The sequence below is a fragment of the Mustela nigripes genome, chromosome 7 (genome assembly GCF_022355385.1).
Source record: "Mustela nigripes isolate SB6536 chromosome 7, MUSNIG.SB6536, whole genome shotgun sequence".
Lineage (NCBI taxonomy): Eukaryota > Metazoa > Chordata > Mammalia > Carnivora > Mustelidae > Mustela > Mustela nigripes.
The window spans coordinates 34,608,985-34,680,916 of NC_081563.1; the positions used below are offsets into that span (position 1 = coordinate 34,608,985).

At 44.5% G+C, this 71,932-nt stretch overlaps 1 protein-coding gene, 1 long non-coding RNA gene and 1 pseudogene across 2 annotated transcripts; 1 reads left to right on the plus strand and 2 right to left on the minus strand.

Annotated features, from left to right (window-relative positions):
* Positions 1-7,311: 7,311 nt before the first annotated feature.
* LOC132022290 (cytochrome c oxidase subunit 7A-related protein, mitochondrial) lies at positions 7,312-29,409 on the minus strand. Its single transcript, XM_059407602.1, has 3 exons — positions 29,244-29,409; positions 9,125-9,256; positions 7,312-8,182 (listed from the first exon to the last, which is right to left on the minus strand). The coding sequence occupies exons 1-3, from the start codon at positions 29,313-29,315 to the stop codon at positions 8,042-8,044; spliced, it is 345 nt and encodes a 114-aa protein (XP_059263585.1). The 5' UTR covers positions 29,316-29,409; the 3' UTR covers positions 7,312-8,041.
* On the plus strand, positions 15,650-17,679 carry LOC132022141 (large ribosomal subunit protein uL11-like; annotated as a pseudogene).
* Positions 29,410-51,918: 22,509 nt separating the features above from the next.
* LOC132022291 (uncharacterized) lies at positions 51,919-55,823 on the minus strand. The gene is made up of 3 exons (XR_009405582.1): positions 55,598-55,823; positions 52,763-52,849; positions 51,919-52,072 (listed from the first exon to the last, which is right to left on the minus strand). It is a non-coding gene; the product is annotated as an uncharacterized LOC132022291 (long non-coding RNA).
* Between the last annotated feature and the right edge of the window lie 16,109 nt (positions 55,824-71,932).

Sequence of the window (71,932 nt, forward strand, 5' to 3'; positions counted from 1 at the left end):
CTGGCACAGAGCAATTAGAGAACAGTCTGCTGAGGGTCACTGTGGGTAAAGATGGGACAAGTCCCCAGTCTGACAGGGAAGCAGAGTGCCTATCCTCAACCCCAGATCTGCTCACTGAAAAGCCATGTGGGAAAGGACAAGACACGGGATGGGCCATAAGGTTAAGAACATAAAACTCAGGGACACCTGGGTAGCTCAGTCAGTTAAGCACCTGCCTTCGGCTCAGGTCATGATCCCAAGGTCCTGGGATCTAGTCCCAAGTCGGGCTCCCTACTCAGTGGGGAGTCTGCTTCTCCCTCTGCCTGCCCCTCCCCCTGCTTGTGCTCTCTCTCTCTCTCTCTCTCTCTAAAAATAAATCTTGAAAACAAAACAAACAAAAACCACATGCACATAAAATTCGTGAGGAGCCAGACACAGCCCAGGGAGCGAGGGACTCAAGAAAGAAAGGAAGCCACAAGACTCCCAGGGCCAGCTCAGCAGTGGTGCTGGGGTTGGCTGACAGCACCAAGAAACCCCTGGCTACGAAGCCTAAGACACGACTGTCCTCACAAGCAGAGTCGGGCTGTCGCTTCAGTCTTTAATGGCACACCCTCCCCTCCTAAGCCACAAGCCCTCCTGGGCCTGCCCACGCTGGCCCAGGCTGGACAGGCTACCTCACCATTCCTTAACCTTGGCTCCCACGGTCCAGGAACACGTTACAAGCTACAGCCCCCCGCAGGGAAGACTTAGCCCAGGCCTCGGCTGCTGCCACGGCCTGCCTCCCCCCACCCAGTCCTTCCTGATGCTCGCTCGGCAGGTCCTGACTGAAGGAGGGATGGGCAGACACAAAGTTACAAACCGATTTTCCAAATGACCGTTTCTTCAAGAGGACATAATTCCAGAGGAGAAAAGCGAGCAGACACCAAGTATAAACAAAGGCTCTTCTGTGTGACTCTACTTTAATTAGAATGACAACTAATTGAAAACAATTTAATGTTGGTTCATGAAAGGTTAATGGAATTCATGTTTTGGAGATGCCAATGCAACACAGACTTCGCCGGAAACACAAATCTAACCTTTATTCTCTTTAATTATTCGGTCAGAATAATTTCCTGGGAGCAGGTTTAGTCTCTGGATGGCTTTAATTAAGCACCAGTGAACTTTGAAGTTGACATCAACTCATCCAGCTGCAACTCAATTTTCAAATTAATCTGCGGTCTAACACAGAGGTTTTGTGGCCTAAGCAGGGGAGAGCTGGGGGCAAGTAGGAGACGGGCTTGGAGCCTGACAGGTATTAACCGATTCTGGAACTTCCTCCACCTTTCCCCCACCCTCTCCGGCAATTCCATAACCTGAGGAAAGCACCTTGGGCTGAGCTGAGCAACCAAGCCGAGACCCCCCCCCTTCCTTGGCTTTTCCCCCCAGTGCTGGGGACAGCAGACCCCTGTCCAAGGTGCGCCCTGCCCCCCACCTCTGCCTCCTGCCCTCTGCCCACATCTCCCCACTCCAGAGATATGCTGAGACCGTTAGGAGCCCTGGCATGGCCCACCTGCAGGGAGGTGCCCTCAGGATACGCTCCTATCGCCTATGTGGCTGCCCACACTTCAGCCTGGCCCCAGCCTCAACCTCCCCAGTCTGCCTTCCAAAACCCAGCTCCCGGATTCTTTCGGTTGTACCTGATAGCCAGGCCCTGGCCCTTTTCCGCTGCTGACTGGGAGGCGACCCCAGCACTTGCCACAGCCTGGGCATCAGCGGACTTCTACCAGACCGTGATATTTACACTTGGCTGATCTGGCTAGTGCTTGTAGGGCAGCATAAAGAAAGGGCCAGGGCCTTGAGGTACACTCAAGTGACTATGACAGAGCTCAAGGTCATGGACAAGGTCATGGGCAAGGAAAGGCATGATGTCCCAGGAGGGCTTTGTCAGAACTTGAGGGGGGAAAAAATTCTCTAAAGAATGCCATTCCCAGACACTCTGCTTGCCCTGTTTCCATTAGTATTTGCAGCAACTTCCTTGGAAATTGGTTCTAACCCATTCCAGACCCTGAGCAAAAGCAGCATCTGCCCAGCCAACACGTCCTGAGGCAGCAGGCACCCCCTGCATCCCGGAACCACACAAAGGTCGGTTCCCGATTCAAGCTCATGCAAGTGACAGCTGACAGTTGCCAATGCCAGAAAAAGCAAATGACCCATCCCACTCCTGTCCGCACCTTGGGAGGTGGCTGAGCCACCCCAGCTGCTCTCGTGTAAGAAGAGCAAGGCTCAGCTGATGCCTTCACAACAGCAGGGGCAACCTATAGCCAAGGTGCCTGAAGCTTCCCAGAACAGAAGCCACAGCCGGGGCAGTCTGTCCCACAGCACCAGACCCCCTCTGACCACAAGGAGCACGCAGATTGGAACAGGTGAGGGATAATGGCAGGATTCCTCCATAACAAAAGAGTTTCTTGGTCATATGGTTTATCAACTTTAAGCCACTGAAACAGAGACCCTGAAAAGGGCCTAAAAAATTTTAAGATGTTCCCTTAAATTTAATCACAGTGCTTGGTACAAAGACATCTGACTCATCTTTGGGTCCCTGGCACCTAAGAACATGTGCGTTTGCACCCTAATGAAACAGCTGGTAGAAGTAGAGGATGAGTAGTAGAAGTCCTCGATAACCCTGGGTCAGAGGAGCCTTGGACAACCAAAGACGGCCAATGACCTTGACAAGAAGAGCACTGAGGACACAATCCCACTTTCCAACCATACCCAACTTGGGCAATTTGGGGGGCTAGATTAAAGTCTGATGCAACCCAGGAGTGCCTGGGTGTCTCAGTCTTTAAGTGTCCACCTTTGGCTCAGGTCATGATCCCCAGGTCCCGGGACTGAGTCCCGCATCGCGCTCCCTGCTCAGTGGAAAGCCTGCTTCTCCCTTTCCTTCTGCCTGCTGCTCCCCTGCAAAATAAATAAATAATAAATCTTAAAAAAAAAAAAAAAAAAAAAAGGTGATGCAACCCAGAATATGGGCAAAATGTCAAATAAATGTATTAATTGCTGAGAGCAGGTAGTATCCCAATTTCTAAATAATGAATTGTTGCCCCTGGTGTAACCTCTACTAATGAAGGTCAACAGGTCAGAAAATAAGAGGTTTGCACAATCTGCAACTGTAAGAAAAGTCTGGAAGACTTGAGGAATGGAAACCTCAACACCAAACAAGCCCAGGGAGCCTCCCTAGAGCTCCACACACAAAGGGAAGGAAAAGTATACAAATCCAAGTCAGCCGGTGTTTAAAGCCACCACTTCCTTCACCAGGCCCCTGATGGCCTCACATCAGAGCCACACCAGACAAGAGGCTACGCAGCAGAAGGAAAGCTAGTCAGACCCTGAAAGGGAATCTGGGTGACAGAACAGAGGAGGGGGCACTTCTTTGAAAGGAGAAGTACAAAGGAGCTATCTGCAACCTTTCTTGCTCCTGTGCACCTGAAAAGAATTCTGACAATCTACGTGCACCCCTTTGTATATATAAGCTTACAAGGAAAAATTTTAGATGTTATGTTTAAATAGCTGCAAAGAGTATAGTTTTGGGTGTCTGACAGGTATTGGTGTAAACTACTACATCACTCTTATAAACGTATTCAGTGGCACATAAATAGCACTGCAATTAGACACCTCCCTCCATCTCATTAAAAACACAAATGTCTATGTAACAGAAATTTCTCCTTCAACTTTTACTGATTCTCACTTCACTTTTCCACCTAAACTTTTACCCACCCCCAAATTTTATCTTTTTCTCTAAGATTTTATTTGTCAGAGAGAGAGAGAGAGAGAGTGAGCGAGCGCGCACAAGCAGGAAGAGCTGCAGACAGAGCAGGCAGATGGAGAAGCGGCTCCCTGTTGAGCGAGGAACCTGATGTGGGACTCGATCCCAGAACCCTGGGAACATGACCTGAGCTGAAGGTAGATGGTTAACTGACTGAGCCACCCCGGTGCCCCTAGAAAAACAACTGAAGCAAGAGAAATGTTACCACTTACCAGAATGGCAAAGATAAAAAGTCTGATAGAGCATTCTGCTGGCAAAAGGGAGGGGGAACCGGCACCCTCACCACAGCTAAGTAGGAATGCACACCAGCACCGTCTCTATCAGTGAGGACCAGCTATCAACACTAGAAACACACATTCCCTTCGCGTTGTAAGTCTCACTTCTAGAAATTACCCTACAAACACATTCAAGAACATTTAAGATGACATGGGAAGATCATATATTAAAGCAGGGCTTATAAAAGCAAAAACTTTACGACTAAATACCCATCAAAAGGAGACTAGTTAAATAAATTCTGATGTATTCATAAGGTGGGATAATTCAGAAAAATGAGGCAGAGACTCATTTGACGGGGCGCGTCGACATGACACAGAAGCCAAATCTGGGGTGTACTGAAGCGCAGGAATGAATGTTGACAGAGACGGTGATCATTCCAATGTCAGGAAATCACACTAGACTCTGGAAGAGGAGAGGAGAGCTCATCTTCACAGGGAAATGTCAACAACGCAGAAAGAAAGACAGAACAGAGAATCACATTTTTACAACTACCTTAGTATTAAATGCTTCAGGCAAGAATCACCAATGACTACGACACTGCATGTAAACTAACGATGGGATGTTCCCAGTCTCAAATACCACCCCACAGATCACTTATTAATTCCAAAGGGGAAAGGGTATCTTATAAGGGAGAAATCCGGCAGACAACAGCTGAATAAAGCTACTCTACCTTCAAATTGTTAATAACAGGACAATCTGGTATCAAGCTGAGAATACCCCATCATATAAGAATTTCTGACAAATATGTTTAACCTCAATCCAATCATAAGGAGACAGTAAGACAAATCCAAGTTGAAGGATGTTCTGCAAAACACTGCCCTGAACTCTTCAAACTCTTCAATGAACAACAGTGGGGACTATTCTGGATTTAAAAAAGCTAACGGGACACGGGAATTAAATACAACATTTGATCCTCGAGTGGCTTCTGGACTGAAAACAAAAACAAAAGTCAGTTAGCATGGGGCACCTGGGTGGCTCAGTCGTTAAGCGTCTGCCTTCAGCTCAGGTCATGATCCCAGGGTCCCGAGATTAAGCCCTGCATTGGGCTCCCTGCTCAGAGGGAAGCCTGCTTCTCCCTCTCCCACTCCCCCTGCTTGTGTTCCCTCTCTTACTGTCTCCCTCTCTGTCAAATAAATAAATAAAATCACTGCTGGCAGGAATATAAAATGGTAAAGCTGATTTGGAAAGTCTGGCCAATTCCTCCAGAAATTAAACACAGTCACTACATGACCCAGCAATTCCACTCGCGGGTATATCCTACGTACATACGCGAGAGAAATGAAAACACAGGCCCATTCAAAAACCCGTACACCAATGTCCATTGAAACATTAATAGCATATTCATAGTAGTCAAAAAGTGGAAATAACCCACATGTCCATCAACCGATGAAAGGATAAACAAAATGTGGCCTATCGATACAATGAAGTCGCATTCAGCCATAAAAAGGAATGAAGCACTGACACATGACAAGTGCTACAACATGGCTGAACCTCAAACTCATTACAGGGAGAAGCCAGTCTCAGACGATCATGTGTCAAATGATTATATTCACAGGAAATGCCCAGAGAAGCCAAATACAGAGAAAGAGAAAATAGATCGGTGGTTGCTAAGGCTGGGAGTGGGGTGGGGGAGGGGAAATGACTTAACAGGACAGAACCTTCTCTTAGGGTAAGGAGATGTTTTAAAAGTGATTGTGGTGATGGTTGCACAACTCTGTATACAGTAAAAACCACTGAACTATACACTTTAAATAGGTGAATTGTAGGGGCACCTGGGGGGGGCTACGTCAGTTGAACGTCTGACTTTCAAGTTCAGCTTGGGTCAACTCTCAGGGTGGGGAGATCGAGCCCCGAATGGGGGCTCTGCACTCAGCAGGGAGTCTGCTTGAGCAGACTGTCCCTCTCCCTCCGCCCTTCCTCACCCATGCGTACACACTCTCTCCCTAAAATAAATAAATCGTTTAAAAAAAAAGATAAAATGAAATAGGTGAGTTCTATGGTGTGTGAATTATATTCCAATTAAGGCTGTCATTTTAAAAAACACAACTATAAAGGACACATTGTTGGGATGCCTAGGGAAATTTAAATACAGAATATATATTATAGTATTGTTATCAATGTTAAATGGAGTGTGACAACTGTATTACGGTTACAAAGGAAAATGTCCTTATTCTTAAAGGTACTGCCTACAGTTTTTATGGCTGAATTATCATAATTCCATAGCTTAATCTTAATTGATTCAGCAAAGAACAAATGTGCGTTTACAGACATTCATTACATGTCCCTGCACTTGTAAGGGAACAAGAAAACGCAAATCTATTGCTCAGTGAAGGTACACACAGTACACAGGTGTGTACTGTGCTCCTCTTATGATCCTTCTGTAGTCTGAAGTTTTTCAAAATAAAAACTTGGAGGAAATACCAGAGAAGAATAAAGTTTAGATCTGTACAGACAAGTAAGAGCCTGCCAGCCTGTGAGGATGCTGCTGGGTGTTTATTTTACCCTCAGCAAAAGGTCACAGACTACCACTTTATATATAATAAAATCCCACCTTTTCTCAGCATTCATAGAATATACGGATGTGAAGTCTACCAATGTGACAGCACAGGAAATTAATGTCTAAATGAACTGTGTGTTACAGGCACATTTCACTAAGGGGCGAATTGCTTTCTTAAAAGGAACCATATGGGGGGCGCCTGGGTGGCTCAGTGGGTTAAGCCGCTGCCTTCGGCTCAGGTCATGATCTCAGGGTCCTGGGATCGAGTCCCGAATCGGGCTCTCTGCTCGGCAGGGAGCCTGCTTCCCTTCCTCTCTCTCTGCCTGCCTCTCTGTCTACTTGTGATTTCTCTCTGTCAAATAAATAAATAAAATCTTAAAAAAAAAAAAAAAAACCATATGGTAATCATTAATATGCCATTAGCCTATTACATGACTTTGAGGAACCATTCTGTAAAGATTATCTGGTGTCTAACTAAAAAGAAAGAAATGAGACTCAGGTTTAAGATGCCTCTGGTAGGGGCACCTGGATGGCTCAGTGGGTTAAGCCTCTGCCTTTGGCTCAGGTCATGATCTCAGGTCCTGGGATCCTGCCCCATATCGGGCTCTCTGCTCAGCAGGAAGCCTGCTTTCCCTGCTTCTCTGCCTGCCTCTCTGCCTACTTGTGATCTCTCTCTGTCAAATAAAGAAAAATCTTAAAAAAAAAGATGCCTCTGGTATCCTGAAAGTAGTCTGAGAGGTCATTCAAAAGGACTTCAAAATTGAGATTTTTCATTCATGTATTTATTCCACAATCAAAATAAGTCATAATTTAAAGCCATAACATTTTGAAAAGGTAAAGGAGACTTTGTGTCACAGCTGCATTAATAAAACACACCGGTCTAAAGTACAACACTCAACAGGTGTCTTCTGTTCCCGAGGTGGAATAAATACAAACAATTACACATAAAATTTCACTAAAGATCTGAGGTGAGGCAAATAACCCTTGGAAACAAACTGTCCAATGAACAGAGTCAGGCTGCAAATAATTTTTAACATTTTACTGCAAGAAGGAAAAACCCCCAAGGTGTCTACTAGCATAAACCTCCGTTCCATACTCCTCGCCTTGGTTTCTCTCTTCCTTCCTCAATCACATCCAAATCCAGAAAGGCCTCTGTACCCCATGCTCAAAAACACCACTCTGAGTCCCTAAGGACCTCGGCACAGACTGCTGTCGATGAGCCTGTGTGCAGCCTCCCTCTAGAACCTCCAGGGAAATCAGGAGCCCAAGGAGCAGCAGTATTTCTTTAAGCAATAGTTTTAACTGTCCAATGAGCTCTGACGGACCATGTGCATTTCATAAACCAAAATACTGCCTTAATATCTTCCTATTTCTCTGGGAAAATGTTAAGTAAACCATTCAAGTAAAAAAGAAAATGTTTACAGAGCAGTGAAAAATGAAAATTCAAAGGGTTTATGCCAAAAAGCAAACCAGTCCTCTGCAGCCTAAAGTCATTTGTTTCTGGGCTGCGAAGCCATGTAGAGCGCAATCAGGCAGTAGATGGTCCCCCCCAGCGTCAGCGCCATGGTGGTCCGGTAAAGCATTTGGTCAGGCAGGCCTCGTTTCAGGTGGATGGGCACACCATCGGATTTCTGGGAAGCAAGAATTATCAAGGACATGGTTAATAATAAAAAGATTTTACAGTTTAGGCTAATAAAGAACCAATGTCTCTACTTTAGAACTAATCCATCAACACACTGCAGTGGAAAAAACCCTAACCCATTAGAATGCGGACAGAAAGAGCAGGATACGTTTTCTTATAAACGCAGCCACAGCCTGTAAGGCCAAAGCCATTCTCCAAAATGGAGCCTCAGGAACACACATGCAACAAATTCCATGTTTCAAAATAATTTACTGTATCTTGTGCTCGCTTCGGCAGCACATATAATAATTTACTGTATCTTGCTCAATTAGGAAAGCAGCATTGGTGGATTTCTTTTAAATGCAAAGGTAATCCACAGTCAAATAACCACAGGCACAAGAAATGTCCTACATTTAGTCTGACCTCTGTTCGTTAGCCAGTGATGTCTGAGCACACTGGGTCAATTAATACGCTCAAGTCCATTTTGTATGCAGCTTCTTTCCAGTAAGCTGTTAAACCCTTGTTTAAAAATGCTGAATCCATTATTCTGCAGTCTCCAAACTCCCTCCCCCATAGTAACTCAAGACCCCAGTTGCCCAATCAAGTCTTACTTATTGGATTAAAAAGGGATTCAACTGACCAAAAGTCCCCAAACCGGTCCTGAATCTGCGTACATTTCTGAGGCTGCAACAGGAGGAGCCCAGTGCAGCCCCCACAGCACCTGAGATGCAGGGTCACTGACCTCTCAGTTATCTGTATGTAGATTATCGTTAATAACATTCTAAAATGCAATTTTGGCTTCTCTCTGTTGATCAGCAAACCCAAGAAAGCCTCCCCTACTTCTAATAGTGCAATGAATTTTAATATCAAGCAAGCAAAAAATAACTAGAAGAAAACTCATGGCCGAAATAAGAACTTATTCTCTAGTGTCCATTCTAGTGTCTTCTCTCACCTGGAAAAACTTCTGCAGCTCGGGAACTTTGTTTTTCCCAGCATAATCATATACAGGAAAATCAGAACTCAGTTTGGTTGGTGTGGCAAATATGATAGGTGGTGCTTCTGTGGAAACCAAAGGCCTTAATCCCTGTAGGAAAAAGGAAAATGTCAAGTTGAAAGCATGCCTGGGGCTTATGAACAACCTTTCAACAAGCAGGCTGTCTGGAATCCTGGAGGCAGTAATTCAACCACACAAGAAGGAAGGAAAGGCTCTCTGAGTCCGCATTACCAAGGCCTTTAATTTTAAGATTTAAAGTCCTTAAACTTTCAACAAAATACCTTAGTTCACTTTCCCACAGCAAACCCCATCGAGAAGAATTCCCTGCCATAAAGATAGGGGTGGGGGAGAAGGGGAAGCAAACAACCACAAAAACCCAATCTGGGCTTCCAGAAATAACTATTATGTCTATCTTCCTATCAAATCAGTAAATCATTTTAAATCTTTATGAACTTTTGGTTAGATTTCCAAAGAGACCCAGCTGTCTCTTTTCTCCTCTGGGTGAGCTAATGTACTAACATGTTCTCTCTAACTCCAGAGCAGACAGCAGAATGTGTGCGGACACACAGTAAAAAAATCTCTCAATCTGGAGGAGCCTGTAATGGTAAGAGACCTGTCTTTCAGGACCAGAATACAAAACAATTAGAGTAACTGAACCTTTTGGCATTAATAAACCTGTAAGTTAAACAGACACAGTAAAAACAAAGGAAATTTAGTGTTCTCATCTGTGACATGTATCTAAAAGCACTGGGAGCTAGCCCTGAAAAGACGGCAGGAGACTGTGTGCCTAAAGCAGCACACCTGCCGCGGGCACACAGCACACAGTCAGCAATATCCACTCAATGACACTGGGTGTCAACACAAGTCTGCCAATAGCAGCTCCCTGGGCCACACAGACAGGAACACAGGCTTAAAAATAACCTAAAGGGGGAGATAAATCAAGTACTGTCACAGGCCACAACAAGGATAACCCTTAAAAACATGCCGAGTAAGAGAAGCTAGTCAGAAAGACCCCATGAGCCCATTCATATGCAAGTCCAGAATAGGAAAATCTACACAGACAGAAAGTAGATCAGCATAGGGCTGGGAGGTGACCAACAGGGGGGTAATAACTGCAGGGTATAGGTTTCTTCTGGAAGTGACAAAAATGCTCTAAAATCAATGTGGTAATGGTTGCACAATATCCATCAATACACTACAAACTACTGAGTTATACCCTTTAAATGACTGAATGTATGGGATGTGAATTGTATCTTGATAAAGTTATTAAAACAAAAAAGAAGTACCTCGGGGGAACTCTGGTTTTCTATCTGATAGAGTAAAGCCACCGTGGCAGGCTTATAGATGGTTCTCCAAAATAACCTGAAGACTAAGAGAGGAGCTAAGAGTTACAAACGAATTGTTGGGCTGGCAGGAAGGGCTACCAAAGATGGCGAAAGTTCTCGCCACAAGACCTGAGCTCGGACAGGAGAACAAAGGACCAAGCAGGAATCTGAGACCCCCGCCCCGGGCTCCTGTGGACCAATGGGATCCCGATGAGCAGGAGGGATATCCAAATAAGGGAAACTTGCCAAAAGACCCCTGAGCTTTCCCCAAGACCCCTTAAAAGCCCCCTCCTCCCTGCCTTGGGCTCGACTTCCCCCACTCTGCTTTCCAGAGTTGCGGAACCTCGCCCGAGGGTGCCCACCTCCTCCCGGTGCAACTTTCTCGGCTCCCCTTCACCTGGGCCCTGAAACTTCACCGGAGAGAACCTTTAATAAACCTTGCCTTACACCCACTTTGCCTGGTGTTGTGTTTATCTCGCCGGAAAAACCTTACACAAATAAAATTGCATCCTTTTATATTAAATTCTAAAAGATAGGACCTAAGAGTTACACACCAATAAAATTGCATCCTTTTATATTCTATCTAGAAAAAATAAAATTTAAAGTTAGGAAGCAGAGTTCAAGCTCAGCCTCTTTCATTTTACAGATGAGAGAGAAAATCCTTTGCTCAAATTAACAGAATTGTCAGACCCCTGGTCCTTAATCTCCTCAAAGACATAAAAACTTACTTATAACTGACAAGACCTAGTCTAAAAATCATATATTGAAAGCTTCAATGATACTCCCACCAGGCAAGCATTAAGATCAACGGGGAAACTAAAAGGCATTAAAGCAAACTTGTTCCGGTCCAAGAGAGCAGCACAGAAAGACCCTGAATTCACTTCCTCCAGGAATACACAAAATCTACACCTACACACAGAGAGTAATTCCGCCTGAAGAAGAACTAAAGGCTGACTGAACAGCTTCTGCATAGCAAAGGATAGAGGGACCACACAGAGAACGGTAGGAAACAGAGACACAGTAACAACAGGAACCGCACCTGATGCTAGAACTGCAGTGGGGAGGGACAGCACTGGGAGGCCCACACACAGATTCACACCCAGCGGGGGGGGGGGGGGGGGGGGGGGGCAGGGCAAAAAAAATCCCCAATCAGTTTAAAAGGCAAATAGAGGGCGCCTGGGTAGTTCAATTGGCTTAAGCGACTGCCTTTGGCTCAGGTCATAATCCTGGAGTTCCAGGCTGGAGTCCCTGGTAGGGCTCCCTGCTCAGCCAGGAGTCAGCTTCTCCCTCTGACCCTCCTCGCTGTCGTGCTCTCTCACTCTCTTTCTCTCAAGTAAATAAAATCTTAAAAAAGTAAAATAAAATAAAAGGCAAACAGACTATAAGTGAAGAAAACCTCATATACTAATGCTAGAACAACTGCAAAATGGTGGAAGAACTGCTGGAACTCTGTCTCTGGTTAGAAGGTGCTAGCAAGCACCATTGTTTACGTTCCCCCTCTGCCTTGATAGTGCAGATGGGAGCCGGCTCGCTAGCAGGCCTGCGGCCCCCAGCCCCGCCGGTGGGCCCCGCCCACACCAGCGGCAGCCGGCCCGAGGAATCCTCCACCACATGCACCTGCCTCAGCTCCAAACATCCCACCGAGGCTGCCCCAGCACAACACAAATTAGAAGAAACGTTAAGGGGACTTTTAGCCAAAAAGAAAAGGCCGTAGCTAGAAGAAAATTACAAAACAAAAAAATTTCACTGGTAAGAGCAAACATATAATAAAGATAATAAATCAATCACTTATAAAACTAGTATGAAAGTTAAAAGATGAGTAAAATCAATTACCTATAAAATTTCTTGAGAGTCACAAAATAAAGATGTAAATATGACATCATATACATATACATACATGAGAGGATTTAATAGTGATTTTAGAATGTGTTTGAACTTAAGCAACCATAAGCTTAATATAGACTGCTATATCCTTAAGATGCTACATATGAAACTTGAGCTAACCAGAAACCAAAAACTTATAATAAATCCACAAGAAAATAGAAAGGAATCCTAGAAAAACACAAGGCATCAATTACAAGGGAAGAGAGGAGAAAAAAATGACAAAAACCACCAGAAAGCAATTAACAAAATATCACCTGTACATTATTACTTTAAATGTAAATCGTCTTTAAAAAAAAATGGGGCACTTGAGTGGCTCAGTGAGTTATGCGTTCAACTCTTAATCTCAGCTCAGGTCTTATCTTAGGGTCATGAGTTTGAGGCCCACACTGGGCCCCTGGCTAGGTGTGGACCCTATTTAATAAATTAATTAAGTAAGTAAGTAAATGGTCAAAATGCTCCAGTCAAAAGACAAGGGTAATCTATATGTTGCCTATTAAGAGGCTCTCTTCAGGTACAGACTGAAAGTGAAGGGATATAAAGAAAAATATTCCACACAAATGGAAGTAATAAGAAAGTTGGGATAGTAAAAACTTTTATTAGACAAATTGGTCTTTAAAACAAAGACTGTAACAAGAAACAAAGAAGGGCACTATATAAAGGGAATAATCCAACAAGAGGTTACAACAACTATAAATATCTATGCACCCAACACAGGAGCACCTAAATATACAAAGCAAATATTAACAGACACAAAGGGAGAAACTGACAGTAATACAATAATAGTGGGAGGCTTTAACACCCCACTTATATCAATGGATAGAGAATCCAGACATAAAATCAATAAGGTAATAGTGGCTTTAAATAACATCAGACTACATAGACCTAGATATGTACAGAACAGTCCATCCATGAGCAGCAGAATATATATACTTTTCAAGTGCATCTGGAACATTCTCCAGGACAGATTACATGTTAGGCCACAAAACAAGTCTCAATAAATTTAAGATGCAGCATCTTCTCCATTCACAGCACTATGAACCTAGAACTCAATTACAGCAAAACAAACAAACAAACAAACAAACAAAAGAAAAACAAACCTGGAAAAGACCACAAACACATGGGAGGCTAAACAACATGCTCTTAAACAATCCACGGATCAAGGAAGAACTCGAAGAGGAAATTTTATTTTTTTTTTAAGATTTTATTTATTTATTTGACAGAGATCCCAAGTAGGCAGGAGAGGCAGGCAGAGAGAAAGAGAGAGAGAAGGAAGCAGGTTCCCCACTGAGCAGAGAGCCTCATGTGGGGCTCTATCCCAAGACCCTGGGATCATGACCTGAGCCAAAGGCAGAGGCTTTAACCACTGAGCCACCCAGGCGCCCCACAAAGAGGAAATTTTAAAGATACACGGAGAAATGAAAATGGAAACAATGGTTCAAAATCTTTGGGATACAGCAAAAGCAGTCCTAAAAGGAAGTTTAAAGTAACACAGGCCTACCTCAAGAAATAAGAACAATGTCAACAACCTTAACACAATCTCAACAACCCTAACTTTATACCCATAGGAACAAGAAAAAAAATGGAGAGCAAAGTTAGTAGAAAGAAGGAAATAACAAAGATTAACAAAATTGCTAAACCTTTAGCAGACTTATTAAGAAAAAAAGAGCTCAAACAAAATCGCAAATTAAAAACAAGTTGCAACTAACACCACAGAAATATAAAGGATTGTAAGAGACTACTATGAAAAGTATATGCCAACAGGTTGAACAACATAGAAGAAATGGATAAATTTCTAGAAACACGCAATCTTCAAAGACTGAATCAGGAAGAAATAGCGAATCTGAGCAGACCAATTACTAGTAGAAAAAGTGCATCTGTAACCAAAAAACTCCCAACAGGGGCGCCTGGGTGGCTCAACTGCGAAGCGTCTTCCTTCGGCATGGGCCATGATCCTGGAGTTCTGGGATAGAGAACCACACCAGGCTCCCTGATCAGCAAGAAGCCTGCTTCTCCCTCTCCCCGTTTGTGTTCCCTCTCTGTCTCTCTGTCAAATAAATAAATAAAATCTTTAAAAAAAAAAAAAACACCTCCCAACAAATAAACATCCAGGTCTACATGACTTCATAGGTAGTACCTCCTATCAAACATTTAAAGAAGAGTTAATACCTGTTATTCTCAAAGGATTCAAAAAACTAGAAGAGGAAGAAATTCTTCCAAATTCATTCTACAAGACCAGCATTACCCTGATACTAAAACCAAATAAAAAAAGAAAATGACAGCTCGGTATCTCTGATGAACACAAATGCAAAAAATACTCAACAATTAGCAATACTCAATTTAGCAAACTGAATTCAACAATACATTAAAAAGATCAAAACACGATCAAGCGGGACTTATTCCAGGATGCAAGAATGGTTCAATATCCACAAATCAATCAACAGGATATACATTAACAAAATGAGGATAAAAATCACACGATCGGGCGCCTGGGTGGCTCAGTGGGTTAAGCCGCTGCCTTCAGCTCAGGTCATGATCTCAGGGTCCTGGGATCGAGTCCCACGTCGGGGTCTCTGCTCAGCAGAGAGTCTGCTCCCTCCTCTCTCTCTCTCTGCCTGCCTCTCTGCCTACTTGTGAGCTCTCTCTGTCAAATAAATAAATAAAATCTTTAAAAAAAAAATAAAAAAAAAAAAATCACACGATCACCTCAACAAATGAAGAAAAAATATTTCACAAAATTCAACATCCATTTATAATAAAAAGTCTCAACAAAGTGGGTTTAGAAGGAACATACCTCAATATAATAAAGACCATATGTGATAAATCCACCAGCTAACATCATACTCAATGGTGAAAAGTGAAAGCTTTTTATCTAAGATCAAAAGTAACAAAACAAGAATGTCCCTTCTCCCCACTCTTACTCAACACAGTAATGGAAGTCCTAGCCACAGCAATCAGACTAAGAAAAAAAAGAAATAAAGGGCATCCTCGATAATAAGTAAACTTTCAGTATTTCCAGCCGACATGATACTACATATAAAAAAACCCTAAAGGGGCACCTGGGTGGCTCGGTGGGTTAAGTCTCTGCCTTTAGCTCCAGTCATGATCTCAGGGTCCTGGGATCGAGCCCCGCATCGGGCTCTCTGCTCGGCAGGGAGCCTGCTTCTCCCTCTCTCTCTGCCTCTCTGCCTACTCATGATCTCTGTCTGTCAAATATATAAATAAAATCTTTAAAAAAAAAAACCCTAAAGACTCCACCAAAAAATTATTAGAATACATGAATTCGGTAAAGTCGCAGGATACAAAATATACAAAAACCTGTTGCATTTCGATATACTAATAGTGAAGTAGGAAAAGGAGAAATTCAGAAAACAACTCCATTTACAACTACAAAAAAACGAAATACCTAAGGAATAAATTTAACCAAGGAGGTGAAAAACCTGTACTCTGAAAACTCTTAAGACAATAATGAAAGAAACCGAAGACACAAATAAATGGAAAGATACACCATGCTCATTAACTGGAAGAATTAATAGTTTGGTTTTTTTTAAGATTTTATTTATTTGGCAGACAGAGATCACAAGTAGGCAGAGAGACAGGTGGGGGGCGGAGCAGGCTCCCCACAGAGCAGAGAGCCCGATGCGGGGCTCCATCCCAGGACTCTGGGATAGTGACCTGAGCCGAAGGCAGAGGATTTAACCCGCTGAGCCACCCAGGCGCCCCAAGAATTAATATTGTTAAAACTTCACTACCCAAAGCAGCCTACAGATCCAATACAATCCCTATCAAATACCAACAGCATTTTTCACAAAATAAGAAAAAATAATCCTAAAATTTGTATGGAATCAAAGGTCCCAAAGAGCCAAAGCAATATTGAAAAAGAACAAGGCTGAGGGTATCATAATCCCAGATTTCAAGATATACCAAAAACTATAATAACTGAAACAGTACAGTACTAGCACAAAAACAGAGACCAATGGAACAGAGAGCCCAGAAATAAAACCATTATTTTTATGATCAATTAATCTACAACAAAGGAAACAAAAATAGACAATGGGGAAAAGACAATCTCCTCAATAAATGGTGCTGGTAGAACTGGACAACTACACCCAGAAGAATGAAACCGGAAGTGCTGGGTGGCTCAGTCGCTGAGCATCCAACTCTTGGTTTTGGCTCAGGTCAGGAACTTGCAGTCGTGGGATCCAGCCCCATATCAGGCTCTGCGTTCAGTGTGGAGTCTCCTCTAGATTCTCTCTCCTTCCCCTCCCACCCACCGCTTTCTCTCTAAATTACTTAATTAATTAAAATAAGACACAAAAATAAAATAAAAAAGAAATGAAACGAAACTCAGGGCACCTGGCTGGTTGAGTCAGCAGAGCGTGTAACTTTTGATCTCAGGGTTCTGAGTTCAAGCCCCATGTTGAGTACAGAGATTATTTTTTAAAAAAGTTTTTTTTAAAAAGGAGCTTTGGGGGCGCCTGAGTGGCTCAGTGGGTTAATCCTCTGCCTTCAGCTCAGGTTCTGATCCCAGGGTCCTGGGATGGAGACCCGCATCGGGCTCTCTGCTCAGCAGGGAGCTCTCTGCTCAGCAGGGAGCCTGCTTCCCTTCCTCTCTCTCTACCTGCCTACTTGCGATCTTTCTCTCTCTGTGTCAAATAAATAAATAAATCGATAAATAAATAAATAAATAAATGAATAAATAAATAAAACAAAAAGGAGCTTTGGGCTTTGGACTAGGAGGAGACAAAGGTGAACTGTCTCGTGTCATCCTGAATCAGGGTTCATCCAACACCAGCCACCTCCAACATACCACCTAAGTTTGACCCTAACAAGATCAAAGCTATACTGTATACTTAAGGAGCACCAGTGGGGACATTGGTGCCCATCAGCCCCTGGCCCCTGGCCTCAAAGACTGGCCCCGTGGGTCTGTCTCCAAAAAAGGCTGGTGACATTGCCAAGGCAACTGGTGACTGGAAGGGTCTGGGGATTACAGAGAAAGTAATCATTCAAATTAGGCCCAGAATGAAATAGTACCTTCTGCCTCTGCCCTGATTATCAAAGCCCTCAAGGAAAAGCTAAGAGACAGAAGCAGCAAAACATTAAGCACAGTGGAAATGAGACTTTTGATGAGATTGTCAACATTGCCTGACAGATGTGGCACCAATCTTTAGCCACAGAACCCTCTGGAACCATTAAAGAGATCGTGGGTACTGCCCAGTCTTTGGGCTGCAATGTTGATGGCCACCACCCTCATGACATCATAGATGACATTAATAGTGGTGCAGTGGAACACCCAGCTAGTTAAGAACTAAAAAGGAGGGCGCCTGGGTGGCTCAGTCAGTTGAGGGTTTGCCTTCAACTCGGGTCATGATCCCAGGGTCCTGGGATTGAGCCCCGCATCAGGCTATCTGCTTGGCAGGAACCCTTCTCTCTCCCCCACTACCCCTGCTTGTGTTCCTCTCTCTATGTGTCTCTGTCAAATGAATAAATAAAATCTTAAAAAAGAAAAAAAGAAATACAAAGGAAAATACTTCACTAAAGGATCATTTGAAAACAAAAAAAACCCCAAAACCCCACAAAAAATAAATTCCAAATGAATTAAAACCCAAATGTAAGACTTGAATTCATAAACTCCTAAAAACATACATAATCTCTTAGATATCAGCCTTAACAACATTTTTCTGAATCAGTCTCTTCAGCTAAGGAAAACGAAAGCAAAAATAAACAACTGGGACTATAGCAAACTAAAAAATCTTTTGCACAGTGGCGCCTGGGTGGCTCAGTGGGTTAAAGCCTCTGCCTTAGGCTCAGGTCATGATCCCAGGGTCCTGGGATAGAGCCCTGCATCAGGTTCTCTGCTTCGCAGGGAACCTGCTTCCCCCTCTCTCTCCCTGTCTCTCTGCCTACTTGTGATCTTTGTCTGTCAAATAACTAAATAAAATCTTAAAAAAAAAAACCAATTAAAAAAAATCTTTTGCACAGTGAAGGAAACCAACAAAACAAAAAGGCAACCAACTGACTAGGAGAAGATTATGTGCAAATGATATATCTAATAATAGGTTAATATACAAAATATATAAAGAACTTATACAACTCTACCAAAAAAAAAATGTACAAAGGATTTGAACACTTATTTTCCAAAGCAGACTTACAGATGGCCAACAGACACATGAAGAGATGTTCAACATCACTAAGTATCAGGGAAATGCAAATCAAAACCAAGGATAGTTAGTATCAAAAAGTGAAGAAATAGGGGCGCCTGGGTGGCTCAGTGGGTTAAGCTCAGGTCATGATCTCAGAGTCCTGGGATCGAGTCCCACATCGGCTCTCTGCTCAGCCGGGAGCCTGCTTCCTCCTCTCTCTCTGCCTGCCTCTCTGCCTGCTTGTGATCTCTGTCAAATAAATAAATAAGATCTTTAAAAAAAAAAAAAAAAAAAAGTGAAGAAATAACAAGGGTATAGAGGATAGAGAGAAAAGGCAACTCTCACCCATTGTTCATGGGAATATAAACTGGTGCAAGTTGTATGGAGGTTCCTCAAAAAATTTAAAAAATACAAATACCATACAAATCAGTAATTTGAAAAAACAAACACAAACAAACCAGTAATTCTGCTTCTGGGTATTTACCCAAAGAAAACAAAAATATCAATGCAAGAAGATGTGCACCCTTGTGTTTATTGCAGAATTATTTACAATGGCCAAGATATGGAAGCAATATTAAGTGTACATTGATAGATGAATGGATAAAGAAGATGTGGTGTGTGTGTACACATAGACATACACATAATGGAGTAAAACTCAGCCACAAAAATAAGATATTGCCACTGGCAACAACTTGCATGGACCAAGAGGATATTATGCTAAGTGAAATAAGACAGAAAAAACAAATACCATTAATATCTCACTTACGTGTGGAATCTATAAAATAAAACAAAAAATATAAATAGGGCGCCTGGGTGACTCAGTGGGTTAAAGCCTCTGCTTTCGGCTCAGGTCATGATCCCAAGGTCCTAGGATCAAGTCCTGCATGGGGCTCTCTGCTCAGCGGGGAGCCTGCTTCCCCTTCCTCTCTCTGCTTGCTTATGATCTCTGTCTGTCAAATAAATAAAATCTTTAAAAAAAAAACCTAAAAGAAAAAAAAAAAAATAGACCCATAAATACAGAGAACTAGTGGCCCAGAGGGGAGAGGGTGAGAGGATAAGGGAAGGAGGTGAAGGAAATTAAAATATACAACTTCCAGTTGTAAAATAAGTAAGTCGGGAGGATAAAAAGTACACCATACAGAATATAGTCAATAATGCTGTAAGGTGACAGATGATTAAGTATACTTACAGTGGTGAGCATTTTGTAATGTATATAATTATAGAATCACTATGTTATACACCTGAAATATAATATATTGTAAGTCAACTATATTTCAATTAACCTCCCCCCACAAAATAAACATCATTTCTATTTCTTTGACACAGTCCCATGAATGGGCATGAACCGTGGACTTTTCTGCACTGCATCCCCCCACTCAGCATATATGACTGAGGACTTACTCTATACTGAAAATGCACGATGACTAGGACAGACACAATCCCTGCCATTATGGTTATTAATGTTCTGAAATAAAAGCCACTAATTATGTACTCAGACTTTGTTATATGCCTGACATCCTGTCAAGTATTGGACAAACATCATCTCATTTAATCCTGCCAGCAACCCTACCAAGATGTTACTATACCCATTTTACAGAGGAGAAAACTAGATCAGAGAGGGCAACTTGACTAAGATCGCATTGCAAAAAGAATGGTATCTAGTGTCGACAGTCAGGGCCCTCTAAAGTCGAGAGCCTTGGGTTTTTAAGTATTCTACTACCTGCCCCTACTACCCTTTCTCAACTGTTGCTTAAAGACAACAAGTGATTTAAAAAGAAAGCTTCGTGAGTAAGCTGCTAGTCTAAATTTAGTATATAATACATTCAGATTCAGAAGGAGTTAGAGATGGGACCGGGAGGCCCTAACTACCAAGATAAGAACATCAGAAAGTACTGCTCTTTGAACTGAAGAATTTAAAACACTCCTTTATTCTGTGAGCTTTGTATTTTCTCCTATAAGGATCATTTCCCTTTGAATGCAAAAATTTTTCTACTAAGCAGCTCTGAAAATGGTTTGAAGTCAAATTCTTGTTTTGACAGAACTAATGTGAGAGCATTTTTAGAAAGGATTATACCTAATCGTTCAGTGTTTGTTCACCTATCAAGTAACTGAAAACTACAGCAGTTTTTGAACAGTATCATACGAAGAAAGGAGTATCAACCAACCTCATGGTTTGAAATAACTCCACATTTCCATTTATAATACTGTAAAAGTTTAGAATATGGAATTGTAAAGTTACCAATAATCTAAGTATCTCACCCATTAACTATTATAAATTGTATATTCTCCTCTAATCTTTTTTTCATATTTTAACATCTTTACAGTCAGGTATAAAATTCTACATTCTAGGGTCACCTGGGTAGCTCAGTCAGTTAAGCATCAGGCTCCCCGCTCAGTGGAGAGGCTGCTTCTCCCTATGCCTGTCACTCCCCTTGCTTATGCTGTCAAATAAATGGATAAAATCTTAAAAAAAAAAAAGTCTACATTCTGCTTTCATTTATAATAAGCATTTCTTTTCAGGAACCTCCATAATCTTCATAAATAAACTTACTCTTCTCATTAACCCTGTAAATGAGGTATTATCATCCCATATTACAGATGATTTTTTTTTTTAAAAACTATTTGAGAGACAGAGAGAGAGAGAGAAAGCATGAGGGGGTACAGTCAGTGGGAGAAGCAGACTCCTCGCTGAGGGGGGAGACTGATGCAGGGTCTCAATCCTGGGACTCTGGGATCATGGCCCAGGGCAAAGTCAGACACTTAACCAACTGGGCCACCCAGGTGCCCCCCACTCAATTACAGACGATTAAAACAAAGCTGAAGGGCGCCTGGGTGGCTCAGTGGGTTAAAACCTCTGCCTTCAGCTCAGGTCATGATCCCAGGGTCCTGGGATCCAGCCCCGCATCGGGCTCTCTGGTTGGCAGGGAGCCTGCTTCCTCCTCTCTCTCTCTCTGCCTGCCTCTCTGCCTACTTGTAATCTCTGCCTGTCAAATAAATAAATAAAATCTTAAAAAAAAAAAAAAAAAAAAAGCTGAGATTCCATACAAAAGATGGATTCAAACCCACCCACTTTTATTATACCATACAATCAATAACTCAGCTGTCCTGGCCCCACAAGTAAAAGGAATGGATATTCACCAATCTGTCATTAAATTTCTTGAGAATTTTTTTTTTAAGATTTCTTTGGCAGAGAGAGAGTGCGCATGCGCACAAATACAAGCAGGGAAAGTGGAATAGGGAGAAGCAGGCTTCCCGCCGAACAGGGAGACAGATGTGGGGCTCGATCCCAGGATCCTAGGATCATGACCTGAGCCAAAGTCAGATGGTTAATGACTGAGTGCCCCCCACAGGAACCCCAATTTCCTAAGAATTTTAGAGCAGTCAGTGCTTCCAATATTTCAAGGCAGCTAGACAGGACTGACACTGGGGCTCCCAAGAGTGGGCTTGACCAGGAAGCTGTATTTACAGGAAGGTATCTAGAGCAAATCCCTTCTCCATGCCCCTTCCAGGGTTGCAGATGTCCCAATATAGAATTACGGGCCTCCCCCATCTCAATAACTGACAGTAGCATCCTTCCAGGTTCTCAGGCCCAAATCCTTGGAATCTTTTTTTTTTTTTTTTTAAGATTTTATTTATTTGAGAGAGAGAGAGAGAGCGCACATGCATGTGCACATGAATGGGGAGAGACAGGAAGAAAGTCTCATTCACTGTATGGGAAACCCTATACGGCTCAATCTCACAACTCTGAGATTATGACCTAAGCCGAAATCAAGAGTCAGATGCTTAAAGACTGAGCCACCCATGTGCCCAGAATCATTTTTTTTGTAAAGATTTATTTATTTATTTGAGAGAGAGAGATCACAAGCAGGTAGAGAGAGAGAGAAGGAAGCAGGCTCCCGGCTGAGCAGAGAGCCCTATGCGGGGCTCGATCCCAGGACCCTGGGATCATGACCTGAGCCAAAGGCAGCGGCTTAACCCACGGAGCCACCCAGGCGCCCCTAGAATCATTTTTAATACAGCTTACACACCGCAAATCCTTTTGGCTCTACCTTCAAAGCACACTCAGCATCTGAGCACTTCTCACCCATCTCCACCAATCCACACTCTGGTCCAAACCCCTGGATTTTTACAAGAGCCTCCCAACTGCTCACCCTCCATTTCCACACCTACTATCATGCAGCAACCGGTGACTACAGATGTCACTACTGAGTGCAAACCTCTCCAAAAGCCTCCTATCTCACTGAGCAAAACCCAAAGTTCTTACAGGGACTTCCAGGACCATGAGATGCACCCCTCAAACCCCCCCACCCTACCACTTACATCATCCCCTTTCTCTACCCCAGTCCCCTAGACGAGTCCCTTAAACCTCCCAGGCACCAGGCACTGTTCCCTCTACCCAGAATGCTCTTCTCTGGGTATCCACATGGCTGCACCCTCACCTCCTTCAGGTCTTTGCCCCTGTGTCACCTTCTCAGCAAGACATTCCCAAGACATCCTTTCAAACTGCATGTCCTCCCCCTTACCCTCCTAACAACCTATCACCCATTCCTGGTCTTTTTTTTTTTCTCCACAGCACTTATAAGCACCTAACATACTGAATTTTACGTTTACTGTGTCTCCCCCTACTGCAATGGAAGCCTCACGAAGGCAGGATTTTGGCATGTTTTGTTCACTGCTCTTACTTCCCAAGACTTAAAAAAGCGAAGAGCACATTTAAATATCTGTTGAACGTATAAATAAACTATAGCTTCACCACAACGTAGACTTAAATATTTCAGAACTAAAGTCATGTAAATCAAATCAGCAGTTGATGGCAGAGCCTCCCACACCTCCCACAAATGAGAAAACCAGTGAATGCTGTTCTTAAAATAGTGGACTGGAGACCAAGTGGAAATCACAGGTTTTGCTTTTTAATATCAAATCTCCGAGCTATTTACACAATCACTACCTCTACAATTAAGAGCCATTCAATAGCAACAACATTTAGCAGTTGAATTCTTCCCAGTATAATTTAGTTGCTCCAAAAAAATTTTTTTAAGATTTTATTTTTAAGGGGCACCTGGAGGGTTCAGATGGTAGTGTCTGCCTTCGGCTCTGGTCATGATTCTGGGGTCCTGGGATCAAGCCCATATTCCGCTCCCCACTCAGTGGGGAGTCTGCTTCTCCTTCTGTCCCTTTCCCCCCACTTGTGTTCTCTATGAAATAAATAAAATTAAAAAAAAAAAAGATTTTATTTTTAAGTAACCTCTACACCCAATGCAGGGCTCAAATTCAGAACCCTAAGATCAAAGAGTCGCACGCTTCACCAAATGAGCCAGCCAGGTGCCCCTAGTTGCTCCAAATTTTTTAGAGACAAAAGTCAACTTGATTTATTTCCCTTCAAAGTTGACTGGCCCAAGTTTCCCTCTTCTTCTACCTTTTAGATTTGAGAAGGAGAAGAGTGGAGAAATAAGAGAAACACAATTTTTAAAAAAATTTTAAATGATAGAATTTTTCAGTGCACTGATCTGAATTCACTCTGATTTAGGACTAGAAACAAGTTTCAGTCTGCAGCAACTCAAGTTCGTTCTTTCTACCTGCCAGCAAGGTATCACCACCTCCATGTTTCCAGGACACATCACACTCCGCAGGTCCAAAATTCACCCAGTTTCTCACAAACCTATCCAGGAGTTCCCTGTTTATCATAAGGAAAGCACCACCATCCTCTCATTACCCAGTCATCCTGGAGTCCTCCTTTCTCATCCCCCACAATCTCCCTCACTGGTCACTAATTCCTTATTCCCCCGACTCCTTTCCCACTTGGAAGACTCTACTGTATGGGCTTAACTACTGTATGGGTTTAACAGACATCCCTGGTAGCGGTTTCTCCCAGTCATATTATCTTTCCAAGCATAGCTCTGTCATGATACTTGCTCCTCCATCATACACCTTCCACGAAACTGAAGGTGAGAAGTATGCTCTTGTTTTGAAAGACCCCCTTCCCTGGAAAGCCCCCTCCCTTAGTAGACAAATAGAATAACTAAAACCGCTTGTTTGCTTTTCTGTAAACTGCTGGCCTTTAGATATAAGACTAGGTTATTAATTGTGTGATTAATTGCTTATTAATTGCTCTTTTGCCTTTCTGTAACCGCTTGGCTTATAGAAATAATAGAGACGCCATGATGGCATTCCTCCCTTCCCTCTTCTTATTCCCCTCTCCCGCCTCTCCCTTCGCGCGCGCGCGCGCGCGCGCGCGCGCGCGCGCGCGCGGGTCCCCAGAGCCAATCAGCAGACTCCAGGTATGCCTTTTTCAAAAGTTCAAACTATCCACCAATCAGTTGCGCCCCACCCAAAACTTGTTTGTACCTTCCTATAAAAGACCCTGCTTCACTCCCGGTCGGTGTGCTCGGTTAGCTGGAGCTGCCGACCACCCGCCGGTACCTGCGTAACAATAAAGAACCTCTTGCTGATTGCATCCAGTGGCAGTGTTGGATTCTTGGGTAAGGGGATCCGCGGGTCTTTCAGTTTCAACCTCTGGACAAGACTCTACCACAACTTTCTCCATCAAGATGCTTTGTAAATTCCTGTTTCTGACTAAAGTAAGCCCTATCATCCTAGACCCTTCGTGATCTATCTCCACCTACCACAGCTAAACTTACTATTCAATGATTCCCCTGCAGCCCCCTCCCCTCCTTCATTCTCAGTTTCCTTTACCTAGAAGGTCATCTTGCCCTCTTAACTAGAATTGTTGAGTCATAAGGTAGAAATGTTTCCCTTTTGGGCGCCTGGGTGGCTCAGTGGATTAAGCCGCTGCCTTCGGCTCAGGTCATGATCTCAGGGTCCTGGGATCCAGTCCCGCATCGGGCTCTCTGCTCGGCAGGGAGCCTGCTTCCCTCTCTCTCTCTACCTGCCTCTCCGTCTACTTGTGATTTCTCTGTCAAATAAATAAATAAAATCTTAAAAAAAAAAAAAAATGAAATGTTTCCCTTTTTAAGAAACTGCCAGACTATTTCTAAAGTGGCTGCACCATTTTACATTCCTACCAGCAATATACTAGGGTTCCAGTGTCTCCACATTCTAACACCTGTTGTGATTTTTAGCTGGTGTGAAGTGATATCTCACTGTTGTTTTGATTTGCATTTCCCTCACAAGGGATGTTGAGCCTCTTTTCATGTGTTTATTAGCCTCAATTTACTTTGACATAGGACACAAAAAGATAAGGAAAATGCTTTTCAATCAACCACTAGAAAATAGAATTACTTGCCATCAAGTTGATTTATAAATACCTACCTGTATCATTGTTCGGAAACTAGTTTTTCCATATCAGGTTATTTAATGCATATTAGGTTATTTACTTTATAACACTGGAAGTTGTAAACATCTACATTTTACAGGGTGCTAATGTTTCCAAGAAAGGAAAAACTGAAGTACTCCTAACTGCCAAAGCCAAAACACCTGGTTTGGGGGGGATGCCTGACACAAGCACTCCGAAATCTACGTATAAAACCTACACATCACTTCTTTCAACGCAGAATTAGAAATCTTAAGTAACTAAGAAGATTCTCAAGAGAAATACAATCTTAAGTAACTAAGAAGATTCTCAAGAAAAATACTATTTAAGAGGCACAAGAAATCTGAATGCCCTACCTGTACCAGGATAATCTCTGCTCTGGGAGCCAATTTAATTTCAATATATGTTAGTTTCAGTCAAAAATTTTACTTCCTTGCTAATCGCAAAACCTAGATTTTGCTAAAATTCTATTCAAAAAACATCTACAGGCCGCCTGGGTGGCTTAGTCAGTTAAATGTCTGCCTTCGGCTCAGGTAGGGGATCAAGTTTGGATCGAGCTCCTTGCTCAACAGGGAGGCTGTTTCTCCCTATGCTTGCCTCTCTTCCTGCTTGTGCTCTCTGACAAATATGTAAAAAATAAAAGAACATCTACAACCACAAAAACAAATCAGTTGTGATATAGTCACACAATGAAATCCTACACAGCAATAAAAGGAGCTACTAATACACGTAACATGAATGAACCTCAAAAATACTGATGGGGGGAAAAAAGGCCCTACACAAGAGTACTGTGTGGTACTGAAATTCAAAAACAGTTTATTTATAAGAGTCACAAGAGGGGGACGTCTGGGTGGCTCAGTTGGTTGGACCACTGCTTTCGGCTCAGGTCATGATCCCGGAGTCCCGGGATCGAGTCCCGCATCGGGCTCCCAACTCCACGGGGAGTCTGCTTCTCCCTCTGACCTTCTCCTCGCTCATGCTCTCTCTCAAATAAATAAATAAATAAATAAATAAGAGTCACAAGAGGAAGGTGGACAGGGATAGAGAAGGGAACTTCCTAGGGATGATGGAATGTCCTATATGTTAAGAGGGGTATGGGTTACTGTGTATGCATTGGTCAAAACTCATTAAACTGAAATATTTATGATCAGTGCACTGAAAAATACGCTTCTTCTCCAGAAATAAGTATGACAGAAATAGCTATTCCCCTGTAATCTGCAAAAGAAATAAATCACTGTTGACAACTTCTTCTTTAAGCTCATTACCAACTTGGCTTCAGTAACACCACACTGGTTTCCCTTCTAATCCTGGTTTGTTCTTTTTTTTTTTTTTTTTAAGATTTTATTTATTTATTTGACAGACAGAGATCACAAGTAGGCAGAGAGGCAGGCAGAGAGAGAGAGAGAGAGAGAGAGGAGGAAGCAGGCTCCCTGCAGAGCAGAGAGCCCAATGTGGGGCTTGATCCCAGGACCCTGGGATCATGACCTGAGCTGAAGGCAGAGGCTTTAACCCACTGAGCCACCCAGGCGCCCGCTGGTTTGTTCTTTTGATAAATGTTCCTCCTCTACCCTCCCCTTCATGTTTCTGTAGTCTAATCACATTCCCACCTTTCTTCCCTATATGCTCCCTGGGTGATCTCCCCACCACAGCTTCTACTACCAACTATAGCCTGAAGACACCCAAACCTATTAAATTCCATACTCCTAAATCCAACTACCTGACATGACATCATCACAAGTTCAACATTCATAAACCTGGACCCTGCCTCCCGAATCCCCAAAACCTGCCCTATCTTAATTCTTTTTAGAGATTTATTTATATGACACACAGAGAGAAAGAGCACAAGCAGGGGGAGCAGCAGGCAGAGGGGAAGGGAGAAGCCGTCACCCTACTGAGCAGAGAGCAGGGCTGGATGACTGGATCCCCGGGTCCTGAGATCTTGACCTGAGCTGAAGCCAGACATTCAAATGACTGAGCCACCCAGACACGCTTATTCTAGTTAATATTAACAGCACATCTAATCTTAGACTAAAATCGCTTTTTAAAAAGATTTTATTTGAGGGACGCCTGGGTGGCTCAGTTGGTTGGGCGGCTGCCTTCGGCTCGGGTCATGATCCCGGAATCCTGGGATCGAGTCCCACATCAGGCTCCTTGCTTGGCAGGGAGCCTGCTTCTCCCTCTGCCTCTGCCTTCCACTCTGTCTAACAAATAAAATCTTAAAAAAAAAAAAAAAAAAAAAAGATTTTATTTGAGGAAGACAGAGAGCAAGAGCATGAGCGGAAAGGGTGGGGTGGAGAGAGGGAGAAGACTCCTCACTGAGCAGGGAACCCGATTCCGGACTCGATCCCAGGACCCCGAGATCACGACCTGAGCTGAAGTCAGACACTTAACCAACTGAGCCACCAAGGCGACCCTGAAATCTCTTTAAACATCATCCCCGCTTGGGCAAGTTACTGTGTCCCCCGGAAGGGAGGAGGTAACAACAGAGCATCCCACCTGGGATCTTTACTATTCGATTCCAGCTTGAATATTTCACCAACTGCGTATTTCACCAACCGTCCCCACACTTCTGAGGACAGGAACGAACACGATGGTATCTCGCACTCAACTTCTGAAGAATTAGCTACCTATCACCTGCCAGTACCAAACACCTGCCAAAGACTACTAATGACGTGACAAGACACTTCATTTAACCTGTACTAAAGCTGCCCTAGATGAAACTAAGCTCACAAAAAATTAAGTAACCTGATAAAGGTCATAAAAATAAAATGGTAAAGCCAGGATGTTAGCTCTTAGTAAGAGTCTACAACTGAGTCCGAAATTCCCAACCAACAAAATGAGTGAAATCAGATTACTTTTTAGACTCAAATAGCTGCAGTCAACGATTTCTAGCTGAGAAGCGTTTAAGGTCGTTGCACGTAATTGCCCAGATTCAAATGAACATGTGAAAGATCCCATTAAGTCCCCCAATTCTGATCATATAGCCTCTCCGGCCCCTATGACTTCCCTCGGTGCTGTCATCCCAGCTCTCCAACCTCGTGCTTTGATGCGGCTTTTTGGGCTAAGAAGTGGGGATAACAGTAGAGCACTGCGGAGACCAAAAGCGGCACCTCCTTAAATAGGACAAAGCCGAACTTCAGACTCTTGCCAGGTCACACTCTGGGCCACGCCGACCCCACAAGTCACCCCACGACCCAGAAGCAACGACCTCGGAGGTCACCTTGACCCCAGCTAAGTGCCAGGCCCAACTTCCGCGCCGGACAAGCCCAGCTGGGGAAGCAGCTACAGAATGAGAGGCTCTACGGCCGCTGCAAGCAGACATGGAGAGGGGCCGGGACGTGCGGGGCGAGCCAAACCGAGCCGCAGGCAAAAACCCCAGCCGCCTCTGGCCTCACGACTTCCAAGCGCAGAGGCTCGGGCGGTCGCTCCTGTCCGAGACAGCCCGGCGCTACCGGTACCTGCGGGCTATAGGCGTCGGAAGCCCATGTTCCGGTCAACTTCTGCGTGAAGCCACTAAACTTGTAATACATGACGCCCGGTGTCCGGCTTCCCGCAGCCGCTGCCTGCGCGACTGCCCCAGAGAAGGACCCTGTCTTCCCTGCCGTCGCCTGAAGTCTCAGCCCAAGGACCCTGCGCCAGGAGACGGGCTGCCCAGAGAGCGCCTAATTTATAACATGCCCTCTTCAGCCATATCAGGGAGCAAGAAGCCGGAGTGGCAGGACCAAGGAGGCAAAAAAACAGCTCTAGGAGAGCTCAGAAAGCCACTGTAGCGGGGTCTGTAGAAAGCACGAAGTTCCCGCCCCCGCCTCGCACACATTTTTTGATTCGGGCAATGCCGAGACGCCGCAAGAAATGCGCAAGCTCCCTGCGAATCCGGCCAGAGGCGAAAGGACTTGTCAGGACCTGGTGGGGCGCTCTGGGGCGGGGCCTGGGGCGGGGCCTGGGGCGGAGGTCTGGGGAGGGGCGTGGAGAGCTAGAGTTGAGGGGTCAGGCAGATGGGCCTTGGGTGGAAGGCTTCTCTTCATTGAGCAAACTTGCGCAGAGTCTGGTTTCTTTCCTCCCCTCCGTAGGTCGCCTGGTGAAGCGCCTCGCTCTCACTCAGTCGGAGTATGGACCCATTGGCCAGGCTTCTCCATCAACCTGGGAGTGGGGGAGCAAATAAGATGTGGAATCTTCTGCTGAGAGCTTTTAGTACAGAGGGTTGTTAGCGGTTTCACCTCAGGAATATAAAGATAACTTCTTGGGTTTTGTGCTCGCTCGCTCTCGCGCTCTCTCTCTCTCGCAAATAAAATCTTTTAAAAATTATAAATATCACATGAACGAATAATTCCATTAGTATTACCCAAAGAAAACAAAAATACTATTTCATAAAGATATGTGTGCACCCCTGTTTATTGCAGACTTATTTACAATATGCAAGATATGGAAGCAACCTAAGTGTCCATCAATAGACAAATAAGGAAGATGGTGGTGTGTATGTGTGTGTGTAGATAAACAGATATAATGGAATATTATAGAACCATAAAAAAGAATGAGATCTTGTATTTGTGACCTCATGTACGGACCCAGAAGGTATTATGCTAAGTGAAATAAATCAGACTGAGAGAGACAAATACCACATGATTTCATTCATAAGTAGTATCTAAAAAAAATTGAGGGTTCCTGTGTGGCTCAGTTGGTTAAGCATCTGCCTTCAGCTCAGGTCATGATCTCAGGGTCCTGGGATCAAGCCCCACATCTGGCTCCCTTCTCAGCAGGGAGTCTGCTTCTCCCTCTGCCTGCCTGCTCCCCCTGCTCATGCCTTTCTCTCTCTCTTTTTTCTCTCTCTCAAACAAATGAGTAAAATCTTTTTAAAAATTAAATAAATAAAATTTTAAAAATTGAATAAGCAAACACAAAGCAGAACCAGACCTATAAAGACAGAGAACAAACTGGTGGTTGCCAGAGAGAAGAGGTGGGGGGTGGGGGGTGGGCTAAATAGGTAAAGAGGAGTGAAAGTTGCAGTTACAGTAATGCATTCCAGTTACAGAATGCGTAAGTCACAGGAATAAAAGGCACAGCATAAGGAATATAGCAATGATATTACAATAGTGATCTTTTGGAACAGACAGTAGCTACACTTGCAGTAAACATAGCATAATACACTAACTTCTTCAATTGTGATGTTGTGCACCTGAAACTAATATAATATTGTGTGTCAACTATACTCAAATAAAAATAATAATAATGAAGTTATTTTTAAGTACCTTTTTTTTTTAGTACAGTACCTCTATTATGTGCAAGGTACTGTATGAAAGAAGTCAACCAGTTTCCTACCTCCAGGGATGAAGCACAGCTTTTCTTAGTTTTATCATCAAACTAGAGGTTTTCACAAGCATATTATGATGAATTTATGAAAGCAGATGGAAAACCAATAGATGATACTAACTTTTACATAGTATTTCCCACAAATAAACTCATTTAATCTTTACAACAAGTCTATGGGGCAAGTGCTATTACTATCTTCATCTTTATTATCTTTATCTTCATTACCTTCATCAAAGGCCCAGAAAAGTCCCTTGCCCAGGTCAGCTCCTAGCAGCAGAGCTAGTCATTTGGCTCAAAATCTGTACTCTTAAGCACTACATTATAGAGAAATAGACATAAATTCATTCTGAAGAGGCTGAAGGCTGAGTGTTCCATATCTAGGGTCCACACCAGCATCCTGACTTTGCCAGGTGTAAGCCCAAGAGCCCCAAGTGTTCAGCATTGCCACTACTCGGAGGAGCAAAGGTTTCAGGCATATTCATATGATCAGCCCAGCCAAAGTTGCTGCTTTTACAAAGCAACATTGCCCTATAATAGAAAAAAAGATACAATATGGATTTGAGTTGCAGTTTCTTCAAGGCTGAGTGATCTGCAACTTGTCATTTCCATTTTCGGAGCTTCATTTGCCTCTTCTGTAAAGTAGGAATCATCATCATCATCTTTCCCCCACTAGTGTTCTGAGAATCAACAGTTCAGTAATTTATAAAGCTTACACAAATGTTAACTTGCTGATCTTACCTTTTAGTCATTTTACCTTTTTTTTCTTTTTTAAATTTATTTATTTATTTGACAGCGATCACAAGTAGGCAGAGGCAGGCGGGGGAGGGGGGGAAGAAGGCTCCCTGTCGAGCAGAGAGCCCAATGTGGGGGTCGGTCCCAGGACCCCAGGATCATGACCTGAGCCGAAGGCAGAGGCTTAACCCACTGAGCCACTGAGGTGCCCTGTCATTTCACTTTTCCATAGCTCTTAATGATATGTAGAAGTCTTTTCTTGATTAATTTAAGTTCATCAATCAATCAATTAAGTTTAATTAATTAACTTTAAAATGCTGAAATCACTCATACTGAGAAAGGGATATAAGCATGCTAACAGATACTAGGTGAAAGGAAAGGGTTTTCATAGAGTTTAGATTGAAAAGAGGAATTAAATGATTTAGGACAGTTCTTCACGTCCATTCTACTGTCTTCTGGACATATATTGGAAAACGAAAGCAGAGAACATTCCCCAACTTTTAGCAGTACTAAGGTGTACTAGCTTCTTGAAGTATAAAGGTGCCTGTCAACATTGGTTATTTTCCTAAAGTTCCTGCCATCTGATTTTAGATCCTGCAAGACATAAATTAAGAATCCTGAAAATGTTACAACAGCCGGGCTGTTCAGTGGGAGGTAAAATGTCAGTAGCAGAGTGTGGGTTGGGATGTCACATGGAGTGGCTGATCATAGGAAGATTTTGTCTCATTTCTCAAATAAAACCCAGCGCTCTGACAGCCCTGAACCAGCTATTCTCATTCTTATTTGCATATCCCACCCAACATCAAAGCATGATCTTTCTTTATATCATGATCCCTTCGGGTTGTTCCCTGTCCTCTTCGGAAGGGAACTGACCACAGTTCCCGGGGCAGAGAAGCTTGTCAATTGCCAAGTGATTGCGAATGAGCGCAAACACTGGTCTGGCTCTGGGTGGATCAGGCTGCAGGGCCATGTCTCCATTTAGGAGGAACGTGTGCTAATGGGGTCTGGCAGGCAGCAATCTGAGAGCACTCCGGAGTGGATGGAAGACCAATATAAATTTTAAATTGCTTTGTACTGAATATAAATAGGAACTGCCTCTATGTGAAATAGTTCTTAATTTTTTTTAGTTCTCCAATTTTCCGAGAATTGGCTTTTTAAAAATTGACGTGCGGTGGGTCTGGCCGAGTTAAAGCATGTAGACATTGCAGTCGTTGAGTTCATTGTGGACTCCTCTCCCTGATTTCTTCCATCCTTCCCTGTGTTCAGAAGGGCTCGTATGTCACCTGGCTTTGGTGTTGCCGGTAGGAAGCAGAAATACAAGTAATGAGCATTCGTTCTGGGCTGCTTTACCATCACGAGGGTGTCTCCACAATACAGGCCTCCAGGAAGCCCTGCTTTCCCCGACTTTACTGTTTCTTCCTTTACTGCCAAATCTGCAAACTAGAAAACGTTTCTCCCCTGGGGAAACATGTTTGTGCTTGTGGATTTTGCCCATTCTAAGGTAGTTTGCCTGGTGGAAAATGGACTATAATAGTGTCATGTGTTTTTTATTGTGGCTTTTCTCTATCCTCTCTTTGGCAAAAAGGAAAGCAGAGGAGAAACATTTTCCCAGCATTTAAAACTGCTAGTGATAGCCCCGAAGACAAGCACCCCGCCCCCACCCCCGGTAAAATATTGGAAAATAAAATGGAGAGATACACACATGTTATGATTTTTCAGAACGATGACACCTGTCGTGCAATTATTTGGTAATTTTCGTGGAGCAGACTAGAAATCTCAGCTGTTATCTCTTAGGCTTTGTGTCCAATAAAGCCCTATCTGGTGTGCAATTTTGTCTTTGAAACCTGAAATCTAGCTTGCATCGATATTATTGAAAAACAATTAAAGCTTTGTTAAGGCGTGGGGTTTTTTCACAGGAGGAGTCGAGGGTCAGGATGGCACATTCCTCACCCGAAGCAAGGGAAATGGCCGCTGAGGTTTGCAGGTGCTGGGACAGCTTTATTGCAGGACAGGCTGACCATACTGACATCAACTCCCTGCTCTGACCTTTTCTCGGTGGTGAATGTCAATATGGCGCCTGAAGCCGCCTCACTTCTGCCCGCCTGCTTTTCCTTATGTGCAAGTCAAAAGCACATCCACAGAGATTATGGATTTAACTCAATTTTGACACATCCCGTTTCATCTCACTGGTGAAGAAAGGCTGAGGTGTGACTCATAATTTATTTTAAAGCATTTTAAATACACTTAATTATGCATAGGAAAAAAGTTGAAATCCAAAACAAGATTCCTGCAACTTTCCATTCACATCATCTATACACATTTAGCGTGGATGAACGTGATGTTGTTCCTGTCCATGCAATGGGAGGATTCGCCTTCTCCAGCGTGGGTCGGAGGGTCGTTCCTAACTACTGGAGAGTCTCACTTTCTGACTCATGCGTGTCTGCAGTGTTGCAATATTTTACAGTGAGCATGCATGACCTTTTGAAGTTCATATAGACACAGACAAACAATATATGAAGCCCCCAAAAGTCATAAATATTGGGCGCCTGGGTGGCTCAGTGGGTTAAGCCGCTGCCTTCGGCTCAGGTCATGATCTCAGGGTCCTGGGATCGAGCCCCGCATCGGGCTCTCTGCTCAGCAGGGAGCCTGCTTCCTCCTCTCTCTCTGCCTGCCTCTCTACCTGCTTGTGATCTCTCTCTGTCAAATAAATAAAATCTTTAAAAAAAAAAAAGTCATAAATATTAAATTTTTTTAAAGATTTATTAGAGAAAGAGAAAGAGGGAGGGAGGAAGCACTCAAGAGGGAGAGGGAGAAGCAGAACCCCCAATGAGCAGGGAACCCAATGGGGCACTCGATTCTAGGATGCTGGGATCATGACTTACGCTGAAGGCAGATGCTTAACTGACTGAGCCACCCAGGTGCCTCCAAAATTAGAATTTTAAAATGTTTCCGGGCACTCTTACCCCAAACTTCCAATTAATTTAGAATATTCTTTAATCAGTCCTTGCATAGGTGTGAGGAGGCTAGTGAGTGATGCTCTCCAAATATTAAGCCACAGGAGGGGGTCACTTGAGGACCTTTCTGCCCATTCAGGTTAACACTGTGGTGGTTATTCTTCACAGGGCTATTGGAGAAATGATTGAATGACTGAAAGAATGAATGACGGACGAATGAACAAAAGGACAAACATCATCTCCACACATTGCTGTGAGAAACAAGTGACCATCCTGGGTAGTTATTTACAAGAGCACCCTGATGGCCATGGAAACTGGTAATCAAGATTTAAAAAAAAAAAAAAAAAAAAAGATGAAAACCCTCGGGGAGAAGGCTAATGTTGGGCACCTGGGTGGCTCAGTGGGTTAAGCCTCGGCCTTCAGCTCAGGTCATGGTCTCAGAGTTCTGGGATGGAGTCCTGTATCGGGTTCTTTGCTCAGCAGAGAGCCTGCTTCCCTCTCTCTCTCTGCCTATTTGTGATTTCTCTTTCTCTCTCTCTGTGTCAAATAAATAAATAAAATCTTAAAAAAAAAAAAAAAAAAAGAAGGCTAATGTTGATGGATCATTTCCTTTTCAGGTAGGAGAACATTTTGTCTTCAGAAAAATCTTTGTGACTCTAACCAATATCAAAACATGGGGTGCTCCATAGCCATTCAAAGTTAATATGTCCAGATCCCAGCTCTACATGAGACTTGTGACCTTAGGCTAGTTCCTTGACCTCTCTGGGCCACAAAATAAAAACTTCAACTTAACAGGGTGATGGCAAGAATTAAATAAGATTAGAGACACCTGGTTGGCTCAGTTGGTTAAGCCCCTGACTCTTAATTTTGGCTCAGCTTATGATCTTAGGGTTGTGAGATCGAGCCTCACCTTAGGTTCCACACTGGGCACGGAGCCTGCTTAAGATTCTCTCTCTCCGGGGCGCCTGGATGGCTCAGTGGATTAAGCCGCTGCCTTCGGCTCGGGTCATGATCTCAGTGTCCTGGGATCGAGTCCCACATCGGGCTCTCTGCTCAGCAGGGAGCCTGTTTCCCACTCTGTCTCTGCCTGCCTCTCTGCCTGCTTGTCATCTCTCTCTGTCAAATAAAATAAATAAAATCTATTTAAAAAAAAAAAAAAAGATTCTCTCTCTCCAATCTCTGTCCCTTCCTTAACTACATAGAAGAATTGAAACTAGGGGTCCTAATAAGTAAGGGTTATTAGCAGAGATCAATTTTATCTGGGTTGACCCATCTGTATGGCAGGGCAAATATCTAATTACCTATCATCTGCTCTTCTTATCACCTTGTGAAGCACATTCTTTTCCTCTGAAGTCCCAGGCCCTTTCCCTTCTTAGCTTGGAATGAAATACAGACCTCATTTTGCCTGTCTTTGGAATTTCCATGTCTGTGTGGATTCCCTGTATGTATGCTATTAAATTTGATTTCCTCTTGTTTAAAAAAAAAAAAAAAAGATTCTCTCTCTCCCTCTGCCTTTGCCCCTGCCCCTGGCTCTCTCTTGTGCTCAAATAAATAAATAAATAAATTGAAAAAAAGAACTGATAAAATTAGATTATATGTGCTGAAAAAAATTAGAAGAAAACATGTAAATATATGGACATCTATATGGAAAATAATATTGAGCAAAAACTATAAAACTGGATCTAGTCACTGACATTAACCAAAAATTAATTTAGCATGACATAACGCATTAGAATTTTAAGTCCACTGGATTTTGTGTTTGTATAAAGTTAGCTAGGTACAATAAAACTTGTAACCTAAAAATCTTTCCATTTCTTCAAACCATACACTTGTCTTCCTTTTTCTTTTCCCTCTTCCTTTCTCCTTTCCCCAAGAGTGGTAAGTATTAGTTAAGACCATGGGACAACAGACCAGAGCTGTCAGGTAGAACCCAGTATGAAAACAGCCCCCAAGGATGTGGACTCTATCTTCAAAGCTTGAAGGCCTAAGAGACAAGTATCCTATTAAAGCAATAACCAATCTTTTAGCATCAGCGTGAAAGTAAAAAAAATCACATCATTTTCAAATAACAAATCCATAATGTCACCTGCTTCTCCTTCCACATCAGACTCTTAAACAGTGGAGATCTGGCATTTCTAGAATCTCTGTTACACAGAAACACAAAATCATAGGTCTAACTTCACATCACCTTCTGGAAGGGAGTGGCAGGTACTTGGCTAGAACATCAGACCAGCCTGGGTGTGGATCCCAGCCCTCCCTACTGACAAGTGCAGTTCCTTTGGGAAAGTGACTTGTCTACTCTTGAGTCTCAGAGGTGAAATGAAGGGTTTAAACCACAGGACTGTGTGATCAGTTAGCAAAGGTACCAGTCTGTGTTCACTAGTACCTGGGCACAGCCTGTTTGGTGGTTCTAGATGGCCGATCTGGGGTGTAGAGACAGGGAGGCCAGCCTGGAGGTCTTCTTCTAAGAAATGGTCATGCTTCCAACGATCACCATGGAAAGCTAGGCCACGGAAGAAAAGGGTTGGAGGAAATTATAAATCTAGGAAAAGTGTCTAATGGAAGACAAATCTCCCCCTTGAAAGAAAGGGGACTGGCAAGAGTATGACATTCCCAAAACCCATAACTGAGGAACTCAGGAAGCCCAAATCAAGCACCCTTTGCCCTGGGCCTGAAACCCCAGCCACTACCCTGCCCTCCACTGACTCAGACCCAGGAGGAGACTTTGCTAAAGCACCGATCCCAACAACCCAAAGATTTCTAGCAAGAGACTTCTGTTGAGGCCTGGCTTTCTAACAGTGAAGAGAGATGGAGGAGACTTTTTTTTTTTTTTTTTAGCACGTGATTGCATGATGATCACATCTCATTCAACCCCCAGACTCCAAGGCTACCCTGTCCTCTTCCCTGGCACTTACCCTAACAGCCCATGGCTGCCTATGGGAAAATAACTGCAACTATATTCATTTAAATCATGGTAAAGGTAAAACTCAAATCAAGGTATCCGTACTTTCTGCCCCCTCCCAACAGAAGCATGCACTCTGTGAACACACACACACACGCGCGCACACACACACACACACACACACACACAGCCTTGTTTCAGCACAGATGTCAGGAACGCAGAGCCTGTAAATCTGCCCAGGCAGTTCTGTTCTTGAATCATTAAGAACAACCGAGTGGGTGGAGCGAGAACATGAAATTGCTGTGTGCACTCATGGTTTGTTTATGGGGCAATCATTTCTAGACGTGTTTTCTTTTTTTATGAAGAATCTTTTCTATGTTTGCCTTTTAACACCCCACCTTCCTTCCTGTCCCCAGCTCTCCCACACCCACTAAAAAGAAACATTGAGAGCGTTACAAAAATCTCCACGAATCTGAAGAATAGATTACATTAAGTGTCTCTCTAAACCAATTCCTTTTACTCAGTCAAAATAAATGATTTAGTAATACGAATAACACAGGTAACCGTCGAACATGGTACATCATTCAAAAAGCTCATAAACCACCGCTCCCAAATCATAAAAATCACCTTCCTTGTTCCACCATGTGCAATGAGGACCTTTTTGAACTCAGCGGTTTTAGTTAGTGGTTTAGGCGCCTGCTGCAGGATGTTTCACTTAACGTCACTGTCCCTCGGCTTCTTTATCTATAAAATGGGCATAATATCTGCTTTGTGTAGACTAAGTGCCTAGAACATAATACACACTCAGGAAACTGTAGTTGCTGTTACTGTTGCTAATAATTGCAACAACTGGGCAGACAGGATGGCTTTTGCCAGATCCTATGAACCCTATGAACCCTTTGCTCTGACCCACCCATCCCCCAGCCTTGGCCAGAGCAGACATCCAACAAACGGGGGGCTCCCAGACGTACCATGGCGATAACAACCCCGGTTAGTGCCCAGTCTTCTCAGACCCCCAGCAATTTCTGTTCATCTCTAGACTGACCTGGTGGCTGCCACCCCAACACCCCCCCCACACACACACACACCCACTGCGGGTGGGGCCTGTGTGTGTGTGTGTTGAACCCTGACGCTGTGTTTACCATCTGGGGGGAATCTCACTTCATTTTTTTTTCCCCTCTCGTTGTTTTTGGCTTCGTGGCATTGTCCTGCCTGGCACCCACCCCCAGCCATGTTCTCATCACAGCAACAACCCCTTGTTTTCGGTCGCCAGCTTGCTGCTAGAGGCAGCCTGGTGGTGTCAGGTGCTTTAAAAGAGAGAGCAATTGCATTAAATTTTCTCTCGGAAAATGAGCTTGGTTTTTAAAGAACGTTCCACGGAACAGATCTAACAACTTAGCTCTGTAATAATGTAATAATTTCTCCTCTGCCTCTTCTAATTGCAAGGATTCTTTCAGCAACAATGGAGTATTACTGCTTTTCAGTAGGCTGCTGAGAGCATCTGCAGAGGGCCTTCCAACCACAGGAGGGCCTTTCAGGCTTTACACACAACACGAACAGGTCCAGAGAAGACTCCCCAGCCCAGAAATGGCTAAAGGGGAGCAGCAAACCCAAGGCCAGTCCTGGAGAAGGTCTACAAGGCCGCTTGGGTGCCATGGGCCTCTGAATCATTCCCTCCCGGACACAGCCTCATGAGGTCCCTGCCTTTGGATCAAAACGCCTGTCCAGCCAACAACAGTCAATGTCCAGAATGAGGTTTAACCACAGGAATGCTAACCAGCCAGAGGCTTGACTTCCTGCAAATTCTGGGAGGGCTGGGGGCTGATCAAATTCAAGAACAGAGAGCGGTGACCACAGACTTTTCCAAGAGAGCTGTAATGCTGCCCATCAAATGGCACTTAATTTCCGGTGGGTTGTAAAAGTGCCATTTATCCTGCAAGCTTCGGGGCGAGCAGCACGGTAGGATTCTAAGTTAAATGAAGCAAGAATAACTGCTCTCGGTAAGGATTTTGTGCTTCAGAATTAAAAACAAAGCAAAAAAGACCAAACCTACTTTTACACTGATTGCAAATATTGTAGCAAAGAAATCACCTTCCATTAGGTTCCCTTGAGAAAGCCATGTGTAACCTGAGCTGCCGGCCACAGGATGCCCACAGCCATTGACCAGCACCTTGTGGGCACAAGGGACTTTTGTCCTTATGACTTCAGGTGACATTTTTGCCACACTGACACGGTCCCTCTGATAAGAGGATGCTCCCTGGGGGAAATGGGTGGAGTTAGGCCAGTTAGGATCTGAGGTGGCTTCTAAGGCAGTTGGAAGGCGCGGGAAGCAGCAGTGGGCCTGACACAGTGAGGTCATTGGCTGAGTTTGCTGCTCATCAAACATTTTTACCCTCTCCTGGGCCTGCAGGCCTATGATTTAGAAAATCCTGAAGAAGTTTTCATTTCTAAGAACCACATAAGAAGCAACTTCATGGGGGCGCCTGCGTGGCTCAGTGGGTTAAGTCCTCTGCCTTCAGCTCAGGTCATGATCCCTGGGTCCCGGGATCAAGCCCCAAGTCGGGCTCTCTGCTCCTCAGGGAGCCTGCTTCCTTCTCTCTCTCTCTGTCTGCCTGCCTCTCTGCCTACTTGTGATCTCTGTCTGTCAAATAAATAAATAAAATCTTTAAAAAAAAAAAAAAAGAAGCAACTTTATGTGGCCATGTAGCTGAGGCATAGAGGCAGAGGGTTTGTTTTTTTTTTTTTTTTTAAGATTTTATTTATTTATTTGTCAGAGAGAGAGCGAGCTCAGGCAGACAGAGTGGAAGGCAGAGTCAGAGGGAGAAGCAGGCTCCCTGTGGAGCAAGGATCCCGATGTGGGACTCGATCCTAGGACGCTGGGATCATGACCTGAGCTGAAGGCAGCTGCTTAAACAACTGAGCCACCCAGGCGTCCCAGAGGCAGAGGGTTCTTTGTGCATGGTGAGATCCAGGCGAGAAGAGATTTAGGGAGAGAAACTATTAAGTGTTTCAGTGACTTGTTATCTGATTTACATATAGGATCCAAAAATGCTGTTCAATAAATACTACCCCAGGGGCGCCTCGGTAGCTTAGCCAGTTGAGTGGCCAACTTGGTTTTGGCCCAGGTCATGATGTCAAGGTCAGGAGATGGAGCCCCGCATCAGGCTCTGTGCTCAGCGGGGAGTCTTCTTCAGATTCTTTCGCCCTCTCCCTCCACCCCTCCCCGCACTCTCACTCTCAAATAAAGAAATAAAATCTTTAAAAATGAACAAATACTACCTCAAAACACAGTTAACTTTGATAATACAGACTAGCCACACCATAGAATATTCTGTGGGTGCTTGGATGTCTGAGTCAGTAAAGCACAGGACTCTTTTTTTTTTTTTTTTAAAGATTTTATTTATTTATTTGACAGAGAGAGATCACAAGTAGTCAGAGAGGCAGGCAGAGAGAGAGAGGGAAGTAGGCTCCCTGCTGAGCAGAGAGCCCAATGCGGGACTCGATCTCAGGACCCTGAGATCATGACCTGAGCTGAAGGCAGTGGCTCAATCCACTGAGCCACCCAGGCGCCCCAAGCACAGGACTCTTGATCTCAAGGTTGTGAGTTCAAGCCCCATGCTGGGTCTAGAAATTACTCAAAGAAATAAATAAACTTAAAAAAAAAAAGACATTTTTAAACTTAAAAAAAAAAACCTTAAAAAAAATAGGGTGATAATGTTCTATGTCTATGCCAACCACACGTGGCTGTTGAGCACTTGAAATGTGGCTGGCACAATTGAAGGATTTAAATAGTAATTTTACAGTATTTTAATTTTTCTTTGGATAGCCCCCTCCAGCTGATGGCTAAGTTACTGGACAGCACAGATTTCAGGGATCAAAGTGGGAAAGAGAAAGGAGACACAAGATCAAACTTCCTATGTGCCCAAATCCTGGAAGTAGAAAATTCAACTCATTTGCTAATGAATTCAGGCCATTGGAGTAAAAATAAATAATAATAATAATTTCAATTTGTATCAAAAGTCCTTTAATGCTTGTCTAAATGTTGAACCATAATAGCTTCTCTTTTTCACAATATCTATGGGGAAAAAATACCATTTTATGCTTCTGGAAAATGGAAGTGTCATTCTCAGCATGTGCCCTCCATTAATCTCTCCATCTCTGAGGCATGTAGAGCTTTGCCTCTGTAGGCTTCTCCTGTCAGGTTATGATTTTTACAGCCAGAAGCATAAACAAGTTCTCTTGCTAATGACAGGTGAGGTTTCCCACCCCGATTGAGACAACCACTCCATGCGATCATTCAATGCACAGTGACATTCCTGCTTATGAAGTGGCAGCTAATTCTTCTGAGAAACGTGTCATGTGCTACTGATTGTTCAGCACCCAGGTCACGTCAGCGGATCTGGGTGGCCTTGGGCCCCGATGAGTCTCCTGAGGACAAGTGGCCTCTGCACACGGTCAACAGGAATCAGGGAAGAGGCAGTACAAAGGCCTTCCTGCTGCCCAACCAGACACAAGACCCCAGCAACCCCTGTAGGCCTGGAACTCCTGACGCCACTTCCTGCAAGGGGCAAAAGTCAGGCAGAGTGGGCACAAGAAGGCGAACAAAGGCTTCTTAAGCAGGGCCCAGGCTGGGAAACAGGGAAGGAAGAGAGGGATGAGGTTCTTCTGATGAAAAACAGAAAAATTAACAACAACGTCCACAATAGCCAAATAAGGAAGGAGCCTAGATGTCCATTACACCATACACAAAGATAAACTTGAAATGGGTAAAAGACTTTAATGTGAAGCAGGAATCCATCAGAATCCTAGAGGAGAACATAGGCAGTAATCTCTTCGGTATCAGCCACAGCAACTTCTTTCAAGACATGTCTCCAAAGGCAAAGGAAACAAAAGCAAAAATGAACTTTTGGGACTTCTTCTGCACAGGAAAGGAAACAGTCAACAAAACAAAGAGGCAACCCACAGAATGGGAGAAGATGTTTGCAAATGACAGTATAGACAAAGGGCTGATATCCAAGATCTATAAAGAACTCCTCAAACTCAACACACACAAAAGAAATAATCATGTCTAAAAATGGGCAGAAGACATAAGCAGACACTTCTCCAAAGCAGACATACAAATGGCTAACAGACACATGAAAAAAAGTTCATCATCACCAGCCGTCAGGGAGATTCAAATCAAAACCACATTGAGATACCACCTTACACCAGTTAGAATGGCCAAAATCAACAAGACAGTAAAAAACAAGTGTTGGAGGATATGTGGAGAAAGGGGAACCCTCTTCCACTGTTGGTGGGAATGCAGATTGGTGCAGCCACTTTGGAAGACAGTGTGGAGATTCCTTAAGAAATTAAAAATAGAGCTTCCCTATGACCCTGCAATTACACTACTGGGTATTTACCCCAAAGATACAGATGTAGTGAAAAGAAGGGCCATCTGTACCCCAGTGTTCATAGCAGCAATGGCCAAAGTCGCCAAACTGTGGAAAGAACCAAGATGTCCTTCAACGGACGAACGGATAAAGAAGATATGGCCCATATATACAATGGAGTATTATGCCTCCATCAGAAAGAATGAATAGCCAACTTTCATATCAACAGGGACGGGACTGGAAGAGATTATGCTGAGTGAAATAAGTCAAGCAGCGGGAGTCAATTATCATATGGTTTCACTTACTTGTGGAGCATAAGGAATAACACAGAGGACATGGGGAGATGGAGAGGAGAAATGAGTTGGGGGAAATTAGAGGGGGAGACGAACCATGAAAGACTGTGGACTCTGAGAAACAAACTGAGGGTTTTGGAGGGGAGGAGGGTGGGGGGCTTGGTGAGCCTGATGGTGGGTATTATGAAGAGCACGTATTGCACAGAGTACTAGGTGTGGTGTATGAATAATGAATTCTGGAACACTGAAAAGAAATTTGAAACATTTTTTAAAAACATGTGGTATGTGGTATGTGTGTGTACACACACACACACACACACACACACATTATGCAGCCATCAAAAATGAAATCTTGCCATTTGCAATGATGTGATGGAACTAGAGGGTATTATGCTATGAGAAATAAGTCAATCAGAGAAAGACAAGTATCATATGATCTCACTGATGAGGAATTTGAGAAAAAAAAAACAACAGAGGATCATAGGGGAAGGGAGGGAAAAATGAAACAAGATGAAACCAGAGAGGGAGACAAACTATAAGAGACTCTTAATCTCAGGAAATATACTGAGGGTTGGTTGCTGGTGTGGAGGGGTTTGGGAGAGATGGGGTGGCTGAGATGGACAGTAGGGAGGGCATGTGCTATGGTGAGTGCTGTGTCTTGTGTAAGACTGATGAATCACAGACCTATACCCCTGAAACAATTAAATACATTATATATTATTTTAAAAAAACTAAACAGTGCAGGGTACAGCATCTTGGAAGCTGTGAGTCCATGTGCCAGACAACATGCTTTTTAAAAATTTTTTAAGATTTTATTTATTTGAGAGCATGAGAGAAACAGAGCACAAGCGGGGGAGAGGCAGAGAGAGAGGAAGAAGCAGGGAACCCCATGTGGGGACTCCATCCCAGAACCCTGGGATCAGGACCTGAGCCAAGGCAGGAGCTGAACGAACTGAGCCACGCAGGTGCCCCTACAACACGCTTTTAAAAAGCCATGAAGGGCAAGCAACCCATGAGATGCTCTCTGATGTCAGAGCTCTGTCCTGGTCTTGCGGACAGCACCAGGGTCCCTAAGTGGTGGGGAAGGACGTGGGGGTGTTGCAGCAGGCTGGGGCTGCAGAGAACACAGACAGGCCAGCCCACAAGGGGCAGGCCAGGACAGGCAGCTCAGCCAGGCCTGCTTAATTGACACAGGCTCCTAATGAGCAGGATAAACACCATTTGGGGCCATTGGCTGTGAAATGGACCAGCATATATGAGAAGTCGGCCTCGCAGGGGCAGAAAACATCCACGTTGGCAGGAAATAATGTGCTGAAAAAGTTTTACATTAAAGTGCTGTTCTGGGTGTGCAGAGGCGTGAATGCTTATGTAATTAATCATTTCATATTTGAAGATTGGGATTTTCTTCCCTTTTAATTAATTAGCCAGTAGACTCGTTATAGTACATTTTTCATGTCAAAAAGGCAGCGGATTCTGAGAGAAGGGGTGTGGGCCGTGGCGGGGAGAAGGGACAGCAGCTGCAGCGGGGTAGCGTGCTCTGCAAAGTACAGGGAACCTCTGTCATCGCTGCCGAAAACCTCCCTTCGAAGGGCCTGGGAACGCAGAATCGGTCAGAAGGCCTGGCACTGATCCACATCCGGGGAATGCAAGGCTCTGCGGGTGCTCGCTTGGGCAGAACCTGCATTCAGCCCCTTCCCAGCAGTGGCCGCCTGCCTGGTCACTGGATTTGCCTTTTCTGAGAAAGAGGGTACAGCATGAGGGCTGAAGTTTGTTGGGCTCTGAAGCCAACCACCGCGACTACCTGACGGCTCCTCCTCGCCAGAGAATGTGGGAAAGTCACCAGAACCTCGTCCCGCCCCTGTTTTCTGCTCTGGACTATGAAGGCAGAAGTAGTACCGACCTCAGGGTGACGGAGAGAAGAAAACAGAATCATTGACTTGGTGCCTGGAACCTTCTGAAGACTCAAACTCAGTAGGCTTTATTACTAGAAGAGTATACTTCCTCGTGGGATGGAACGCCGCCCTGCACTCCTTCACAAAGCTAGTTTGTGTGTGTGTGTGTGTGTGTGTGTGTGTGTGTGTTAGAATGTACATAACAGGAAATCTACTGTTTTGACCATTTTTTAAGTGCACGGGGGCTCTGGTGTTAAGGACTTCCATCATTGTCCAACCATCACTGGGACCTTTTCATCTTCCCAACTGAAACTCTATAGTCATTAAATACTAACTCCCCATCCCCCCTCTGCACCCCCCAGACCTTGGCAACCACCATTCTACTTTCGTTGCTGACTCTAGGAACCTCGTCCAAGAGGGATCATGCGATATTTGTCCTTTGCCACTGGCTTCCTTCACTCAGCACTGTCTTCAAGGCTCATCCGTGTTGTAACATGTGTCCGAAGGTCCTCTCTTTCAAAGGCTGAAGGATATTCTGTCATATGTACATACCATACTGAGTTTATCCATTTACTGGTCCTTAGGTCGCTGCTGTCTTTTGACTACTGTGAATAACGCCACTGTGAACAGGAGGGGATGAATATCTGTCCGAGTTCCTGTTTTCACCTCTTTGGGGTATTGACCCAGAAGTGGACTTGCTGGATCACATGTCACCCTGTTTCATTAACTGAAGAGCCATCGCACCACTTTCCACAGGGACTGCTCTGTCCTACATTCCTGCCAGCAGTGTACAAGGACTCCATTCTTCACATCCCCACGTAACACTCGTGGTTTTTAACAGCCATCCTAATCAGAATGAAGTGGTAGCTCATGGTTGCCATTTGCATTCCCCTAATGACCAAGGATGCTGAATATCTCTCCATGGAGTGTTTTTTGAGAGCAGATACAAAAGGGAGAGCGTGGTAGGAACTCCTGGGGTTCTGGTCATGAGAACTGCTGAGAGTACAGGAATATAAGCTTCTGTTTCTATCAAGATGATAAACAGTGATAGATAGACAGACAGACAGATGGCTAATAGATACGGAAAAATACGGAAAGATATTACATTTAATATACACATAGAAACAAAAGTCTAACTTGGTTTGTGCCTAATTATTAACTTGCAGAATTTAACTCTGGGTTAGTGAGAGAATCTTCTCTATTCCTATTTTACTTTACGTGTTTTATGAAAAGGGAGAATAAAGGGGTAGAATTATAGGTGTTCTAGGGGTGCCTGGGTGGTACCGTTAGTTGAGCATCTGACTCTTGATTTCAGCCAGGGCTATGGTCTGGGGAGGTCCTGGGATGCAGCCATGTATCGGGCTCAGTGCTCAGTGTGGAGTCTGCTTGGGACTCTCCATCCCCCCTCTCAACCCCCGCTAAAATAAATAAATAAATATTTAAAATAAATAAATAGGGGCACCTGGGTGACTCATGACTCTGTTGGTTAAGCATCTGCCTTCAGCTCAGGTCCAGATTTCAGGGTCCTGGATTGAGACTTGCATCAGGTGACCTGCTCAGTGGGGGGAAGTCTGCTTCTCCCTCTCCCTTTGCCCACCCCCATGTGCGTGCTCTCTCTCTCTCTCAAATAAATAAAATATTTTAAAAGTGAAAATAAATAAATAAATAAATAACATCCTTGGTAACATGTGCAATTATCATTTAACTTCAGAAGTCAATAGATTCAAGGAATGCAGACCAAGAGATGCAAACCAAATGTTCACAGGGAAACCTTTCTAGTGCTCTGTAGCATCCTGTCTGGTAAGGGCACAGGAGAGGTGACTCTTGACTATAGCTCTGCCTCTCTGTTCGGCAGCAGCCAGCTCCTGCCCTGGGGTTTGCTAGGAGGCAGAAGGGGAGACCACAGGAATGTGAGATCTACATCTGCTGTCAAGACATTTACAGTCTGTTGATGCTTACCCAAGACATGGTGAAGGTACCACAGAGGGCTTCGCAAAAGTGCAAACCTGTGCATGCGGATGTGATCGGTGTGCTTCTGAGATAAGACTGTCCAGAATCTGCTGTTTGGGATCCTCTCTTCTCCCCACATCTGCTTCTCCTTCTCCACCCTGCTCTTCTCTCTTGCTATCTCTCTCTCTCAAATAAGTAAGTAAAGCCTTTTTACAAAAAAGAAGGAAGGAAGGAAGAAAAGGTGTGTTGGGTGGGAATGTGATTCCGTGAGAAGAGAGATGAACTCTGGACTAGAGAGCTGAGCAGCAAAAGGAACACAGAGATGAGGACCAGAAAGGCTTGGGTAGGACAGAAAAGAATGAGGTAAAAAAGTCAGGGATACCTTCCAGCCATGACTCTTCCCTGATCCTGGGTGTAGACAGTGTAAATTGAGGAGATGGTTAGAAAGCAGTAGGGCTCCCCAAACACACCATGAGGCAAGCATTTGGGTGCACACACTTTATCTGAGAGATGACCTTGGGAAGCACAGAAAGAGTAATGAGACTGGGAGGGCCGAGCCAACCAAGGGTGGGTCTAGGGGTGCTGTGGGCCCCCCTGGGACTCCATATCCTGAGAGCCCTCAGAATCACCCCACACAGATGGGTCTATGGGGACATTCACTGCCCCTTGCATGGGCTGTGCATATGAGACCTGTTTTCAGGTGATTTGAGGGCCCCTCCCCAGGGATATGGCAGGACCAGTGTCCTCTCGATGCGGTCACTACTACAAGATAAGATTACATGGATATACACCTTGGATTTTATTTACTTTTGTAATATTTTAAAATTGTATAAGGTTTTATAGAAAAAAGAGGAATATTTCCCTTTTTAAAAAAATATAAATAATTGTAGGAAATATATATACATTCTCCTCCCCACAAGGTCCATGTTGGACCCCTGGAGAATGACTGGTTTTCAGTCCAAGGCTAATATATATACAGGAAACATCCCACCGGCATTTCTGTCTTTAGTTAACAATTCTCCTCTTTCTCCTACGCCCTGGCTTCACCACAGTCACCAAGCGGTTATCACTTTCCAGCGCTGGTTCATCAAGGTCCATCTCTGATAAGTGTTTCTTCTCAAAGGAAAATAAATCTCAGTAATGATAAATTCATCGAGTTCATTCTGGCAGAATGAACTCCTTTTTTAAAATTTTCTTGCTATAATTAATTTTGTTTTATCTGACTGTTTTCAGACAGGGGCTACCCCACACTGGGGCTGGCCTGTGAGAGTATCTGTATTCATTCCTTGGTTCTCAAGTGTGAACTACAAAGAAAAATGCCACCAAATTCGTCGTCATAAGTAACAGGACCCTTCTAAGTATGAAGAAGCCAAGTGAACTGCCAAGCCCTGTGGCAGTGGGTGTCACTCCTTGGTCCACGACCTTTAGACAGTCACTCCCAGGTGCAAGTGAAGAAGGATAACCTTCCTGGAGACGCCCCCGTTTGGGTGAATAATGTTTTTGTGGATCAAACCGTCACCATGACAACCCAAAGGCACTGGAGTCACCCCTGTGGTCTAGTTCCTTGAGAAAAAGACAAACCTACAACAGGTGTTTTGTTTTGTTTTTGTTTTTCCACTTATTCATCCCACAAATTCTTGTTGAGTATCTAGGATGGGCCAAGTACTGTGCTAAGTCCTCAGTCAGAGATGAATGTGAATTATTTTTCCCAGGAGGAAAATGTGCAATAGCATCCCAGGTCAGCTCTGAAATAGAACAGATAAGGGTGGGAAGGAAGGAGAGACAAAAGGGAAGAGGGAACGAAGAATCCACACCCAAGAGAAACGCAAGCAAAACAGCCAACTACTGACCGTCAGTGACAAAGTTTAGAAATATGTGGTATCACATCCTATCCAAAGCCTCAAGGAACAGGATTTCCATAAATAAGAATGGCGTGTGCACACACACGCGCATATTACAGACGTTCTACTAGCTGTCACACACAGTGGAGAGGGAGAGTTGCGTTTTTGTTTACTTTGGTCAATTTAAATTTGGATCTAGAGTTGCATCACGGAGCCTGCCTCGAAGACCCTGGTCCCTGTCACGAGTGCATCCCCAGGCACCAAGCCCGGGCAACCGGGACAGCAGGTCAACCCACTAAAAGGGGCTAAAGGCTAGGTCCGGGGTCCCCTGAGGGCTGTTCCTATTTCTGCCCACCATTCCGCCCTTCCACGGAACCATTTGTCTTGCAAAAACAATTGGCACTCAGTTTGTAGAAGAGCACCAAATGCAAAATATTTACCATTCAGAAGTTAAGCTTCGGCACAAAATTGGTTGCCTCCTCAGTGAATTAAATTCAATTAGCTGCCTCCTTATCTCAGCTGTGCATTGTAATATCAGTGACGCCGGCCTCTGCCCATACTGACGCACGGGAGTTTGGGGAGCAGGGCGAACGGGATGGGCGTTTGGTAGGACACGTCATCCACAGAATATTGCCGCCAGACGATCATCTCCTTAGCAGCGAAGGGATTGCCGGGCTCTCCCTCCACATTTATTCGCACTAAGGATTCTGCCCCCCCTGCTGTCCCCACAGCCACACTCAGCACTCAGCGAGCGGCGGGAGACCACTCGGCTCTGACAACTTTCTCGGCCACTGACATTATCTCCTAATTATCTTCTCAGCAGTGATGGCCGGGTACCAGCCCTCAACTTGGGCACAATGATTCTAATACCCGATCTGATCGGGAGGGAAGGAAATGCTGTCATCCTTTGAGCTTCATGGTGCTGTTGTTACCACTTTTCCAAAGGCGCCTGAATAATATTCATGACGATCGTAAGGGAAACACACACACACACGCACACACACACTACTTCAAACGACCATTACTCAGAAAACAATAACATGTTTTCAGCCAGATGAATATGTTTATGTAACAGGGTAACTCTTGTCCTCCGCAGAGCTTCCAAGCACCAGAGCCATTAAGTTAATGGCTTGAAATCAAGCCCAAAACCCTGTGCTTGTTCTATGACACTCGCTCCGGGTGGTGGGAGGCTCTGCAGTCTTCAAAAAGGGATTTTTAAATTTTTATTATTATTTTTTAAGAACAGACGGCGTTTTCCAACAGCCTTGAGGTATGCAGCTGCGGTCCATGGCAAGTGTTCTGAGGGAAGAAGCCAGTTTGGCCAGGAAATCAGAGAGTGCTGTTTAAAGGTCAACTTCAACAGGTTTGTCCTTAGAGACACAAGGCTGGAAGTCCCACCCCAAGTTTCCACCCAGACCTCCAGCTCCTTCTCTGGCCTCTAGGCACCTCTTGGTGACCTCTGCCAGTTTCTGATGATCTAAGCACATTTCTTTTCCCCACTGCCAGTGAGGAGCCCATTGGTCAGATAAAGGGAGCCTAAGCCAGCTGAACCTTGAGTCACTTCCCTTGGTTTCATAAACCCAGAATTCTGGCCAGCCACGCTGGTGGTCTCAGGAGAGTCACTGAAGGGCTGTGGCTGAAAATGCCACCTAGAGTGTTTGCAGGCCTGACACCCTAGGTAAGGACCACTGCTGGGGTTCCACTGTTGCTCTCAGTCAGCCACTTTCTTAACCCATCCTCCTCAGGCATGCTCTGGGGACAGCCTCGGAGAAGAAGGGCAAAGGCCTGAGAAGATGGCACAAGGCATGCCATGGTGCTCTTGAAGATAGCTTCAGTCACCAGCTTTGAGACCAGCAAACGGGAGTACCTGAGAGGGTTGGCTTTAACTAGGAGCGGAGATTGGATCTCCAGCTCTGCTCTGACTCTTAACCTACCATGCAATTGTCTAAAAACCACCCAAAGAGGCTTCTGGATGGCTCAATCGGTTAAGTGGCCGACTCTTGGTCTGGGTGCAAGTCATGGTCTCAGGGTCCTGGGATCTCGCCCTGTGTTGGGTTCCCAGCTCAGGCCGGAGTCTGTTTGAGGATTCTCTCTCTCCCTGTCCCTCTGCTACTCCCTGCCACCCCCTGTTCATGCTCTCTCACGCTCTCTCTTTCTCCCCAATAAATAAAAAAATCTTAAAAAAAAAAAAAAAAGAAAGAAAGAAAAGGAAAAACCACATAATGGTTTAACAACAACAACAACAACAGGGCCATTTTCTTTCATTGTGTGAAAATAAAGTTATTAGAGCAACCTCCCAAGCCATCAACTTACTGGTCATCAAATTTCAGAATTGCTCAGGTGAAATTTAAAAAGGAGTGTTAATGATTCTATCATTGGCTTTAGGAGAGAAAATATTGGAAGAGTGCATTGTGAAGTTCAAGCCAAAATGCCAGCTTCCCTCCAAAAATACAGCAGCTTGTGCTTTTCCAAGCCTTCCTTCCCCTCTCCTGCCTACCTGGCCCCCTGCCCCAGCTCTGCAAAGTCCCAGCCTGGCCAGCCTCTGAGTGTGGCTGTCAGCAATACCACCACTGCTACTCTGGGAAGCTGGGACACATGAGCCATCAGCTGTGCTCCCCGTATATCATTTATAACTTCAGGCCCCTGCAATTTCTTGTAAATAATTGGGGGAACAAATTCCTCCCCGATACTAGACTTTCTTCATTCAGTCCTCAAATCAAGTCAACAAAGACTTTTCGGCCAGTTACTAAGTGCCAAACAGCAGGGGAGAGAAAAATTTCATCCTGGTGAAGAAGTATTTATCATTGCCAAGGATCTGCAAGGTAGGCTCTGAAAGTGTCAGACTGAACCAAAGCACTATCTTTGAGATGCTGACCTCACCTTTGAGGAACATACAGCTCCAGAGACGAATGGCAGGTGCCAGTCAATCCACGGCAACACAAGGGTGGACAGCCTGGGTCATGGCCAAGTATTCCAAGGCAGCAGAGGGAGGCCTTCCCAAAGCGGGGACAGGAGAAGGCTTCCTGGGGGCTGGGACAGCTGAGCTGGACAGAGAAAGAGGCATAGGATTTCTGTCAGGAGAGGAAATGATGCGGGAACAAGAGGCAGAAAGTCCCAGTGTCAGCAAAGCGCAGGAAGGTTTCAGGGAAAGCCAGCCGGAGTGTGCAGGGGAGCAGAGAGATGGGCTGAGTGGGCAGGACAGGCTGCTGGGGGCTCGGAGGCCATGCTGGAGATTCTGAACCTGAGTCTGCACGGCAGCACATACTGGGTGGCCATGGAGGGGTTTAGAAGAGAGGGCCTCCAGATGTCCTTGCTCCCCCTGACTGAGGTGTCCCCCTCGTCCTACTGAGGTCTTCTCACCTGCCAGACATAAGAGTAAGGCATGGAGAGGGCCACTGGCTGGCCAACAGCTCCCTCTTCACTCCACCAGGGACAGAGCAAGGGAGGCAAGGGCTGGGGGTCCTGACAGGTGGGTCAGTCTCAGCTCTGATCACACTGCCCAGATGCGTGATGCCAGGCCAGTCCTGCCCTGGTCTCAATTTCATTCAGAGGTGCAAGCTGACATCTGAGGTCCTGAACAGTTGACTTCAAGACCTCCGTTGTGATTTAGGGACAGTCCATCTGGGGACAGTGACATGGTACGGGCTGCAGTTGTGCCTCCTCTATTTCTCTATTGGAAAGCAAGTTCAAGGAGGAAAGACCAGAACCATCCCTCTTGCCAGTGGCTAACAAACCTTTGTGCCAAGACACACTAATCTGTACATCGGTGGTCAGCTTCCTGGGCCAGCAGCTGGGAGTGGTAGCAGCAGGAACCAATAAGCCTGAAACCACAAACAAAAATGGTTACTGTTACCACCATGTGCCATGCAATGCATGCTGGGTGCTTTGCATAATGTCTCATTTAAACTGTGCGCTAGGTATTTCGTAGATGAGAAATCCGAGGCTAAGAGAGGTGAAGTAGAGTAAATCACAGACCCCAGAAGTGGGGGAGCAGCTGTCTCTGCCCCGTTCCACACACTGTGCCCAGCGTCATCCTTCCTAAGGAGTTTGGCTCTTGTTCCTTGTCTTGCGTAAGAACTTCCTTCCAGGGGCACCTGGGTGGCTCAGTGGGTTAAGCCTCTGCCTTCAGCTCGGGTCATGATCTCAGAGTCCTGGGATCAAGCCCTGCATTGGGCTCTCTGCTCTGCAGGGAGTCTGCTTCCCCCTCTTTCTCTGCCGGCCTCTCTGCCTACTTGTGATCCCTCTCTCTCTCTCAAATAAATAAATAAAATCTTTAAAAAAAAAAAAGACCTTCTTTCCAGGAAGATCTTCCAGGAAATAGAGTTCAAATGTCTTAGCATGGCACTTCAAGACCTATTTTATATTTCCATTCTTATCTCCAGTCCCCAAACCTTGAATTGCGTGTCATTCTAAGACTCTGGCCTGTGTGTTCTCACTTCTGGGACTGGCTCACCTTGGCCTCTCTACTAAAATATCTTTGTGACCTTTTCTGCCTATCAGTACATATACCTGTCGGCATCAGCTCAGTGTCCTCTGTCTGGAAGCTTTAGCCTCTCCACCCAGGGTTTTCCTGGTGGATCCTGCACAGGATCCTCCCTTGAGACACTCAGCATTTTGAGCCAGACAAGTTTTTTTCGTACAGAACACTTCCCAAGATTGCAGGGTGTTCGGCATCCCTGGACCGGCCCAGATGCCAGCGATAATCCACAGCAATTACGACATTTAAAATAATTTCCCTCCCATTTCCAATCACCATCCCGGATTGAAATCTGACTGCCCTGGTTTGTAAAAATGTGAGTACACGTCTGTCTCCCCCAGTGGACTACTCACGTCTTGAGAGCAGGTATTCTTTTTGTGTTCAGCTTTGCATCTCTTATAAGCCTAGCACGATGCCTTCTACATTTCAACCACTGATAGGTCCGTTGCACATGGAAGTCGGTGTTGTTGTTTTTTAAATTTTCCTACTTTATAAGTAAGCTGATTTTTCAACTTCCATACTCAAAGAAGGCAGTACCAATCCCCATACCAATACAAACTATTCCTGCTTCTTCAATTTTTTCCCCCTAAATTTTTATTTAATTCTATGAACACAAAGAATCTGGAAAATACGGGTGCCTGGGTGGCTCAGTTGGTTGAGCATCTGACTTTTGGTTTTGGCTCAGGTGGTGATCTCATGGGTCATGGAATCAAGCCTCATGTATGTACTCTGTGCTCAGTGGGAGTTATTTGGATGTTCTCCCCCACTGCTCCTTCCCCGTTTACTCTCTTTCTCTCTAAATAAATAAATAAAATCTTAAAAAAAAAGAAGAAGAATCTAGAAAACAGTGCCTATGTTTGCAACTGCTCATTCACTACTGCAAAAACGCAAAATCCCTAAGAGGATTTCAGTTTATCCAAGCTCATACTTGCCAATATAGAACAAATACAGAAACAGATCTGAAGCCAGATCCCAACACTGACAGATCCTGACTTTTCCAGCTCCAGCAGAGCCATTTCAGACCGTGCCACCTTGCTTCTGGAGCCCAGAATCCAGGCTTCACCTCTGTGGCCAGGTGCGGCACAGGAGAGGTCAAGGCTGCCTGCTTGAGCTTCCATCAAAGCTTGCACAGCCTTTTGAGTTTCCAGGAAACACAAGACCCAGAAGTAGGTCATGGCTGGCATGGAAGTGGAAGAAAGTAACAACCTTCTGTCTCCAGTATGAAATTTATGATGACCAAAATTTGCCTGGGGTGGGACTCTGGAGGACTGAGTCAGCTCTCCAAATCTTACTCCTGAGATGGCCCAGGACTGCTGCAAAAGAAAGAGCTGGACAGGCAGTAACCGAGAACAGAGAGGGGCACTGGGCTTAGAGTCAAGAGGTCTAGGGCCGGGCTTCACCTCCACAAGGCACGTGACCTTGGCAAGTCCCATAACCTCCCCAAACCTCACCCATGAGGTATATTACCTGCTTGCTTATTTCTACGGTAGTCAGCTGAGTTAATATACACAGATGTGTGTTGTTGTTGTTGTTTTTTAAGATTTTATTTTTAGGGATGCCTGGGTGGCTCAGTGGGTTAAGCCTCTGTCTTCGGCTCAGGTCAGGATCCCAGGGTCCTGGGATCGAGCCCCGCATCGGGCTCTCTGCTCAGCGGGGAGTGTCCTTCCCTTCCTCTCTCTCTGCCTGCCTCTTGTGATCTCTGTCTGTCAAATACATAAATAAATAAAATCTTAAAAAAAAAAATTATTTTTAAGTAACCTCTGCTCCCAACATGGGACTCAAACTCACAACCCCTAGATCAAGAGTGAAACGTAAAGAGCCCCACTGCAGGTTGACTCCATGAGGAAATGATCGCCAACACTATCCCTGAAGGAGACCTGGGGAGTTGTGTTTCCTTCTGTCAGTGGTAAAGTGAAACTCTAAGAATACAATTACCACATTCTTTGTTCTCCCAAGAATAAAACAGTTCCTATTCACTACAGAAAAGCAAGAGAGCAAAACCAAAAAAACTCAGGATACCCACTGTCTTAGTCAGCTCAGGCTGCCATTACAACATACCACAGACTGGGTGCTGGAAACAACAGGTACTTACTTTCTCACAGCTCTGGAAGCTGGAAGTTGGAGACCGGGGTGCCAGCGTGGTTGGGCTCTGGTGAGATCTCTCGTCTTGGCCTGCAAACAGCTGCCTTCAGCTCTGTGCTCACATGATGCACGTGCAGGTGCCGGGAAGGAGAGACTGCTCTTCTTCGAAGGCCTGATTCCAGAGGCAGAATCAGGACCCCACCCTTAGGACTTCATTTAACCCTAGTTGCTTCCCCGAAGGCCTTATCTCCAAATGCAGTCAGTTGCATCCCGAGCTCAGTGCTTTAAGGGTTGCCGGGGTGGCTCAGTTGGTTAAACATGTGAATTTAAAGGGGACGCAATCCAGACCATAGCACCCACAATCTCATCTACCTAGAGAAAACCACTCTTGATGTGTTGGTGAACCATCCTCGTAAGCGGGCACAGATTAAAAAAGAGAGACACCCGACACCATACCGAATAGTTTGTGGCCGGCTTTTTCCACTCCATGACATATGGTGACAGTCTTCCCTCATCACATTTACTTCTTCACCTTGCTTTTGGGACCTTGGCATATTCCTTGGTGTGGCTACATCATCATTGTTCCTGGGGTCCCGATGTTAGCCTCTTAGCTTGAAGCCAACTGTCCCCATTACAGAGACTGCTGGGATGAATACCCCGGACTCTTCCTCAGGAGGGATTCCTGGGAGTGAAGGTAGAGGTCAGTGGGCCTGCGCGCTTCTAAAGCCTTAAATGAGCAGCGTCAGAACACTTGCCCTCATTGACGCTCCCACCAGTAGCCAGTGAAAATGTGGCCTTAAAAATATATATATATATATATATATTTATTTATTTTAGAGAGGAAGAGAGAGAGGGGTACACTTGAGCAGGGGGAGGGGCAGAGGAGGAAAGGGAGGGACAAGCCAACTCAGTGCTAAGCCCTGAGCCCCATGGGGCTCGATCTCACAACCCTGAGATCATGACCTGAGCCGATATCAAGAGTCTGACGCTTAATTAACTGAGCTACCCGGGCACCCCCTCACTTTTTTTTTTTTTTAACACAAACTTAAAAAAAAAAAGAATTTATGTATTTATTGAGAGAACACGCTTGAGAGAGAAGGAGACAGAGAGCATGAGCTGGAGGGCTGGAGGGAGGGTGGAAGAGGAAGAAGCAGCAGATCCCCCACTGAGCAGGGAGCCCCCACGAGGCTCAATCCAGGACCTCCGGATCATGACCTGAGCCAAAGGCAGACGCTTAACAGACTGAGCCACCCAGGCACCCCTAACATAAGCTTTATATTTTGAAATAAACTTGTATCTACAGAAAAGTTGCAATGAAGTACAGAGAACAGAGTTCCATATGCCTGTCCCCCAGTTTCCCCTAAGGCTAACTAAACTATTACCAAACCAGGGTGCATCTGTCAAATCTAAGACATTAACATTGGTGCATTACTATTCACTTACCTGCAGACTTGATTCCCATTTCGTCCGTCTTTCTGGTAAGGTCCCCTTCCTATTCCGGGTTTTAATCCAGGATACTCCATTATGGAAGCAGCCCAAGTGCCCATCGACAGATAAATGGACAAAGAAGATGTAGCATATATACACTTTCTAACTCTTACTTTTTATCAGCCACAGGAAAATCCCCTGATGTTTCGGGGGCTTGCTGTCTCTCCTGCTAACTCGTGGTTATTGTTCATTGCTTCGGGGATGTCTTGTTCCATCAACAAAGCCACTGCTATCCAGGGCAGTGAGGGTGATTTAGAGAAATTGATCGTTATGGCTTCTCTCTCCAAACTCTCTAACAAGCCAAGGGGAAGGCTCGTTGTGTGGGAAAGGTGCTGTATGTGTTCCCACAGGGTCTCTCATGTCACTGTTAGGGAGGAATCATAAACAACAGCCCCACAATTGGATTTTGCTCTATATTTGGAAAATTTGGCCCCTCATTACAAGGCAAGCTGATGTTATCCTATTTAGTTCATTCTTTTGCTCATTTCCTGTAATCATTAAATTACAGAGCCATATTTCCAAAGCTCTAGGGAGAAAAATGGATTAGGAATAAAATCTTTTAAAATCCTGTAGAAAAGCACTGGATTCATTTACGGAGGATGGGTGCAGAGCCGGGGGAATGATCTATTCCGAGCCGTCCTAGGTGAATGATTTGCTTCATTTTCCATGGCTCTATGATGTTCTCTCTTTAACGCAGAACAAGGATGGCACCTTTAATATTCTGTTCCTGAATGTATCCCTGATTGCTCCATGACCCTATCCTCGGGGGTAAAAGTGAATGAAGGAACTAGAAGTCATGAAATACAGGAATGATCAGAAGGGAGAAAATGAAAGCCGAGAAGAAAAGGCTGCTGGGTTGTTTATCAAACTCCCGTGAATAAGGCCAGTTAGATTCCGTGGAGCAGGTCTGTGACTTTCTCAGAACTGTCTGTTCCAAAGTCTTTGTTCCTTCCTCAGAAAGCCTGTTGGTCTTAGGTGATTCAAAAACTTAACAAATACTTGGTGAGCTATTAGAACAATTCTCAGACCAGCATTCATAGGACTTCTTTCCCAGGCTCCAAAACTATCTGAAACCATGATTGATTTCGCTTATATTATCATTTTCTTGCATTTTCTCTGACAGTCCAATTTGGATGCTTTTCAGCAAGTGTTCATGGGAACACCAATTTGTTTCTTCAGGCAGTCTAGCTTTGGCTTAGGATCTCCCCCAGGCCATCACCACCCACCCCTATTCAAAAGGAAAGTGCTGTGGTCACAGATTCTCCTGGGGAATCTTCTAGAAGGAATCCTCTGGCGAGAGCTGCTGTAACTGTTTCCTCCCAAGCAGCTCAGCCAGGATGTGGTTCTGCAGGCAGATTTGCATTCCAAATGCAGGACCCATGTGCTTCATTATCTTGTGTCTTTATTAAGAAGAGGGAAGGGGCACCTGGGTGACTCAGCTGGGTAAGCATCTGACTCTTGGTTTCAGCTCAGATCATGATCACGGAGTTGTGGGATCCAGCCACATGTCGGGCTCCATGCTCAGCTGGGGTCTGCTTGAGATTCTCTCTTTCCCTCTCTTTCTGCCCCTCTCCCTGTATACTCTCTCTCTCTCTCTTCTCCCTAAAATAAATCTTAAAATAAAATAAAGGGGGGGTGGGTAGGGAGCCTGTAGGTGGCTCAGTCGTTAAGCATCTGCCTTCAGCTCAGGTCATGATCTCAGCATCTGGGACCGAGCCCCACATCGGGCTCTCTGCTCAGCAGGAGGTCTGCTTCTCCCTCTCACACTCCCTCTGCTGTGTTCCTTCTCTTGCTGTCTCTCTCTCTGTCAAATAAATAAATGAGATCTTTTTTAAAAAAGTTTTTATTTATTTGACAGACAGAGATCACAAGTAGGCAGAGAGGCCGGCAGAGAGAGGGGAGGAAGCAGGCTCCCAGCCGAGCAGAGAGCCTGATGTGAGGCTTGATCCCAGGACCCTGGGACAATGACCTGAGCTGAAGGCAGAGGCTTTAATCCACTGAGCCGACCAGGTGTCCCAAATAAATGAAATCTTAAAAAAAAAAAAAAGCATCCAACTTTTGGTTTTGGCTCAGGTCACGATCTCAGGGTTGTGGGATTGAGCCCCACATCAGGCTCTGCATTCAGCTCAGAGTCTGCTTCAGATTCTCTCTCCCTCTCTCTCCCGTGCACTCTCTCTCTCCCGTGCACTCTCTCTCTCCCTCTCAAATAAATAAATAAAATCTTAAAAAAGAGAAGAAGAAGAAGAAGAAGAAGAAGTAGTAGTACTACTAGTAGTACATGTTTAAAATGGTGTTTTTGATCCATACCCTACTCATGGGGTCTCCCAAAAAGCCCAGCCTCCGCTACTCTTCTTACTTCTGTAACCAGGAGGAAGGCCCATGAAAGCCACATCAGGACCCAGGGAGAACTAACTCACAGCCCCCACAAATCACAGCTAATTACATGAACTCACACTCTGCCTTGAGCACTTTCTAGCTTGCAAAGGTGTCCTTGAGGTTGGCTTATTTACAGTCAGCTTGGGGACCAAGGACTGGAATTTATATCCCCAAGTATTGCAAGTTTCAGAGAGATCAGGCAATAACAGGAACAGCCCAAATTTCTCACTAAGCTTCCTGAGAATGCTGCACTCCCAGGCCTCCTCACTCATCAAGAGTTAACGTCTAGCGCGCACTCATCTCCCTTTTCAATACTTTATGCCTATTATCTTTGATTAATTTAATCAATAAAGACACTTATGGCACCAAGCACTCTTATTAATATCTTAAAATTTGGTCCCCAATTTTACCTACTGGGGACTTAGCAGAATTTAGGCTGCTCTCTTTATTCATAACTAGTAAAGCCTCTGAAATTGGCTAAAGAACTCTTTTTTTTTTAAAGATTTTATTTATTTATTTGACAGAGAGAGATCACAAGTAGGCAGAGAAGCAGGCAGAAATAGAGGGAGAAGCAGGCTCCCCGCTAAGCAGAGAACCTGATGCGGGGCTTGATCCCAGAACCCTGAGACCACGACCTGAGCTGAAGACAGGCTCAACCCACTGACCCACCCAGGCAGCCCTTGGCTAAAGAATTCTTTCATCAAGATGTACCAAAGCCCACACTGGGGAATCGGTGCTGAGGAAAAGATGCTAAATGATGGAAATGCTTCGTAGACATGATTACCAGGTCTCTCTCTGTCACCTTCCTCTCATTCATTTGGGGAAAGGGGCCAGGTGTGCTGTGGGCTTTTTGCCCGTGCTGCAGCCCACATCTCCCAGCCCTGCCAGGTCACTGGGCTCCTTCCTGCAGCCTCTGCTTCTCCTTCAGCCTTTGCTTGCACCATAGATGGTCGCACCCAGAAGCTCTGAAACCTCCTTCATTCACTTCAATGTCAGGGGACAGATGACGTGGGGGGTCCAGGGGCGGGCCTCCTATCTTAGAACTATCATTCACCAATACTGGCTGACCGTGGTGGGTGGCAGAGTTCGGGACGTCAGTGAGGACTGGGTTTGGCCGTGCTTCGATAACAGAGCACAGTGCTTACAAGCCCAGACTGCCTTGTTTTCTAGCCTTTACTGACTATGTGGCCTTAGGCCAGTTAGTTCATCTCTTTGTGCTTCATTGTTCAGGTGTCAACCAGGGACAGTAACAGTACTGGTTTCATAGGGTTTGTGGTATAAATATTAAAGTAGTATATAAGCCAAGCACTTAGAAGAGTATTTGCCAGGGCGTCTGGGGGGCTCAGTCATTAAGAGTCTGCCTTCAGCTCAGGTCATGATCCTGGGGTCCTGGGATCAAGCCCCACATTGGGCTCCCTACCGAGCTTCTCCTCCCATTCTCCCTGCTTGTGTTCCCTCTCTCTCGCTGTCTCTCTGTTAAATAAATAAATAAAATCTTTTTTTTAAAAAAAGAGTATTTGCCATGTGATAAGTGATTATTATGATAAAATAGAGGGGGGAAAACAAAAAAAATTTCTTATGTACATTAAAAAAGAAAAAAAAAAGTCCAGCGATAAATAGTGCAGAACTGATATGGGAGCATCGCAGTGTTATTAGACCCAGACTCCTCTCTTTCTGTGCCCTCTTCAAGGTTACTTCATAACACAAGATAACTGCTGGAGCTCCAGTCATCACAGAATTCTCTCAAAACTCTCTTCAGTGCAGTCCTGGTCAATTTCTCTTCACGTTACCCTCACCCATATCTGAACACCCAGGGGCCCTCCCTGCTCTGGCTGGGGGCAAGTCTTCCACAAACAAAATTCTCATCAGACTGATCAAGCATTTTTTCTAAATCAAATGCTGGATAAAGCTGGCGGATAGATACATATATCACTCCTGCTTCCTCCTTCCATACCTCTAAAGCATCAGTAAAGGTATTTGGAAAAGATGAAAACCCACAAGGGCCAAGAGGAGACAGAAGAGGAAATGGAAGCAACAATATTTTGAAAGCCAGAAAGCAGACAGAGAAGTGCTGAGCAGTTTAGGCAGCTCCAAGAAAGCCAAAATTAAGTCAACAGTTAGAAAAAAAACCCAAACAAATGGGAATCCCCTTTATAGTACACCCCCAAGGCCCAGGGATTGGCAGCAATAGGTACCGTGGGTAATAATGGTGAAAGCAGAGCCAAAAGCAGGATGGGTGAAAAAGTTGTTTAAGAAGCAGTTGGAGGGAGGCACTGGGGTGGCTCAGTCAGTTGGGCATCTAACTTAGGCTCATTGTGATCCTGGGGTTTTGGGATCGAGCCCCATGTTGGGTTCTCTGCTCAGCAGGGTCTGCTTCTCCCTCTCTCTCTGACTCTCTTTCTCTCAGGCAAATAAACAAAATCTTAAAAAAAAGAAGCAGCAGCAGCAGCAGCAGAAGCAGCAGCAGCAATTGGAGGGGCTCCTGACTGGCTCAGTTCATAGAGCATGTGATTCTTGATCTCAGGATCGTAAGTTCCAGAGCTATGTTGGGTGCAGAGATTACTTAAAAAAAAAAAAAAAAAAAAAAAAGGCATTTAGACCCCCAGGTTCCCTCTCCTGGGAGGTGGTCTTCCCGCTACCTACCCCAGCTGAACGCTAGAGGTCTATTATCTGGAAAGAATAGAGGGCCTCTGGCCTGAGAAACAAGACCCAGACTTTCAGCTGGAACACAGGGCATCTGAAGGATGTTTAAGTGTTGAATGCTGAAAGCCCAAAGTCCTTTCTCCCATTGGCTCTCAGGTGTACACCCTCCAGGCAGGAAATTGGATGCATCTTCTTAGGGAATGAGATTTACTGACATCAGGGGACATGTGAGGATAGGATCCAGCTGATAATTGCAAGACTCACAGTAAGGTAAACAATCAGCAATTGGCAGGGATTCCAATCAACCTAGGATTCATTAGAGGAAAACCTCTTGTGGGAAAGAGATCAAAACCAAAAGAAACTACAGGGAGCAAACAGAAGTTAAAAAAGAAAAAGAGACAAAGAGACACGGCATAAAGGGAACAAGACCAGTGACATCATGAAGAAGCCATCAGACAAATCCAGGATGCAGGACATTGTCACAAGACAAGTGGCCAAGTCTCTTCAAATCAATTTGATGACAAAAAAAGAAATGAGGAGAGACCTGCTTTAAATAAAAAAGATATAACAACCAAACGCAGTCTGTGGTATTTGACTGGATCCTGGTTTAAAATATAATTGAAGATATTTTTGGAACAACTGGGGAAATCTGAATCAATATTGGGTGTCAGAAACTAGGGACTTAGTCTACTTTTGAAAAATTACTGTTTATTATTGAAAGGTGTGGAATGGTTTTTTGGAGAATGTCCTTACTTTCTGTATTGTATTTAGATAGGAGGCATCGTGATGTCTATAATTTTCTTTAAAATAGCTTTAGGGGGTGCCTGACTGACTCAGCTGGTAGAGCGTGCGACTCCCAATCTCAGGATCCTGAGTTCAAGCCCCACGTTGGGCATGGAGCCTACCTAAAACAAAACAAAACAAAAAATTAAAATAGCTCAGGAAAAATATACATAGATGAATCAAATATGGCAAAATTTAAGCAATTTTTTAATCTAGGTGAGAGAAGTTATTATGTCTACACTGTCTGATTCTTTCTCTTTTCCTGTTTCATCATAAAAAGTAAAACCAAGCAAACAAACAAGCAAAAGCAATCAAGGAATGATAAACGTGTATAAACTCTCCAAATTGCTCCAGAAAGAAGCCAGGCAAGCGGGTGGGGAGATCGGTCGGTACCTGCAGGCATTTCAGTCTGGGTCCATGGGGGGAAATGAGAGCTGGGGAAGAACCAGTTTGAGACCCCAGGGAAGCTGAGATTCTCATGTGTAGGCCTCAAGTTCAGGGTGCGGGGGAGACTGCGGTCAGGGTCACCAAGGTATAATTCAGAATAAGGCAGAGAGAATTCAGAGCAGGAAGACAGAGGATGGGGTTTGAAGACAAGTTTTGAAAAGTGATGGTCAGGTGAAGTTAAGCGTACTCTGTAACCATTAAAAATTACGTTTACAGGCGCCTGGGTGTAGCTCAGTTGGTTAAGGGTCTGCCTTCAGCTCAGGTCATGATCCCAGGGTTCTGGGATCAAGTCCCACAGTGGGCTCCCTGCTTAGTGGGGAGTCTGCTTCTTCCTCTCCCTCAACCCTTCCCTACTGCTCGGGCCTTCTCTCACATGGGCACTCTCTCTCAAAAAATAAATAAATTCTTGTAAAAAAAAAATTACGTATATACAAGGTCATTCATTGTGGCATTATTTGTAATGGTACAAAACTGAAAAGGACCTAAATGTCCATTGTTTAGGAAATTGGCTGAATGAACTAAAATACAGCCATGCAATGCCATAAAAAGCAAGGAGGAAAAACTCGACTCGTACAGAATGGTCTCCAGGATATACTGTTCAATGAAAACACAGCAAGGTACAGATATTTAGTGTAGAAGGGAAAATGCTAATTATACAAGCACCAGAAAGCAATCACCAGCAAATAAAGTGGTTAGAAGCAGGGAACCAGTAGGGGAGGAAAGGGATTGCTACTTATACATACACACCCAGCTATAATACAGTTTCAGCTTTAGAACCACAGTTTTGGTGCCGGGGTGGCTCAGTTGGGTAGGTGACTGCCTTCAGCTCAGGTTGTGATCCCAGGGTGCTGGGATCGAGCCCACATCAGGCTCCTTGCTCAGGGGGGAACCTGCTGCTCCTTCTGCCTCCTTCTCCCTCTCCCTCTGCCTGCTGTTTTGCCTACTTGTGCTCTCTATCTCTTTCTTAAATAAATAAATAAATAAAAATATCTTTAGAACCATGGTTTCATAACCAAAAACTTCAATTGAAAAGAAAAAACAAACTCTAGGTTTACAAACACTGAAATAAGGTGAGAAGGTTTTGTGATGTTAGGTTTAAATGCAACATCATCTTGTGTTCCACGTGCTTGCAACAGTGGGGGAAAATAGCCCAATCCTTTGCATGAAGTGACAACTACAAGGGTGTGTGCATCAGAGTTACGTGGTTGCTCTGAATGGTGGGACTGAGAATCTTCCTGTTTCCACTTGCTTATATTTTCTAAAATTCTTTCATGAATCTGAATGCATCTAATAACGGATTACAAAAAAGAGAACCTACTTTTAAGGAGCCTCGGCAGACCTTGCTCTGTATTAGGAAATCTTGCATTTGTAAGCCCCTGCGCTCACCCTCACACACATCTGGTCATGTAATTCTCATGACAGCTCCAAGACGCAGATGTCGTCTTTAAACTCAAGGCAAGGTAACAACACTTTGGAGCTGGACTCTGCGTTCGGTGCCCAAGGCCACGGCTGTCTGCATCATTCTGGCAGGCAGCCCTCATTTTGCTCGGAGGTGAGAAGGCAACCCCCCAGGGAAAGCCACAGGAAGTTTCAGAAAACTAGAACCCTCAGCCAAGTCAAGAATAATAGAAGGGTCAGAGTGAGCAGAAAGAAAAGAAATTTCTGAAGGGATTTCTTCAGACTTCGAGCCCTTCAACGAACTGTCCCCATCCCATCTCAGCAGGAGGTTGCTTCCTTCTTTGCCTCAATCCTAGAGAGAATGGGCTTCTCCCTATGACACCACTCATGGAGGGGCACCTGCATGGCTCAATAGGTTAAGTCTCTGCCTTAGGCTCAGGTCATGATCTCAGAGTCCTAGGATTGAGCCCCATGTCAGGCTCTACACTCAGAAAGTCTGCTTGTCCCTCTCCCTCTGCCCTCTCCCTTCCCCCAGCTCGTACACACACTCTCTATCAAATAAGTAAAATCTTTAAAAATTCCAAAACATCATTATTGTCATCACCATCATAATACCACCACTCATGGAGCTCACTGGGTGTGTTCCTGCAGTTGGCGGGGAGGGGTCTCTGTGAACCAGCGTCTGACTCCTGTCCAGGAAACCCAGAGCAGGCCTGAGAACAGATTGCTCAGATGGCAGGGCCAAGAGACCACTGCTTCATTGGCTCCCTATTCTTTAAGTTCCTGAGGAAAAAGGATGCATGAGTGTTTCCATGAACAAAATGACAGCAGTGGGGAGAGAGCAGGCACGGGTGGCTGTGGTCCTGTCGAATGGGGTTACTTGAAGGAGCAAAGGGGACCCAGCAGCAAGAAGCTAGAGAGGAAGCCCCTAGGGGCTGGAAGGACACACAAGCAACCACGCACAACAGAACACGTTTGTCAGGGGGAAGGACCTGCAGGGAAGAGGACCCTAAAGAGAATCTCTTAAAAGACCAGTTGAGTGTCCCCGGGAGGGGGAAAATAAAAACATGCTTTAAACTCTGCCAAGCCCATTGTTAAAAGCCAGGTTAGGACAGACGGTGCAATCCACTACCATTCCCTCCTTCCCACCCCTGCGCCATGGAAAGATAAGAACTTGGGCCAGTGGCGCAGGTCTGGGGGATTGACAGAGCCCAAGACAACGACCTGGGTGAAAACACCAGCCGCCCCTTCTTTCTTACTGCAGGCTGGCACCCAAAACAGGTCTAAGTTGGAGAAAGGAAAATTTTTTTACATTAAAGCAAGTTCAGGGGCGCCTGGGTGGCTCAGTGGGTTAAGCTTCTGCCTTCGGCTCAGGTCATGATCCCAGGGTCCTGGGATAGAGCCCCACATTGGGCTCTCTGCTCAGCAAGGAGCCTGCTTCCCTTCCTCTCTCTCTACCTGCCTCTCTGCCTACTTGTGATCTCTGTCTGTCAAACAAATAAATAAAATCTTAAAAAAAAAAAAAGCAGTTCAAAGTCGATTTTTTTTTTTAAGATTTTATTTTTAAGCAATTTCCACATGCAGCACGTGGAGATCAACCCCCAGGTTAAGAGTCACACTCCACTGACTGAGCCAGCCAGCCACTCCAAGTTCAAAGTTTTAATTAAGATCCTGAATGGGGAGGGGGGGCACCTGGGTGGCTCAGTGGGTTAAAGCCTCTGCTTTCGGCTCGGGTCATGATCCTGGGGTCCTGGGATAGAGTCCGGCATCGGGCTCTCTGCTCGGCAGGGACCCTGCTTCCCTTCCTCTCTCTCTGCCTGCCTCTCTGCCTACTTGTGATTTCTCTGTGTCAAATAAATAGATAAAATCTTAAAAAAAAAAAAAAAAAGATCCTGAATGGGTAATACTTACAAATTGAGACTAGAGTACGCCTTAAAGTGACTCTAAGACTTTTTGTTATCTAAGAATGAATGGAAAAGCCTCAGACCTGCCGGAGTTTTTAATCTAGGAGCAGAAATAGATCACTTCATTGAAATTTTTAAAAGAAGGTTGGAGCAAAAATTAAAAAGGTTGCCTTGGATTATTTCACAAGTCAATCTTGTCTAATATACTAAGACACATCTATTATAAACCTTCCATTTCTCTTACTTAGACTGTGTCTTTTAATTTGCAGATGGTGACTTTCATTATAAATTTTCACATTTTGGGGCACCTGGGTGGCTCAGTGGGTTAAACCCTCTGCCTTCAGCTCAGCTCATGATCCCTGGGTCCTGGGATCGAGCCCCACTTCAGGCTCTCTGCTCATCGGAAAGCCTGCTTCCTCCTCTCTCTCTGCCTGCCTCTCTGTCTACTTGTGATCGATGCCTGTCAAATAAATAAATAAATAAATCTTTAAAATAACTTAATTAATTAATAATTTCCCACATTTTAATGTTTATTGTTTTTCTTAGCTTTTCTCCTTTTTTGCATTTAAAAAAAAATACTTCCCCTTTAATAGTTTCCAAGTTTTGTTTACACGCTCTCATTTTTAACTCACGTGGAAGTTACTTTTTGCGTTTAAAAAAAGGGGGTCAAGTACCAAAAAAACAAAACAAAACAATATATGGGTGAAGTAATAAGCTTTGTCAATGAGATGTGGGTAAAAACAAAGTGAGCCACTTCCCGGTAGAAACCTTCTTTTTTTTTTATTTCAGAGAGAGAGAGAGCAAGAGAGCGAGAGTGAGCATAAGCGGGGGCAAAGGGAGAGCATCCCAAGCAGACTCCCGCTGAGCGTAGAGCCCCACGCGTGGCTCGATCCCACCACCCGTGAGAGCAGGACCTGAGCTGAAACCAAGAGTCAACCGACTCAACCGACTGAGCCGTCCAGGCGCCACCCCCTACCACACACACAGTAGAAGTCCTAAGAGCCTGCGTGCTGCTAATATCTTCTCTTTTTCGTCTGACACTATAACAGCGACATCTTGGATGAGCAGCTTCTTCATCCTGGATCCTGGAATGAAGAGGATGAGGCAGAGGCAGAGCCGACCTGTGAAAGACATCACCATAACGTGAGTCAAAAACAAACCTTTGTGGTTGTAAGGAATTAAGATTTGTTGGCTGGCCCTGCATTACTTAGTCCAAGGTGACTGATACAAACTTCAAGCTGTCAAGTGTCACTACATTTAAAAAATATTTTTATCAGATATCATATCGTTTCTAAGTGTTTGAAGTAAATGTGAAAATTATATACCCGCTGTGCTTTTCTTTTTTTATCGTGGCAAAATATACATAAAATTTACCATTTTAACTATTTTAAGTGTACAGTTCAATGGCATTAAGTACATTCAAAATATTGTACAAACATCATCACCACCGTCCATTTCCTGAAATTTTCATTATTTCAAACAGAAACTCTATGCCCATTAAACAAGAATTCTGTCCTACCACCCCAAGCTCCCGGTAACCTCTATTCTGCTTTCTTTCTCTATGAACTTGTATATTCTAGGTACCTCACATATGTCCTTTTGTGTCTGCTTATTTCACTTAGTATATTTTCAAGGTTCATCTATGCAGTAGCATGAATCAGAAATTAATTCTTTTTTTTAAAAGATTTTATTTTATTTGACAGAGACACAGCGAGTGAAGTAACACAAGTTAGGGGAGTGGGAGAAGGAGAAGCAGTCTTCCCACTGAGCAGGGAGGCTGATGCAGGGCTCGATCCCAGGACCCAGGGATCATGACCTGAGCCGAAGGCAGACACTTAACAACTAAGCCCCCCAGGTGCCCCAGAAATTAACTCTTCTGTAAGACTGAGTATTATTCGTGTGTGTGTGTGTATACACCGCCTCCTCCCCATTTTGTCTATCCATTCATCTGTTAATGGACAGGAGTTATTTCTACCTTTCTGGCTAATGTTACTGCACTTTCTTTATTAGTAGTCAAATACATACATGCTATTATAAAAAAAGATGTAAAATATTACACAAGAAACTACTATCTGTGGGTACCTATTGGGTTCAATTTAGAATGGAGAAAATTTTTCTCTCCATTCTATATATTCTTACGTTATTTAAATTTGTTATAATTTTTATGTAATTTTAAAAATTAATAGTTTTTAAAATAAATGCTTCTTTTTGATCAGAATAGGGACAAACAAAAGACATAACGAATCACTGCAAATGTGTGTACGTGTGTGTATGTGTGTGTGCTTTAAGTAAGCTCTACATCCAATGTGGTATTTGAACTCACAACCTTGAAATCAAAAGTCACATGCTTTACCAACTGAGCCAGCCAGGTACTTCCTACAAATGTGTTTTTTAAAATTATTTATAGGGGTGCTTGGGTGGCATGGTCAGTTAAGCATCTGATCTTGGTTTCAGTTCAGGTCATGATCTTGGGATCATGAGGTTGAGCTCTGCAATCCAGGTGGAGTCCGCTTGTGACCCTCTCTCTCTCCCTCCGCTCCTCCTCCTGCTTTCACTCTCGGGTCTCTCTCTCTCTCTCATTTAGCTAAATAAATAAATCTTTAAAAAAATTAATAAATTAGGGTGCTTAGTACATTGAGCATCTGCCTTTGGCTCAGGGCATGATCCTGGAGTCCTGGGATCGAGCCCCCCATTGGGCTTCTTCCTCAGCAGGGACTCGGCTTCTCCCTCTGCCTCTGCCCTCCCATCATGCTCTCTCTCTCTCTCTCAAATAAATAAATAAAATCTTTAAAAAATAGAAAAATAAATAAATAATGTGATTTAAAATCTCAGGGTGCTCCAGTAGTGGGCCAGCTGCAGAACCTCCATAAATGAAGAACATTTATTAAAAATTAAAATTGCCCTTCAGGGCAATATCCACAATAGCCAAAATACAGAAAGAGCCCAGATGTCCATCAATAGGTGAGTGGATAAAGAAGATGTGATGAATGGATAAAGAAGTTGTGGGGACGCCTGGTGGCTCACTCAGTTAAGTGTCTGACCAGCTCAAGTCATGATCTCGGGGGTCTTGGGATCGAGCCTGTTTGGCTCCACACTTGGTGGGGATTCTGCTTGTCCCTCTCCCTCTGCCTCTCTCCTCACTTGTGCTCTGTCACTCTCTCAAATAAATAAATAAAATCTTAAAAAAAAAAAAAAAGATGTGGTATATATATATAACAGAATATTACTCAGTCATCAAAAGAATGAAATCCTGCCACTTCCAAGGACATGGATGGAACTATGACGTATTATGCTGAAAGTGAAATAAGGCAGTCGGAGAAAGACAAATACAATATGATCTCACTCATATGTGGAATTTAAGAAACAAAACATGAACATCGGGGAAGGGAAGGAAAAATAAAATAAGACAAAAAGAGGCAAACCATAAAGGACTCTTAACTATAGAGAACAAACTGAGGGTTGCCAGAGGAGAGGTGGGTGGGAGATGGGGTACTGGGTGAGGGGCATTAAGGAGACACCTGATGTAGTGCACTGGGAATTACGTAAGACTGATGAATCACTGAATTCTACCTCTGAAAGTAATAATACAGTGTATATTCATTAAATTGAATTTTTTTAAATCCCCCCAAAATTACCTGGCAGGAAGCTGTACATGACTAAATGAGACTCTTGCACATAATACTATCACTTTTTCCCCCCTTTAATTCTCCTGTTCTCTGTATTAGATTTTATGGGCCACCGTGATTAACGGTTATTAGTAATAAGTCCTTTTTGGACAAAGCTGAAGGTTATTACAGTATCACATTCCCTGCCTCTAAATGTGATTAAGAACACACTTAATTTCAGCTACATCATTTGCAGTACAAATGCTACCTTGCGTAACCACCCCTGGTTTTTCACTGAAAATGCTACTGTGATTCCGGCTGTTCAAACTGTGGCACGTTGTTTCTGACAGGGCCTAGGGGAGTTCAGGCGCTTAGAAGAAAGTTCAAATGGTGCTTCCTGACATCCTCGGAAAAGGGTACCCTTAAGGAAACGGCAACATTTGCCAGATCGTGGGGACAGCGTGGCAGTGCCACTCAGCTCCTTCCACTGTCTGCTGCGTGAGAACGACATGAACTTTCAGCCCTAGAGTTCATGTTCTGGGCCTGCTGGACCACGAGCCACCAGCAGCACTTTGGGCTGAATCCCAGCCTGGGCTCCCAGGCCAGCGCCACTCACAAGAACCGGGCTGGTGGTCGGTTGTCGCCCCAGATTCCCATTCTAGGGGGTCTCGGTCTGCCTAGGGTGAGTATTCAGTGTGGAAAGACCTGGGTTTAAATTTCAGCCCAGCTGCCTAGAGCACCTAGTTGCAGAGTCCAGAGATTACTTTTCAGTCTTAGGCTCTCCTGACTGTTGGGAGGCATTCAATATTCCTACCTCCATGCAGAGGGGAGCCTCACCCTCCCTTATTCCTCTGGCCCCCTTTGCTAGCCTCTTGGAGGCCAACCCAAGTTACTTCCTCTCTTCCCTCAACTCTCTCAGAGGAATTTCTTCCTTATCCTATTCCAGACCAGCCTCTATTTCCATCTATGTGCCAAGGATTCCCAGCTCCTGACATCTTGGATGACTCCAGATTGGACCTCTCCCCAGGGCTTCAGGCGCAGAGTCACTAGCCCGCTGGCTATTTCCATTTGGATGCAACCCAGGCTCCTTCTGATTAAATAAGTCTAAAATAGGACTAACTCCCACCAAAAGCTACTCACTCTCTCCCTGTCTCTTGGCTTTGCTACTGGGTCCTCTCTCATCCTTTCCTCCTATCTGGGTGATGGCCATGAATTTCCTAGTTGGTCCCACTGTCCTTGGTCTCTTTCCATTGGTTGAAAGAGTGATCTTCCTTAAGGACAAATCTTGCCATGCCATTCTCCTGGCTTCTTTCAGTGACTTTCTCCCTGCAGGGTAAAGCCCACCTCCTTGGCTGGCACAAGGCCCTTCCTAATTGGGCCTCTGCCTCACTAAGAGCACCCCTCACACATTCTTCTCCTTGTACATGCCAACCAGGCGCAATTGCCAGAATCAAGTCACGTTCTCTTGCTTCGCTACAAGCCAAACCTTGTAGATGTTACAGATCCTTAAGGGCCTGTCTCCCTGCACGGAATTTAAGAATCACTCCTCCAGGAAGCCTTCCTTGATTCCTGAACTGAATGAGGTGACTGTCCGGTGGGATCCACTGCATGTATTTCATAAACTTTATCCTCCCCACTGTGCACTTCATGTTTTACTACTGGTCTCTTTGCCCACTGGGAGCTCATCAAGGACAGCAAGCA

Excerpts from the sequence above, each read along its gene's own strand:
- LOC132022290 (XM_059407602.1), bottom strand. The coding sequence starts at position 29,315 with ATGTATTACAAGTTTAGTGGCTTCACGCAGAAGTTGACCGGAACATGG. Across the intron at positions 9,257-29,243 it reads CCGACGCCTATAGCCCGCAG|GGATTAAGGCCTTTGGTTTC; the intron begins GTACCGGTAGCG and ends TTTTTCCTACAG. Across the intron at positions 8,183-9,124 it reads AGCTGCAGAAGTTTTTCCAG|AAATCCGATGGTGTGCCCAT; the intron begins GTGAGAGAAGAC and ends CTTGCTTCCCAG.